The sequence below is a fragment of the Pinus tabuliformis genome, chromosome 4_1 (genome assembly GCF_031772625.1).
Source record: "Pinus tabuliformis cultivar Carrire ecotype Pingquan chromosome 4_1, CPIR1, whole genome shotgun sequence".
NCBI lineage: Eukaryota > Viridiplantae > Streptophyta > Pinopsida > Pinales > Pinaceae > Pinus > Pinus tabuliformis.
In genome coordinates, this window is record NC_142303.1 from 461,547,598 (window position 1) to 461,619,686 (window position 72,089).

General features: G+C 35.3%; 2 protein-coding genes across 2 annotated transcripts; both read left to right on the forward strand.

Moving 5' to 3' along the window:
- Positions 1-24,283: 24,283 nt before the first annotated feature.
- LOC149176405 (histone H2B.4-like) lies at positions 24,284-24,631 on the forward strand. Its single transcript, XM_089421458.1, has one exon. The coding sequence runs from the start codon at positions 24,284-24,286 to the stop codon at positions 24,629-24,631; it is 348 nt and encodes a 115-aa protein (XP_089277584.1).
- A 24,276-nt stretch (positions 24,632-48,907) lies between these two features.
- Positions 48,908-50,893, forward strand: LOC149176406 (uncharacterized). Its single transcript, XM_089419907.1, has 3 exons — positions 48,908-49,055; positions 49,172-49,476; positions 50,354-50,893. The coding sequence occupies exons 2-3, from the start codon at positions 49,231-49,233 to the stop codon at positions 50,414-50,416; spliced, it is 309 nt and encodes a 102-aa protein (XP_089276033.1). The 5' UTR covers positions 48,908-49,055; positions 49,172-49,230; the 3' UTR covers positions 50,417-50,893.
- The last annotated feature ends 21,196 nt before the right edge of the window (positions 50,894-72,089 follow it).

The window sequence follows — 72,089 nt, forward strand, 5'->3', positions numbered from 1 at the left end:
AGTAGTTTTGAAGGTATATGTAGGTTTGATTAAAGGAAGTAGTGTATACACGTAGGTTGGGTTCATTAGAGTAGCATATACATTCTGATGCATTATTTTTGAGGTTACAGCTGGTTCTAAATGATGATGTAGGTTTATGGGTTCAGCACAGTTTTATGGTGTCAGTGATCGGATTGTTCAAATTAACTAAATGTTGGTTGATGTAGTTTAAGTTTAAAAGTTTCTGATGGGTCTAGTATGAAAATTTGATAAAATGAAGCCTTCATGTGTATTCTTATGTACCATGAGTATCCAATCTGAAAATTTATGAAATGTGGTCCCTAGAGGATGAAAAAAGGTCGTAGCCTTCTTTAGGGCAGCGCCTACATACTAGTAATCACATTGGCTAGTACAAGAGATAGGGGTTGCATCTCCCTCCCAGTAGAAGTTGGAAAATGAGTGAAGGTTGTAGCCTTCTGCAGGTGGTTGCCTGCATACTGGTATGAGTCTACACCAGTAGAAGATTTTAAATAGATTTTCTTATTATTAAAAGAAGACGAAGACAACAGCAGCATGTGGTTTTCACCCACATTGGGTTTCCACCTTAAATCTTGGTGTTCATGTGTGTTTCTTATGTGTGATGGTTTATTCTATTTTATTGCACTATTCTAATAATTTACTGATGCACTGGTTAAAGATCAACACATGATAAATTGTCTAAATCACAAGTTCTCTGGGTATACACTGGTTTCTCTAATCACAGTTGTGTGTACATGCTAGTTCACTTCACAGAAGTAGCGTATATAAATCTAAATGGAAAATAAAAATTATTGATCTAATAATACTGATTCACCCCCCCTCTCAGTATTATTCCCAACAACGTAGGGCTAATATAATGAAAATGAACAAACAACGCCAGGAGTTGTGTATGGGATTAATAATATATATATATATATATATAATCAAATTCAGGAAGTTGTACTTAATAATTTGGTATTATCGTGCAACATCCATAGTGAATTAGTTCATAATTTACTGATGCACTGGTTAAATATCAACACATGATAAATTGTCTAAATCACAAGTTCTCTGGGTATACACTGGTTTCTCTAATCACAGTTGTGTGTACATGCTAGTTCACTTCACAGAAGTAGCGTATATAAATCTAAATGGAAAATAAAAATTATTGATCTAATAATACTGATTCACCCCCCTCTCAGTATTATTCCCAACAACGTAGGGCTAATATAATGAAAATGAACAAACAACGCCAGGAGTTGTGTATGGGATTAATAATATATATATATATATATATATATATATATATATATATATATATATATATATATATATATATATATATATATAATCAAATTCAGGAAGTTGTACTTAATAATTTGGTATTATCGTGCAACATCCATAGTGAATTAGTTCATAATTTACTGATGCACTGGTTAAAGATCAACACATGATAAATTGTCTAAATCACAAGTTCTCTGGGTATACACTGGTTTCTCTAATCACAGTTGTGTGTACATACTAGTTCACTTCACAGAAGTAGCGTATATAAATCTAAATGGAAAATAAAAATTATTGATCTAATAATACTGATTCACCCCCCTCTCAGTATTATTCCCAACAACGTAGGGCTAATATAATGAAAATGAACAAACAACGCCAGGAGTTGTGTATGGGATTAATAATATATATATATATATATATATTTAATCAAATTCAGGAAGTTGTACTTAATAATTTGGTATTATCGTGCAACATCCATAGTGAATTAGTTCATAATTTACTGATGCACTGGTTAAAGATCAACACATGATAAATTGTTTAAATCACAAGTTCTCTGGGTATACACTGGTTTCTCTAATCACAGTTGTGTGTACATGCTAGTTCACTTCACAGAAGTAGCGTATATAAATCTAAATGGAAAATAAAAATTATTGATCTAATAATACTGATTCACCCCCCCTCTCAGTATTATTCCCAACAACGTAGGGCTAATATAATGAAAATGAACAAACAACGCCAGGAGTTGTGTATGGGATTAATAATATATATATATATATATATATATATATATATATATATATATATAATCAAATTCAGGAAGTTGTACTTAATAATTTGGTATTATCGTGCAACATCCATAGTGAATTAGTTCATAACCCATCAAAAACCCAAACTTCAAACACCATAAATAGATATATATTTATAGTCATGACCCTGTAACTAATAAGGATGAGTCTTGTAAAGCCAAGGTTTTAATGGCTTCTATTATTTTCAAAATAAAAGCTCGGATGATGAATTTAAGGGTTTGTTCTAGGGTGACAAAATCCCTTATAAAATCTTGGTAAATCCCTCGACTCAAATCAAATTAAAGATAGTAGGAACCTTGAACATAAAAAATTAATCTCGAATGTGTTGAGACAACTATGTTGCAAATCCAACAATGAAGAGTGTATGATGGGTAGAAACCCTAACCTGTATATCAGTCAATCAACAAAGGTAAATATTAGAACCCCATAAAAGGAAAAAAAAAGGGGAGCTCTAAGAAAAGAAGAATAAGGAGAAAATATTTTGTATACTTGTAATTGTAGCACATTATGGAAATAAGGGAGGTGGCCTAAAAAGATATAGAAAACCATTAATTAAATTACCTAATCAATGAGATAGATCAAGTAAATAAAATATAACACTCATAATTCAATATAAAATCTATCTGTGCGGTAGCATAGATGTATCTCAGATCTCTCAATAGGGATGGCTTAGTGGCCATGTCAATTGGTCTTTCGAAGCTACAACAGAATGGCCATGACTCATCAACTCCTGCTAAGGATAAAACCTCGAAGTAACTATGGCTTTATGTGAGAAAATGTCTTAACTATAGAATCAAACCTTTGAAAGGAAGAATTCCTAGTTAACGTATGAAGTTATTACCAACATTATTGCTATAAATCCACTGACCAATAATAGTAACAGTAGAAAAACCCATATGGGGTTAGGTGTGAAAGTTGCAGATCTTTCCAGGGTTTCAAGAGGCACAAATGAGAGTGGAAAGTAGCAGAGGAGCAGGGTAGTTACGGTAACAGTACTTCTGGAACTTGCACCATCAAATCAAAACCCTAAACTTTCCACTGTTGATCAATGCCAACTCATGGCATGAAAATACATAACCATGGACCAATATAAACAATTCAAGATTATCTTCTAATCCCACCTGAAACCCTTGCTTTCCTAAGGAGAGGGGGGTTACATTTAATAAAAGTCATATGACATATAATAAGTTCTCACCATGGAGAAGAGCCTAAATTGATAATGTACCATATAGTCTAACCATTATGCAATACAATGTTCATGTCAAGACCCAACGTGGTTTAAAATTTCCAACCAAGAATTAAATTACCATTACACACATATGTGGATGATATATACATAATAAATTATGGTTTTAAAAAAAGAATTAGTCTATAAACAGTGTTCTATATAAAAAAGATAAATGAGCCATGAGTCCATTCAAAATAATCAATAATTGTGGGTAAATTTCTCTCAGTAAAAAAAATTGAGTAAGGTGGAAGATATGTTACAAGTGGTATGCGAGCCACGACTACCACATTATGGCCTATTTAGGGAAAACCAAGATAGTACCAAACTACGTTTTCTATTCCACATAGAGAGAGAGAGAGAGATGAAAAGGGGAAGTGGTATGATGACCACACCACCTATAGGACCTGGTTTAATACCCTTTCAAGGACCTAATCCAGAAATGTGGGTCCAGTTAGGGGAAGAACCTTAGCCCAAAATTGTAATGTTTTTGGAAATAGTGCAATAGTTGAGAACAGAAATTTAGAATTTAAAGGATAATAATTAGTGATTGATGTAGGACCAGGAAATAATAATTAAAATAACTAATAGAAAAAATCAAAGAAACTCAGCCCCAACTCTTGATAATGGAAAAAAAGTAGAATAACACAGGAAGAGTGAGGAAAACATACTTGAGAAAATAATTACACAAGAGATAAAGGATGGTAAGGAGATGGATGAGCAGGAACCTAGAAATGCTTCTTAGGGAAAAATTCAAAAAGGGATGAAAAGAAAGAAAAAATAATTGCATGGGGAGTTTAGAAAAATCAAGCCCCAACCTTTGATGGTGAACCCGAGGAAGTTGCAGAAGCATAGTTAGTAAATATTAAATATCAATAAGTACTTCCAGGTTTAAGAACATGATAAGAAATTGAAGGCTAGTCTCGCTACTTACCACCTTCAAGGAAGAGAAACCCTATGGTGGGAGGAAGTTAAGGCAGTCGAAGGAGTTAAAGAAGAGGGGATTAAATGGGAGAATTTCCGACATTATTTCCATAATAAGTATTTAACTGAGCATTTTTATGATGAAAAGACCAAAGAATTTAGTGATCTTAGATTGGGTCACCTATCAATGGATGAGTACGTGAAAAAATTTACATCCTTATTGAGGATGCTTCTTACATACGAGAAGAAAAGGCTAAGGTGAAGCATTTTATAAGTAGTATTTCAGTATCTATGAAGGAATGATTATAGTTCGATAACCATAAGACCATGGATGAAGTTATTCATAAAGCACAAATATGTTATCAATAGATGAAAAAAAATGGGAAAATAACAAAACATGGTTAGGCAAGAAAGGGAAGAAATATCCTCGGAATACCAAGAATACAAAAACTACAAATACTAAGAATTCACATGGAAATGAGTAAAGTAAATTTTCAGGAAAAAGTCAGTAAAAAGCTTAGCTTCAGAATGAATCTAGACCAACGAAACTATGAAGCAAACATGAATCTGGCCAACCACAGAAATCACTATTACAATGTTGGGGTTTTGGACAACCAAATTATATTAAAAGTTTCCCTTATTGTAGAATAACGTAATAAGAAACAAAGATTCAAGAGGCATCTACCATAGGGGAAGTGGCGATATGTCTACCCAAGATCAATGCTGCAGTGGAGGACCATAAGGTCGAGTACCAACCTACAATGATTAAATTTGAAGGTAAGATTTACAATCATTATGTGTCCATTTTAATAGTTCCTGGAAAAATCTTGAACTATATAAGTCGTAAATTAGTGGAGTCGTGTCATCATTGATAGTTCACTTAGGAATTGAGGAAAAAAAGAGAGTCGCAACAAAAGTGGAGAATTTTCCTGTTGAATTGGCAGGTGAGGCAATAAAAATAAATTTAAATATTTTACTCTTAAGTTCTTATGATCACATTTTAATTAGTATGGATTGGCTGGAAAAACATTGGTCCCTTGTAAATTGTAAAGATAAAACCATTATTTTTATTAATGGATGAGATGTTAGGAAAGAAATCCAAGGGATAACAAGACCCTTGAAATTGATATTTATCACAACCTCATAGATGCGGAAACACATTAGGAAGGGTTTTCATATTTATTCAATCCAACTGAGGGACACTAACTCTATGGACAAGACAACAAGCTTAGAAAATATGTCATTTGTCCAAATTTTTGTTGATGTATTTCCAGAAGAGATCCTTGGGTTGCCCCCTAAATGAGATATTGAGTTTACTTTTTTTCCCCTGGAAAAAAGTCGTAATTTTCATTAATGAGGAAAATTACATTTTGCAGATGCCTATGGCATATACTGTACTTTGGGCTAGAAGCCTATCATGTTTGAGAATTCAAAAATTGAGGTGTACTCCACGCAAGGAGACATTACTTTGTTCCGTGATTTTCAATATAAAATATGTACTTACTCTACGCAGAGAGTATAAAAAAATAATTGTCATGTATAAGACTGCTTGATGATGTGTTTATATAATATTATATAAAAACAAAATAAAACAAAAACTATGTATCAAGCTCCTTTAGAGCTTAGCTATTTTGATATGGCTATAAAAGGTCGATGATCATATTCAGTTTACTTATCTCTAAATTTTTGTGGATATTCCACTGGAAAGTTCGTCACAACAAATCTATTAATATTATATTAAAAATATAAAATTCTACATTATTACATTTTTATTTAATTTCTAGATTTGTAGATTTTATTGTAAATAGGCATGCATGCAAGTGAAAATTATGCAAAAAATAGAGAACAGAAAAATAAAATCTCACACACTCACATGAGACACATGATATGTTCTAGGAAACCATTTCGGGAGAAAACCCAGCTGGAAGGTGAGGTTAATCTGCTCTCTTTCTCTGCCTAGAAACATGGTTGGAGCTACAAAGAAGTATGGCTTGTGGCACTTGGGTTGTTATAGTGCACAAATTCTCTCTTTGTGCTCTACCTCATATCCCTCTTAGCTACCTTTGCTCAACTATGGAACAAAATCACTTGAAAGAATGGAATGCCTCTTCCTCCCAGTGACCTGGTTATAACACTGCCCAATAACCTATTAGTGGTTAAGTTTGACTACCTCAAATCTTAACCAGAGTTACAATATGGACTCTTATAGAGTCTTTGACATCATAATCACATGGCTATACCTTTTTCCATGAATAATGGGGGCTGATGTGACATCCTCTTGAACCATGGTATAGAAAATAGGAAGGTCAACTTCTGAGTGGCATAAGTTTTGCATATGGATTCTAATTGGCATGCTTCTTACGTTGTTGGAAATATATCTATGTGTAGTATAACATGAAAAAGGTGTAATGCTAAGGGTGCTACTATGTTTTCCATATTAATTTACGTTCTTAGTACCATCAAATATGTATCAGGGAAGAAAACATATGTGAAACTGCATTTAGAACTCGTTCCGAGCAATATGAGTTTGTAGTCCTAACTTCTGGGATTACTAACACCTTGACCATGTTTATGTGCCTTATAAATAATATATTCCACCCATATTTGTACAAATTAGTATTGATCTCTATTGAGGATATCCTAATTTACTCAAATAGTATGGAAGAACATAAAATAAATTTTCAAATAGTATTGCAGACCCTGTAGGGACACCAACTATACAACGAGTATAGTAATGTGAATTTTATAAATACGAAATGAAATACTATGGGGCATGTCGTCACTCAAGAGGGAATAGTTATAGATCCAGAAAAGATTAAAACAATTTTTGAATGGCCCATTCCTAAAAATGTTGCAGACCTCAGATCTTTTATGGGGCTAGCAGGTTATCACCGCCACTTTATAGAGGGGTTTTCAAAAGTAGCTTACCCCATAACAAATTTATAGAATAAGGGGAGAAGTTTTAACTACACAACAAAATTCCAAAATAGATTTTATCAGCTAAAACATCTTTTGACTACAACCCTAATTTTGAGGATTGCATACCTAAAGAAGGTGTTTGTTATATGTACATATGCATGTCAGGAAGGGGTAGGAGGTGTGTTGATTGAAGAGAGTTGGGTGGTGGCCTATGAATCATGGAAATTGAAATAACGTGAACAAAGTTACTTAGGATATGATTTCAAGTTAACATCAGTGGTTCATCCATTAAAAGTAGAGCCACATTATATGTTAGAGAAGAAGTTTATTTTGATTATTGATAATAGTAATTTTCCTATTTCTGCAAGTAGGCTTCTATGAATAGATTTTTTTTGAAAATTGTCTTCACGATTCATCACATGAATGAATTAATTGTCAACGCGTTTCAAGCCAACTAATGTGGTTCATCATCACGATGAAAAGATGGAGAAAATATGATCCAACAAGGAATTATAAAGAACAAAAAGTCAAAAGAAAATGATCGTTGAAAAAATTAGTCAAATGACTATTAAGAAATAATAATAAATTAATATATATACCTAATATAATTATTTATAAAAATGAATAATAGGTATTAAGGATAAAATAAGGAAAAGGAATAAAATTATATAATAATAATTTAGAATAAATTTTTAAGGGGAAAAATGGAATGATAATTAGGATTAAGGAAAATAGGATAAAAATAAGGAAAGTTAAGAAAATAATATAATTAAATATTATATTAATACAATAGAATAAATACTAAGGGTAGGAGGACAATCAAATAAACATTAAAAATAAATATATGGTTAAGATAAAGACAAGGAAAAGACCAACTAAAAATTGTGCTTAGAGTAAATATTAAGGGAATAAAATGGGATAAAAATGAGGAATGAAAAAAAATTATATTAATAATATAAAAAGATAAAATCTAAATAAAACCATAAATATATAGGACAAAATAGGGGAACATAAATATTGAAAAAATAAATATGTATAAACATAACTCTTAATATATATAAAATAATAATCGTAAAAATAATAATTTTACAGTAAACAAACTCAAAAAATACAAGGAAACATAAAAAAAATAAAAATGAAACGTGAGGCAGGAGGGAAGGGACCAAGAACAATATGGAACTTAAGAAGAAGATAATTTCGAGGAAACAATAGGAATCCAATTTCTATTGATTTTATATCGTCATCCCTGTTCAAATTATTGGAAACTCACTTTTCAATGTCAGTTTCCTCTTTGAACTTGTTGTGATGAAAATGAGATATTCTAGCAAGGAAAGAAGCATCCTCAATGCAAATATGATGCTTTTTTGATCGGTTGTTGAATGTTAGATTTTCTATGTTAATTTCAATTATAGATTTATAAACATGTGCTTGTTCATTGCTTCCTCTGCATAAGTTTCCTTAGGTTGTTTGGTGATTGAAATAGGTAAATTTCATCAAGTTTAATGTGACAGACATGAACAAAATCGCTTCAAAAACAAGTACTGAACAACAGACATTCAAAGTACAACAAACCATCAAAGGGACACTTTAACACAATGTTTTGATGAAGGATTTCACCCCTCCTAAGCTACATCTCCTTGGTCTAGCTTCCATGGCTTGGGCCTCTATATTAGCTCAATATGGTAAAAATGTTGTTTACAAAGCTCTACTACTCCAGATACCTACACCAATGTGTTTAGAATGTCGAAATTAGCTAGGAACACCTTTTCCTAGCTCAATTTGGTCGAAAATTGCTCCAGTTATGCCTATGACAGTTTCTCCCTTGAAAATCTCCTCTAAATCTCAAATGACTCCAGTTAGGGCTGCTAAATTTGGGGTTAGCGCCAAAATTGTCAGAGTCCACTAAAATTCGTCCATTTTAAACTCTAGATTAATTAAATATAATTCAAGTTTAACTTGATTGATTAGCGTTAATCACGTGGATTAGGCTAACAGTTTCTGAAACCATTGGCGGTTTCATCAAAGGGTCACATCTGATGGTTAAACATCGCAGTTTCGTAGTGCTGGCCACCAGATTAGCTAACCTCCACCATATTCGTCGGATCCAATCACATGGTGCTAATTGTCAGGGTCATGGGCTATGTTGGAGCTACCGCCTAACCATTTACAATAATTGTAGTTGCGTTCACATATTGCAGTGACTATCATGGTTATGGGTTTGTGGAGACGCCTCCAAAATAATTTACGGTAACATTTTTTTGTCATCACATGGGGAGGGTTGGCATGCGATTTGGCCCTCCCATAACCACCAACTCTTAACACAATAATTTTTATATATATTTTGTGCACTATAATGGTTAAGTCATAAAGTAGCGGAGTTGGTATGAAGGCTTGGTGTGTAGGTAGGAGTTCGCGAGGTGGAATCTGAGGACCTCCACAATATATTTTGTTGAAATGTCCTCTACCTAGGTCATTGGGAGGTACCATGTGGCAATCTTTGGGCTTGCCATGGGGCATTCCTTCATTGGTCCAAAACCAACCAATCAAACTGTGCTACATATCTTAAACCCAATAACATTGTGACACTTGTCAAGACATGATTGAATGTTGAAAAAGTTGACCATGCCTAGTCACTTTCCATGTCAGCAGTATGGACTGCTGACTGTGCAGTGACTAGGCATTTTTTTGCAAATTATGCTTATTTAGAAAAGAAAACAAAACTCAATAACTTCCTCATACGAACTCAGTTTTTAGTGAAATGAGTTGCACTAGGATTGTTTTTTCGAGACGAACACAGTAATTTAAGTTTCGAGCCATTCTGCGAACTTTGATTTTTGAGCTAAATACTGAGTGCCTGATCAATCCTCCCCACTAGAAGCCTTTTGAACCCCAAAAGATACTATCAATTGTTTAACAGTTGAGGGTATAGCTCCATCACCTTCTCGATCTACAACCATTTGGATTTAGAAGGCTTTTGTCCCTTGAGTCCCGCTCTAAGGTATTCGACATCGCCTCTTTTCGAAGTTGTGGTTCTTCTGTCAAGTATGAGATCCTACTAAATTTCATCAAGATATTTTGGTGAGAAATCATCTATTGATGATAGCTGAACATGCTCTCCTTGATCATCAATCAAAGAATGCTCAAACAATCTCAAATTCTCAACATTGAAAATAGAGTATATTTGCATATAAGGAGGAAAATCAAGCTTAAATGCATTATTACCATTTTTTTCCTTAATTTTAAAAGGACCATAATGGATTGGCTTAAGCTTTTTACTTTCCCCTTGAAGTCTGTTTTTTCTAATATATAACCAAACTTCGTCGCTAACTCGAAATTTGTGATTAACTCGGTGTTTATCATGCCTTGCCTTGTAGCTTCTTTGACTTTTCTCAAGTTGTTCCTGCACTGTATGATGTATCAACTGGATTTTCTCTATCAACTTCCTTGCCTTAACAATGTCACTGTAACCATCTATGGTGACATATTTCTCAAAGATGAAGTCCAATGGTGATCTTGGCAAGTACCCATAACATGCCTCAAATGGCGATGCGTTTTTGGAAGAATGCTTTGCCCTGTTGTATGCATGATGTATGTAATGCAACTGTTCATCCCACAACTTGGGATGTTTGTTGCAATATCCTCTAAGAAGATGAATGATTTTTCTGTTGACCACCTCGGTTTGTCCATTTGTTTGTGGATGAAAGGTTGTACTCTTCTTCAACTTTCTTTCTATCATGTCCCACAAATTCGACCAAAAATTCCCAACAAATTAAGAATCTCGATCACTTAGAATAGAAGTAGTAAGACCAAAATGAACTCAAATGTTTTGGAAGAAAAGATGATTTGTTTGTTCAGTTGTAATTTTATTTTTACATGGTGTTAATATGCACATTTTGTTGAAACTATCTACAACTACATGCAAGTAATCATGACCTTTCCTTGACAATGGAAGACCTCCTACAAAATCCATTGAAATACTCTCCCATAGACATGAAGGTACCGAAAGTGGAGTGTACAATCCAAGTTTCCTATTGCTAGGCTTACTTGTTGCACACAAAGAACACCCTCTTGTGAAATGAGAAACATTTTCAAACATGCGTGGCCAATAACAATACCTTTGGAGATTCGCTATTGTCTTGCCTACACCAAAGTGTCCAACAATCAATGAAGTGTGCACCTCCCTTATAATATTGCTTCTTACTCCTTGTGGAATACACAACTTGCCCAAATGATACAACAAACTGTTATGTCCATGATAATCCAACTCTTCAATTTGGTTTCCTTGACTCAATCTTGCATACACATCTTGAAAGTCATTATCATTTGCATATTTTTCAATGTAACTTTCACGCAAAATAGAATTATGCTTGAGTATAATAGATGAATTTACAATAGGCCTTGAAAGCATATCAGCTACCTTGTTGTAGATTCCATTTTTATACTTGATAACCAAATGAAATTGTTGTAGAAAACCCATCCATCTAAAATGTCGTGAGTGCTACAACTTTGACTGTGATTGTAAGTACTACAATGGTTGATGGTCAATATGGATAATGGTCTCCTTTCCCATCAAGTAATGCTTCCATTTTTTAACACTTTGTACCAATGCATAAAGTTCTTTGTCATAAGTGGGATAGTTAGTTACAGCTCCATCAACAATTTCAGAATGAAATGAAATGAGCTTACCGTGCTGCATAAGAACATATCCCATGGCATAATCACTAGCATCCACTTGAATCTGGAATGGTTGTCTAAGATTCAAAAGAGCCAATACCAGTGTTGAACTTATATTTTTCATCAAAGAATCAAATGCTTTCTATTGTACATCTCCCCAATGGAAGACTTTCTTCACACTTATCAATGCATGTAATGGAGTTGCAATGGATGAAAAATTATCAATAAACTTACTCCAATATTGTGCTTCCCCTAAAAAGCTTCTTACCTCTATAACTATCTTGGGCTTGGGCCAATTTAGAATGACCTCAACTTTAGAGGGTTCTATCTTCAGCTCACCTCCTCCAACAATGTGTCCCAAATACACTAAATAAGTCTTGCCAAATTCACACTTTGTCATCTTTAAAAACAATTGTTCTTTTCTCAAAGACATCAAGTAGTTTATTTACATGCATGACATGTTCATCTCTATATTTGCTAAATATGAGTATATCACCTAAGTACACAATGAAAAATTCATCTATAAATGGTCTCAATACATCATTCATTACTCTCATGAAAGTAGCTAGAGGAATTGTAAGACTGAAAGGCATAACAAGCCACTCAAACAATCCTTGTTTAGTTTTAAATGTGGTTTTCCAAACGTCCTCTTTAGCTATTCTAACTTGATGACAACCACTTCGTAAATCTAACTTAGTGAAATACTTTTCATACGTCAATTGATAAAGAAATCATGAATTCTTGGGAGTGGGTAATGATTATTTACTGTGATTTTGTTTAGTGCCCGAAAATCCACACACATGTGCCAAGTCCCATCCTTCTTTGGCACAAAAACAATGGGAAAACCACATGGCGAAGTAGATGGGCGTATGATACCTTTTTTCAGAAATTCTTGAATTTTCTTCTTGATTTCCATGCTCTCCATAATCGACATGTGGTACATACCAATATTTGGAAGTGGAACATCCTGCTGCAGCTGTATCTCATGTTGAATTCCCCTCTTGGGAGTTAACCCCTTTGGTTCCTGAAACATCTCTCCATGCTTTCTTACCACATAAAACAAATCATATTTCAATCTATCATTACAACTTTTAAAAGATTCATAATCAATATCATTCTTCTTCTTGATCATGAGAAGCACAAATTTTTTACTTGCATTACTAGTCTTTTCATCTGTCCTGCATTAACCAAAGCAATGTTCATCTTTTTGGGCTCTCACAATGTACTCCACCCCATTCTTGAGCAATAAGTATTTGTTTTCATGGCAATAAAATATTTCTTTCCTATCACACAAATAGGGAAAACCCAAAAAGATTCCTGAGATGTCAAGTGGAACTACGTCCAACTCAACTTCATCAATGAAATTTTCAGTAATGGTGAACTTGAACAAACACTTTCTTGTAACCTGTAAGTTTGCATTGTTAACTATCCATCCAAATGGATATGGCTTATGATGAGGTACAGTTTCAAGGTTTAGTTTTTTAACCAAGTCTTTTGAAATTAAGTTTGATTGTGAACCACTATAGAATAATGCATCTATCTTTGTATGATTTGAAATCACCCTTACATGAAACAACTCTATTCGTGTTTCTTCATTTGGAGTGTTGTTTTGACTGTTTGAGGAACTAGTGCTTGCAACAACTTCTTTCCCTTTTGTGACCATGGCTGAAATCTTGGTCTCGTCACCAGAATCTGAACCAAGGTCATGTTCTATGGTAGTGGTCATCTTTTGTTTTCCATTATTGTTTTGTTTCTTGTGCCTTAGTTCGGGACGTAATTTCCAACAATGGGCTTCATCATGCCCAACTTTGGAACAATGTTGGAATGTAGTTTTCTCCCCTTCTTTCTTCACACTTTCATTCTTTTTTCCCTTCCATTTTCCTCCCTTCTCTTTCTCCTTACTGTTGAAAGGATTCTTCTTACTACCCTCTTCCTAAATGTTCTTTCCCCTTGCTTCAAGGTGTGTGGCTTGCACACATACCTCATCAAAATTGCTTGGATTGAACATAAGGATAGTATGTTTCTAATAGGAATGTAAACCCCCAATATATTTCAACAGTGTATCTTGGGAATTCAAATTTACTCCTAACAACAAAGCCCTCTTTCTAAACTCCTGTGTATAATCTTGGATTGTTTGGCCTTTAAGCTCCCTAAAATTATGCCAACTCATAATGGATTTTTTCATATAGGCTAAAGGACAAAACTGTATTTTAATTGTATAAACAAATTTGACCCAAGAAATGGATATCTTACCATGAATTCGCATTTCCCCTTGAGTCTTTGCTTCCCACCAGACTAATGTTGCTCCTTCTAGCCTCAATGAAGCCAACTAGATCCTTATGTCATCTTCTTGAAGGTTCTGAATTCTGTAGTATACCTCCAATTGTTGAATCCAATTGTCTAACTTTTCTACATTCACTTCACCATTGCACATGGGAAGCTCAAACTTAATATCCAGTTTGAGTAAAAGAGTTTTTCATTTTGGGGTTTTTGAATGAGTATGGACAATTTCAGTGGTGGTAGAGGAAGATGATGATGTGTCAGATGATGAAGATGATGAGGAATATGATGAGGATGGTGGAGATGGAAGTGGCTTTCCGCCATTACCCTTTGAATCCTTCTTCTCATCCTTTTTATCCTCTGAGCCTCCTTCTCCATGTGGAGACTTAGAACTCTCTCCAACCATTGTAGTGTTCTTCTCTTCATGGAGGACTTTAACCATCTCAGTTAAAGTGTAGAAATCTTTCTTGAATTCTTCCTCTTCTAAAGAAGGACCTTTAGGCTCTCTTTCTCCAGACATAATGGTTGTGGATTCAGGCTCAGAAATTGGTACTACTTGTACCTCTTCAATCTCAGTTGAAGGCAAAACTTGAGGAGTTTCAAGTGCAGTTGGAATTGGAACTTTGGGTGGTGGAGATTGTGGCCTTGTGGCTCTCCTTATTCTAGGCATAACCTTAGGAGTTGCAACCAACAATTTCCCTTCTCTCTGCAAATTTAACCTTGTAAGCATCACAATTTTGCAACCATTAAAACCCTACTTGCACAAAACTCAAACAGTCAAGAAAATCAACCCAGTGCTCTGATAAAAACTTGATATTTTATTGAATGTTAGTTTTACTGTGTTAATTTTAATTACATATTTATAAACATGTTCTTGTTCATTGCTTCCTTTGCATAAGTTTCCTTAGGTTGTTTGGTGATTGAAACAGGTAAATTTCTTCAAGTTTAATGTGAGAGACATGAACAAAATAGCTTCAAAAACAAGTACTAAACAATAGCCATTCAAATTAAAGAAAACCATCAAAGACACGCTTTAACACAATGTTTTGATGAAGGAGTTCACCCATCCTCGACTACATCCCCTTGGTCCAACTTCCATGGCTTGGGCCTCTATATTAGCTCAATATGGAAAAAAAAATGCTATTTAGAAAGCTCTACTTCTCTTGATACCTACACAAATGTGTTCAAAATGTTGAAATTAGCTAGTAACACCTTTTCCTGAGCTCATTTGGTCAAAAATTGCTCCAGTTATTCCTCTGATTGTTTTTCCCTTGAAAATCTCCTCTAAATCTGGAATGAATCCAGTTAGGGCCACTAAATTTCGGATTGGCACCATAATTATCAGAATCTACTATAATTCCACCATTTTAAACTCTAGATTAATTAAATATAAGTCAAGTTTAACTGCAGTGATTAGTGCTAATCACGTGGATTAGGCTAACAATTTCCGAAACTGTTGGCAGTTTCGTCGAAGGGTCACATGTGGTGGTTAAACATCACGATTTTGTAGTGATGGCCACCAAGTTAGCTGATCTCCATGATAACCATTGGATCCATTCACATTTCACTAATTATCAGGGGCATGTTCTATGCTATAGCCGCTGTCTAACCGTTTATGGTAACTGTAGTTGCGTTCACATACTGCAGTTACTATCACAGTTATGGGTTTTTAGAGCGGCCTCCAAACTGTTTACGGTAATCATGTTTTGCTATCACACGGGGAGGGTTGGCCTGTAGGCTGGCCCTCCCCTAACCACCAACTCTTAACATGGTAAGCTTTATATATATTTTGTGCACTATAATGGTTAATTCATAACGCAGCGGAGTTGATATGAAGGTTTGGTCTGCAGGTTGGAGGTGAAGGGGTCGAACCCCAACACCTCCATAATATATTTTGTTGAACTGCACTCTTCCTAGGCTGTTGGGAGGTGCCACGCAGTAGCCTTGGGGCTGGCCACGTGGCATTCTCTTATTGGTCCGAAGTCAACCAATCAAACTGGGAAAGTCAGCAATATGAAACCCAAATAACATTGTGAAACTTGGCAAGACATGATTGAATGTTGACTAAGTTGACCCTTCCTAGTCACTTTCCATGTCAACAGTATGGACTGCTGACTGTGCAATGACTGGGCATTTTTTTGCAAATTTCGTCTATTTAGCAAAGCAAATAGAACTCAATAACTTCCTCATATGAACTTGGCTTTTACTGAAATGAATTGAGTTAGGATCGTTTTTCTGAGATGGATGTGGTTGTTTAGGTTTCGAGCCATTGTGAGAACTTTGATTTTTGAGCTAAATACTGAGCGCGTCATCATTTTTTTAACATAATGTTCAACAAGAGCTGTCTAATGTCCCCAACAAGTTCTTAAATTCTACGCTTAATAGATCGACCTGTCTCACCTACATAAGGTTTCTTTAAACAACTCACCCTTAACGTTTGACAAGCATGATGGATTGCTTTCTTAATTGAATTTAAGTTCAATATAAAAAATTTAAAAGGTAAATAAAAATGGGTGATACCTTAAGTAGGAGGCTATATTGTATTTATGAAATTTTATTTAGCCAAATAAAATTTGATTCACAAATCATATTAAAGATGTAGCCCGAAGAGACCAAGAATATCAATCTTTATGGCAGAAAATAAAGTTAGAAGAAAATAGTGAAAACAATTAGGATATGACTAATAAAGATAATTTTTTGATTTATAAGAACAATATTTATGTTCCCAACCAACAATCTATTAAGAAATTAATTTTTTATGAGTATCACCAAAGCCCCTATGCTGCCCACCTTGGTTCTTAGAAATTAATTTTTCTTTGAGGAAGGATTATTTTTGACCTGGTATGTAGAGAGAAGTGGCAAAATACTTGCAAAAATTTCTAGAGTGCTAACAGGTAAAGGTTAAACATCAACATCCAATAGGTTTACTTCACACATTACCCATTCCTGAATGGAGATGGGAGATTATTACTCTAAATTTTAACACAGGTCTACCCAAGTCAAAAAGGTAGAATGACTCCATAATGGTGGTGGTAGATAAATTAAGTAAATCAACATGTTTTGTTACTATACAGTCAACCTACAAAGTTTTTGAAATTGCTGACACATTCATGAGAGAAATTTTTTGTTTACATGGTTTACCTAAGATCGTAATCTCTGATAGAGATGTGAAGTTGACTCAAGTTTTTGGAAGGATCTCTTTATTATATTACGCATTGAAGTACATTTTAGTATTTCCTACCATCCACAGACAGATGGGAAAACTGAACGATTGAACCAAGTGTTTGAGGATATGCTAATAATGTACAACACACAATAGCCAACCAAGTGGGAGATTATGTCCATCCAGTGGAATTTGTGTATAATAATATCTATCATGCTTCACTAAGAAGTAGCCCATTTGAAGTATTATATGGGAAAAAGTGGAGGACACCTCTTCATTGGTATAATATTGAAGATAAATTAATATTGGGTAGAGATATGCTAAAAGAATTGGGGAATAATGTGAGGAAGGTATGACTAAATTTAAAGGCTTCTTAGGATTGACAAAAAACTTATGCAAATAAAAGATGAATCTATAGGGAATTTCGAGTGGGAGATCATATGTATGTAAGGGTCAAACCAAAAAAGAGTACTTTGAGGTGGGGAACCTATACAAAACTGGCTCCTCAATTTTTTGGCCCTTTTGAACTTGTCTGAATTGCGCCTCTAGGATATCAATTGGCCCTGCCCAGTCATATATGTATACATAACATATTCCATTATTATTTATTAAAGAATCACATATATGATCCTAATCATATTATTTATTGGTAGGATATACAAGTAAACAATACAGTGAAATTATTTTATATATGCTTCCTAATTAATGATTAATAGAAACTAATAAATACACCACCTTTGAACTCTCCAATTTACCACTTAGACCTCAATTACTATTTTTCTCAAAGCCTTTCATAAACATCTATTGGGTAGACGTGCATGATGCAAATTGTATGGGGAAATAGTAGTACTCGCTCTTTACTTTCAAGGTAAGGAGGGGATAGACCACAAAAACACTGAAGCACACGCACTGGTGATTTCCAAATATAGACTCTCCCAAATACAAGAGTTAACAACCAACCCACTTCAACCTTTACCATGGAACCTACTCACTCATCCACCAAACATTCACATGTAGTTCACTCTATGTGGGCATTCAATAGATGATTCAATATCCATATCCCATACATGGGCACGGATTAGGGAAAAACATTGAATTCCACCTGATTTATGCCATGTACTAAAAGAGACTCAATAGGCTAGCTCGAGGGGAGGATCATGTAATATCCCTCAATAAACTTGTAAATATTCTACTTACTTTTCCTAAGATACTTGGTAGAATGTGGGCCCATGTTAGGGGCCTAACATGAACATGTGATGAGGATAAATGTTTTCTTTTTTATTAATAGATATTTCATACATTCAAGCCATGAAAATTATGGTGGGAAAACATGGTAAATGAGAGTTTCACTTACCAAACAATTGGAAGACAATTATTCCTCCCCCTAGAGATAAGTTTTCTCATTTAGGGAAAATGAAGCCATGAGGGTGAGAGAAGAAAGAACCTAATGCAACCTTGTGAACATGGAGCCTTGTTGCAGGGGGCTTAAGACAAGAAATAAAATTTGTAATCTCGATACCCTCATACATGACGTTGTTCAGGGAGACGAGCCACTGCCATAAAAAAGGAATTCTTGAGTTGGTTTCCTAGTGGAATTACAAACTAAACCATGTGTGGTCAGTGACAACCCTAGGCTAGACCAGGGAAAATTTTAGGGGCTAATATTTGCAAGTGTGCTAATTTTCCATTCTTTTTCCAAAAAAAAGATTTGCTAATTTCCATTTTTTTAAATGATTCACACAAATTTTATAATATAAAATTATTTCACCTTAAAAATTGCTAAAATTTTATTTAGATATTGTATAAAATTATTATCAATTTGAGTTTTTACAAAAATATTGTCAAACATTTTATAGATTCCATATGACGGACTACAAGATTCACCAAGGTTTTTAAACTTTAAGAGAAATTTCCATCTTTCAAATTTTCCATGGGCTAGACCTAATGTGGTTAGAGAAGTCCTAGGTGGACTTAGTGTCATCATTGTCAAGGAAAACTTCTCTGGAAGTGAAATGGCTAAGGAAGAGTCTTGGTATAGGTTAATGTTTATCATTGGTCAGGTGGAACATTCTATTTCCCCTCGTGATTTTCATGGCAGCCTAAACTGGTTGAACATATAAATGTTATATATATGTTTTCTTTTATATGTATTGTTTCATTTGAGATGTGATGTTATTATTTAATTTCTATGTTGACACTCATTTTTGGTGGTAAATGTTATTGTAAATAAATATAAAACTATAATGTTGGAATACCTATTCTTAATGTTGAACCAAATTAATATCCAAGCCAGGTTGGGGGAGTTCTAAGAGCTCAGTGATAGTTCTGAGTTCGGGATAGGGGTCTTGAGAGGGTAGGCAAGTCTTGAGAACAGACCCACTCAAGTTACTCCAAACTAAACAAAATACTAAAGGGGTTAACTTTATCACTAAAAGACTATTTTATTTATATATATGTGTATATCATGCAAATGCTATCCTATTTATATGTATGTGTATGTCACATAAGACTATTCCATATAAAATTATATACAAAGAAACATAAGCTTGGAAATATGTATAGAAATGTAATAAAGAATCACGAACTGTATTGTCTTTTGTAAAAGGAAAGAAAAAAACTTATGTACTAACAATACTACATAACTAAAAATTACAAAGCATGAACAAAGAGAAATATATATATATATATAGAGAGAGAGAGAGAGAGAGAGAGAGAGAGAGAGAGATTAACCTAGCTAAATTTAAATAACTAGGTGTAACCATACATCAGTGCTATTAGATCAAAAACCATCTACACATAAGGCTAATACAACGAAAATGAACAAACAATGCCATAAGTCCCTGTTGATCGGAAAAAATGTCCTTCATCAACATTAGGAGAGACCACCTAGTCGAGAACTTAAAGCAACTCCTTTTCCATTGAATATGGTGGTTTCGACTGGTTATGGGTCTAGTTACCCTATCATCTAAGAATAACCTAAAACTAATCTAATACTTATCTAACCTAAACTAACATTTAGTCTATCCACATAATACTATGTTACATTTCCTTTATATCGATCTTTAAAGATGTAAATTAAAATATATATATATCAAGATAAAGGTTTGATCGATTTAAAAGGCTAATCAAACCACCATTAAATGATTTATTTTCCTCTTTAAAAGAGGTATTGATGAAAACTAAGATGTAAATGTAGAACTAATCTAAAACATGAAAACCTATCTCAAACTAGAATGGGATATCCCTCTCCCAATCTGAGAGAAAATTAAATAAAATAGGGGGAATGACTGGTTTATGAATGAATCCAGAATTAATATTCGATTATGAATTTCAAAATAGTTTGTAAACTCATAAAATGTTAAATCAACTATGTAAATGAATCTAATTTAATAAATAGTTATTAAGGTAAGTCCACCTAAAAGCCTGAATTCATATTAAACATAATTCATTATAAAATTTGTATTAATAAAAAGAAATAGTTCATTTCAATTAATACACATAAAAGAAAAATACACCTCTAAATGAATAATAAATAGTTATCATTCACCACAAGTATAATTCAATGAATTAAGTATGAATTTGATCTCATTTTTCATCATGGATATAGCATCCTACAACATATCACAATATGAATCAACAATAGTGTTAGATACCAAAGAAACATTCTACTTAAAATGTAGATCAAAACTAATTATAAAAAATTGACAAGAATATACAAATTTAACATTCTAGTAATAGTGCACAAGAATGGAAATTTATTAAACATTGTCAAAGCTTATTACAAAATATGTGGTCCTCAAGTAGCTTAAACCCATAATCACATTACCTACAATAGTGCTAAGCAGTGAGAACAAAGCCAAAAACCCTTTGATTTCTCTATAATTAGCCTTTCTGTACATAACAATAGTGTTATTGAACAAATCGAACAACTACAGAGAATCCCACTCAAGTGAATCGCGACCTCCCTGTACCTCTTTGAAGAAAAGGGCATTTATACAAGATTTACCGAGTTAAAAACCCCCCTTATATCTGTCAACAATCGATCTAGAGGTTTTCTTCAGCTGAACGAAAATAGTTTGTTTTAGTTGAATGCAGGTTGAATTGCCCAATTTGGTTTGCACAGATAATAATGATCCCTCTTTTTCCGAATGGATAGGAAGAATTTACGGGCAATTTAATTGTTATTCAACTAATTCAACACCATATTTACCAATTAATAAATCTCTTTTTTGACCAAGAGGAATTACATTGGTGATTGATATGTTCTCACAGTCGGCCTTTAATCGGAAGTCAAACATAAAATAGAATTATATTAAATAGTTGGATTTTTTTATTAAAATAGAGAAACCTAGATTAAACTATAAAAATGTGTTAAACTATACTTATGCCAAGAGACATTTTTAAATTAATTAAGTTCTTTTTACTTATACGTGACAAGAGTTGAGTGGTATTGAAGGTAAGCTCATTGAACTTTTAAAATGAGACAAAATGAAATAGTTGCAATACTGGGCGGCTCCGATATGGAGCGGATCTGATATCACATTAAAATCCCTTTAATATTTTTACCAGGGCCATAATATCGGAGGTTTTGTATTTGCGATTTGATATGGGGCGTTGAAAAGAGTGATAACTAATAGGAAGTTTCGATATGGATAGGAGAGGTTTACCAAAGAGTCGAGGATTGGGAAGATCAAAGATCGGAGATATGAGGATATCGTAGTATTAGCGATCATGACCATCAAAATATCAGAGATCAGAGGGATATGATTATCATAAGTCGGAGAGACAAGGTGTATCGACATTAATGGTTTGGCATATCGAAATATTGGAATATCGAAATATCGGAAAGGAATCATATCGGAGTGTCGGTGAATGATGTTATCAGATTTTTTTAAATATGTCTCAATAGGAAATCCCCGATGTGCATTACCTCTGATATGCAGGAGCAGAGGCAATGATGTGGAATGTGGATCATTTATTCAAATATTTTATTATCATAGGTTTTATGGCGTAGCCACTTTATACGTTTATTGAAAAGTTCCACATTACTATGATGGATCAGACTTTGGGTATCGAAAATTTCCAAAAGGATTCTTCTGATATCAAAGTATCAATGCCAAAAATCTTTGATATATATTTAAACAATATGCTACATTGGTTAATGATTAAGGGTTAAAGCCTATGCACACATCTTGGTCTCAAGGACTATTTTATTCATTAATCTAATTAATTAAGATGTTAAAAAAAAAGACTTATTTACAAATTTTATTAACAAACAAACTTAATGAAATTTATGCAAGATATAAAATTAAAACAAGTTTAAATAAAAAGAAAAATAGATTTCAAATGAAGCAATCACACTCAAAGTCTACATGCAATGCGAAAAAGCGTCCCAATGTCTATTATGATATAATAAAATGGCGGTGTTGTGTTTTCACTACAATAGTCCCATAAGGGATTAATAAGATATATATATATATATATATATATATATATATATATATATATATATATATATATATATATATATATATAAGGAAGTTGTACTTAAGGATTTGGTATTATCGTGCAACATGCATAATGTGATAGTTCATAAACCATAAAGAATTCAAACTCCAAAGGCCAAAAATAAGAATATATTTACAGTCACAACCCTGTAATTAATCAGGGTGACTCCTATAAAGTCGAGGATATAATGTCTTCTATTATATGAAAAAGAAAGTATGGGATGATGCATTTAAGGGTTTTGTCATAGGGCAACATCATCCCTTCTAACATCTTGGTAAATCCCTCAAGAAAAATGAAATTAAAGATAGTAAGAACATGGACCATAATATTTAAGCTCTAATGTGTTGAGAAGAGCATGCCAGAAATCCAACAATGAATAAGGTCTTATGGGTAGAAACATTAACATGTAGACCACTCAATCAATAAGGTAAATATTGAAACCGTGTAAATGGTGAAAACTTGGAGCTCTAAGAAAACAAGAAGAAGCGGAAACTATTATGTATACATGTACTTGTATAGCACAGTTTGGTTGGAAGGGAGGGGGCCTAAAAAGATAGAGAAAATCATAAGGAAATGACCCAATAAATGATACAAATAAAGTAAATAAAATATAACCCTCATAATTCGATATACCTTTGACCTATGTAGTAGTAGAGCTATGCCTTAGATCTCTGAAGAGGGACAACATCATGACTATGTTAATTAGTCTCCATGAGCTACAACAGAATGACCATAACTCGTCAACTCCTCCTAAGGGGAAAAACCTGGTCGGACGTGAGAAACATTCTTAACCAAGGAAGCAAACATGTAAAAGAAAGGCTTCCTAATTAATGTATGAAGTAATTACATGCATTATTATTGTATATCCACCAACCGAAAAGAGTAGCAGAGGAAAAACCTCTATAGGGTTAGGTGAAAACGTTTTAAAGCTCGTTAGGGTGTCAAGAGGCACAAATGAGAGTGGCAAGTGGTAGAGGATTGAGATCGTTAGCATAACAATATTCCCAGAACATGCTTCATCAGATCAAAACCATAAACTTGCCACCATTGTGATGTGATCTCATGGCACAAAAATATATAACCATGGAACTCCATAACCATAAAAAACATTAACCACGACTAATGTAAACAATTCAAGTTTATCTTCTAATGTCACCTGAAACCCTTAGTTTTGTAAGGAGAGGGGGCTTATATTTAATAAAAAAAATATGACATATAATAAGTTTCGACCATGATATATAGCCTAAATCGCTAATGCAACAGATAATTATGCCGATAGGAATATTATTGTGAGGTTGTTGTTGGTGACACTATTGAGATTCATCATCCTTAACAAGTGATGAATCTCAATAATTCCCCCATACGAGGACTCACTTTCCAACAAACTAACCACTTTATAATCGTATAGGGTTAGAATTTCAAGTATTGAATTTTTGTTTATGCTCTCAACTTAGGTTTTCAAAGAACTCAAATCTTTGTTCTCGTTAGATTCTAACTCTAACAATGGCTCCCAAGGTAGAGAACAAACCAGCTAAGAAGAAACCCATTGCAGAGAAATCTATAGCTGCAAAGAAGAAACCAGCTCCAAACGCTGAGAAAAAACTGCCAATGGAAAACAAAGACAAGAAGGGAAAGAAGAGGTATAAGAAGAACATTGAGATCTACAAGATCTATATCTTTAAGGTCTTGAAACAGGTTCATCCTGATATCAGAATTTCCAACAAGGCCATGGGAATGATGAACTCCTTCATTAATGATATTTTTGAGAAATTGGCGAGTGAGGCATCAAAGCTCACCCACTACAACAAGAAACCTACTATTACCTCTCCGGAGATTCAGACCATTATTTAAGGCTTCCTTATCCACGGGAGCTCACAAAGCACGTTGTTTCAGAGGGTACAAGGGTTGTTACGATGTTTACCAATGCCTAAATTTGGTATTTTTCTTTGAATTGAATTGATTGGTGTATTTGGACACCACCTCTTCTTTGGAACTTTGAACATGTTCCTTGGCTTAATAATTTTTTTCCTGTAAAAATTGTTTTTTTAAGGTTGGAGGAAACAACCATGCAATGGCTAACTGGTGTTTGGATTTTTTTATAGGATTTGAAGGTTGGGGAATTGTGTGTTTCTCGAGATTTTGTCTAAATCCCATCTGTGTTGAAAATTTCATGAAACCCTAACCTTTTATTTAGTAAGGTTTTTAGATGGTTGAAAATTTCGTGGAATTCCTAATCTTTTAGGTGGCAAGGGCCACAAACCGCAGTAATGTCGTAGCGCTCATTTTAAAATACTTTTGATAACCTTGTACCTTGTCCTCCATGGCATCTGTTTTTGTGTGTTTTTAAAACAAATTCATTAAACGATGTCTTTTTTTATCTAATGTAGCACATCTTTGTTTTTTCTTCTTAACATTGAATTGAAACTTTTTGGATCTTCCTTTTTGTAATTATTTGGATGAGTTGTGTATTCAAGTGTTGACCATAGGAGTGGTTGATGGATCTTATTATCATTCTTGTGGTCAGTAAATTTATGGAATGGGTTTGAGAATTTGGCCCTATCCTTTCTTTGAGTAATATATTTTTTGTAGGATGGTTTGATTGATTGAGTGAATCTTTCTACTAAGCCTAATCCTTCTAAGTTTTCCTGATCCTTGTTGGAGAGGTGGAAATTAGTTCAGACTTTCTTTGGGATTTCCATCTAAATGAATGATTCAAGTGAAAGTTAATACCTTTGTTTGTGATATCTAACTCCTCTAAGTAGAAGCAAAATATGGATTAGTTGGAATTGTATAAATGTTCCCTCTGTAGTGCAAAGTTAGTTGTTTCTAGGATGCTTTCCAAGATTAATTTTATATTGATTCTTATTTTATTTTTGGAAGGTAGAAGCATAGTAACGTTTTACAAAAACTAAAAGATTTCTCACAATTCTCATCTCATTTATGCATTAAACCTTGTTTTATTTGTTTAATCATTGGCTGTAACTGGGAACAGTTCAGTTTAATGCAATGATTATCTAATGCTTATTCCTGCTACTTGCTCTAAATGGGAATTGCTTATTTTAATGGGTTACTTGAATATATTGGGGTTTTCAATTTAACCTTGGTTGGGAAGGTTGTTATAATGGTTTAAATAACCTTACCCACATTTTTTGAATGTGGCTTATTATACTCAAATATTCAATGGGTATGGTCAGCTATTTGATATGTAGCATTTTCAAGATGGTAAAGCTCCAAGAGTTCTAGTGTTTAATATGGTTAGTGATATTTCTCTTTTGTAAGGAGATACACATAAAACAAACCTAAATGCTTTTATGCCAATTTGAATCTACATTGTCTGGAGTAGTAAGGCCAAATACATATTAATTTCTTTTATGTTGACTTGAACCTACATTTTCTAGATTAGTAAGCCAAAATATAAGATACATTGGCATTTATTTTTATGCACTCATTGTTGGACTTCAAATTTTCATTCTCTATACCCATATTTTCAATAGGTTTAGCCAGGGCACCTTTGCAACTATGGAGGGTACATATTTAGAATCTAACATTTTATATTTATTTTAACACTGGAACTTTCTATTCTTAAACAAAACTTTGCAAGGTAAATGTCACTCTCAACCTGTGGAAGCCCCTGTGTTTCTATGTTTGTGAGCTTTGACTATAGCTTGATATTATCTTTCTCGTGGGAAATCATGTGGGTTGCTAAGGCAGTGTCATGAGTGTTCTTTCCTTTTGAATTCCAAGCCTAGCACCATCCTCGGTTTTAAATTCTAAGGTTTTAGAAAACTACAAGTTGGATATTTAATATTTAATTTAGGCCTAGTCATGCTTACATTCACATTTTTTGTTTGGAAAAATTTCTTTTTTTTGTTATCAATTTCTGGCTACATTTAAAAATTTTCTTCCTCCTGTTAAAAATAGAGATACGCACACAAAGGAACAATTTTATTATTGTATTTTCTAAATCACACAGATACAACACACATTTATGGTGCTTGTGAGATCCAACCAAAAATTATTCTGTCTCACTGGTCTTCATCAGAAACTCTACCCACTCTACAATTATCTAGACTCCGTTGTTTCCTTCTCCACATCTTTGAGATTACCTTATGACTCATTTAAAGTACACCTCATTCTGACCATTCATGATGAACTTTGAAAGATCAACAATATTGATGACTTGGCTCATCGGGGCTTCCGCTATAAGAGTTGTCAAGTGACGAACCATCCTATGGACCAATCACCATCTCTCAGATATTTTTCTTTCGGATATCCATCATTTGTTAGGCAAATGGTTCGAATATTGAATGTGGCCAAAAAATGATCTAACAACTTGACCTAATTCGCACACATGGATCTCATTTTGTAACCTGTAGTTGTTGTCCAGGGGTTTTCGAGCGCAAAAAAACCAAACCATAACAATATGTAAACACAATTAAAACATTGATATGTTTAGGGGTTTCCAAGGGCTAACAACCATTGATTTAAATTATGTTATACTCTACAACGATTGGTTCTGCACCAAATATAACTTACAAAAAATAAAAATAAGAACATATCGATACAAACTTCTCCTCGTGTCAATTCGTTAGTTGGTGCAAACTTTACAATTCAACGACAACAATTTCTCCTTTAAGAGAAAGCACAATTATGGCTATAAACTTGAATGGGACACCAGATTTATGCACAGAACTTGGTGGCTTCTTTTCACGCAGTGGTACACAGACGATGGCAAACATGCAACATATACGCTCAAAACAAATGTTTCTCCTCATAAATTGGTAGTTGGTTTTTCCTGACAGATCCACAGGCCCTCCGGCTGGCAATATTCGATTTTAGTGGGTGATCTATGATATAATGTTCCTCTCCGGCATCCTAGACTGGAGTCAGATTGAAAAGAATCTCAGAGACAAAGACAATGATCATACAAACACAAAAACAAACTAACAACACTCACATAACAATACACTTAAATTGAGCTATTTACATAAAACAAAACCTTAGATATTTTTCATCTCTCTGCGCCCTGCTTAGAGGGAGTCAAGCCCATAGAGGATACCATGTTGAAAATAGAGGTACATAGAAAGGAACAATTTTATTATTATCTTTTATAAATCACATATTTATGGTGCTTGTGAGATCCAACCAATTCTAAATATAAATACGAAGGTTGAGATATTCTCTCAACATCCACCTACAAATATGCAACAAATTCTAAATTATACATGGAAGAATTATCTTCCAACACCTTCCACCATTCTTTTTCTCGAATTAACATCCACCTACAAATATGCAACAAATTCTAAATTATACATGGAAGAATTATCTTCCAACACCTTCCACCATTCTTTTTCTCGAATTAAAGATACGCGTAGTCTAACGAGGTGGAGGAGTTGCCCAGAAAGTTATGGAAATTCCGGTCATATTTAAAGAAAATCGCAAGGATTTTTGTAAATCCAAGCTATAGTTGTGAAACTTAAAAATTTTAGGTGTCCTAGATATTTTTGATGGTGTTGAATCCATTTCCACCATCAAAAACATGATTCAAACACTGCCTCTACAAGATTTTTCAAATTTTTTTTGCCCAGATTCCAGCCACTTTTAACCATCCAAACAATTCTTGCGACTCCTTAAAGATATATGTTGTTTGGAAATCAATAAAACTTTTGTTTTAATTTCGATTGAAAATAAATATTATTTTAGACTTGAATTTGTTGTTTTAATATTTGTAGCCTATAAAACGTGCCGATGTAACTTCTCAATATTCTTAATTCTTATTAATATATTTTTTCCGAATATTTGATGTCAGATCTTCACACTCAAGTTTATGAATTTTCAACGTTTCAATAATGTACATTGTATACCATATTAGTTTATTTAATTTCTAATTTTGTTAATTTTGCTTTGATTTTCTTGATGTTACCTGTGTATGGAGTTATCTTATTTATTTGGGTGTGGGATTTTACTTTTAGGGATTTTACATCATTTAAAAAGAAAATGATAAGATATGTCTCACTCCACACATTGTAGTAAGGTTTGTTGAGGTTGATATTACTTTGGAGTCATTGATAATAAACGATGGCATATTAATTTATTTTATTTTTAATTTTATTTTCATTACTTTTATTTCTAAAATTTCTTTTCTTTATATCTTTTGTGTAGATCCACCACATCCAACACTATTAATTTTATTTTTAATTTTTATTTCTACTACTTTTTATAAAAAAAAAATATGTCTTTTGTATAGACCCACCGCATCTAACACTCTGAGTTCCAATATAAGGCAACTAACTCATGGGAATATTACATTAATTTATACTAATTTTCAAGTTATTCCAAGTGCGTTTGATTTTCTTGCTATCCTACGATCCCATATTAATTCATAATATTTACTGGAAGGGGAAAATTAGTAATTAATAAATAAATAAAACATAAATAACAACATCTAAACTATAACCCAGTCAAAAAGTGAAAAACACATTACATTAATCTACACTTCTATTAACATATTTTTACAAGCTTTTAATACAAACACTAATCTAATCATTATACACTACAATGTTCATATCAATACAATGTTCATGCCATTATACACTACAATGTTCATGTCAAAACTCGGGAGGATTTACAATTTCGAACCAAGAATTAAATTACCATTACACATGTATGTCGACCACATATACAGAATATATGATGGCCAAAGACGAAAAACTATAATAATATATAAAAACTACACTAGAAGGTGAATAATTTTCTATTAGATTTTTATTAAAGTTAAAAGAAAAAATATATAATATGAATGCAAAAGCATGGATTAATTAAAAAGAAATATTAATTAAAAAATAAGTTAGAATTTTTTCACGGTGAGGAAATATTATAATATATAAAATGCAAATAAAATATGTTAAAAATATTTATTTATACAAGTGAAAATAAAATATAGATTATTTTTTATTTATATAGTGATTTTTAAAATTTGATTTGTGGCTTGAAGGGTATCTAAGTCGTGAGCATCTCATCTGGTCTTGGCTACAACAACCCTTAACTAACTGAATTTTTTTAGTATGTCTCCTCCCCTAGCACACTGCAAAACCATACCAAGTAAAGTTTGATCCTGGGTTGCCTTGCTAAGTAGGCACACCAACCCTTAACTAACTGAATTTTTTCCAGCATGTCTCCTCCCCTAACAAAGGACACAGCCATACCCAATAAGATTTGATTCTGGGTTGCCTTGCTAAAGAGGCTCATTCTCAAATTTTGTACTAATAAGATTTGACTATTTATATAATAAATTAAATATAAAATAAATTTTGATTTATAATTATTAGAATAATTAACTACTTAAACATAATTATATTATTTTTAATAATTTTATATTTAAATAAAAATATTTATTAATTAAATTTAAACTTATTCTAAAATAAAAAATATTCAAATAAGATAATACGAAGTATAATTTAAATTTTAAAAGTTTCAATTTATGGTAAGTTTCTTTATATTCATTTTCGAAATCGATAGGTGAACTCTTCTTTGGAAGAGTTATTTTTTATCTTAATTTATTATCGAAATTTGAAATTTTACATTTACTACTTGATTACCCATAGCAGACTTTCATAGTACATTCTAAACGCTCATGAAAGATTTTAATTTCGGTTATGATTCTGGCACCGCGTATTGTTGAATGAAAGGCTCCCACCCTTCGTGTTGGAGAAGGCCTCACTGCTCAACGCATTTTCAGTTGCCATTTTTGATGGTTGAAGATCTTTGCACCGAGAGCTTGCCACTAAGCTTATTAGTGTTCTCGGTGAGGTGGATGGTCCCTTTCGCTTTCAGTCATCTCACTTGATGGTGTTTCTATGATTTTGGTAATTGTTTCAGAGCAAAGAAATCACGAGGGGTAAAGAAGCTATATTGGCGGAAGCACAAAGGAACCATGTTTGGTTTTGGAAACCACTTCTCTTGGTTGCTGGAGGGTACCTAAAACGGTCATGGAAACATCAATGTCGAAGCGCATTAAGGAACAAGTTATGCTCTCTTGTGATAAAGAGTAGAATTATACAAAATTTCAAAGTATGGGCAGGAAAAATCGAAAAATTTGAATTGGGGTTTTTTAAATACTATCTTGATTTAGAGTAAATAAGGTCGAATTCCTGTGCTGCAAGAAAATTCTAGCTTTTTAAAGTTAAATCTTATCAAACTCCTTCATTAGTTTCACCCATTAAATGGTTTTTTGTAGCATGTATCTAGTTTAAATGGTATAATTAGGGCTTTCACCATATTCCGCTTTCGGATAGTGGTTTTTGGAAAGGCCATAGTCTATTATTCTGAGACCACTGATTTAGATGCCCAAATGATAGTATGCAAGTTTCCACTTGCCCTATCTTGTCCCTCTTTTCCACAGTTTGTTCCCTCTGGCCTATTAAATTGCCTCCTAGAGCAATGGTGGTATGAGTGGAGTAAATTTTTCTCCCTATCTCGTCCTTGTAATAGTATGGACATTAGGATAGGATACAGATGGTGGTTTTTCCAGGGATGCTACTGTATATGTTGTTGTGAGGGACCAGAGTCATAACCAAATTCGTAAGTGGTTTTGGGTTTCACTAGTTTTTCTGGGAAGGAGTGCCTACTAGATTCTACTTAACACATTTTCCCCAGGGGGCGGGGGTGGTGGTTCAAACCATTTATTATTATAATTTTTCTGAATCTATATGTTGGCACTGGTAGGTGGTGATGGGTGTCCATATCCCATCTCATAGCATGCTACACTTGATGTCTGCCCATGTACCTCATACGTGTAATTACACTGTTTTAGGACAGTTTTGTTACCGAGGTGATTTCCAAAACAGGCGATAGATCCGGCGACGTTGACATTCCCTTGGGTGGTGAGGGCCAGGTAAGGTGAGGCATGGGATCTGAGGCGTCTGCAGGGGACTGGCAAAGTTTTAAATTCTGTCATGACCTTTCTTGCAGTCGGCATGGTAAATAATTCCTAGGGAATGTACCTGGCCTGACATATTGTATACATGGCATCGTAGACATTCCAGCGGGTGGTGATTCCCAGCTGAGTTGGGAGGTGGGATCTGAGGTGACTGTAATCGCTTTCTTTGGTTTGCGAGAAGGCTTTATTCCTTAGTACATCATCGTAGTATTATAAACAATTTTGATGGACTCCTTTGAGTCAGACACGTCACTACAAGAAGTTTTTATTTAGGCCACATTAGCGGTTGAGTCACAATGCAACACAAATATGAATACGACATGGAAGGTGGCACATTCCCCTCGGCTGAAAACCCTGGGTGATGGACGTGACATGTGGTTTGATGTCGGATTATTGCCTTAGAATAATTTGGAGAGTAAAAAAGGTGGCAAAAGGATAGGTGATAGAAAAGAACGTCCTATAAGGATTACAACTCTAGCACCTATCCCCCCTTTTGGTCACGATGTGCTCCTTGATTGAATTACGAGTCTCCAAAAGTGGGCATTAGTAGGAAGGTGGTATTTTTCTGAGATTCAAGAAGCTGAGATGCGACAGTGGTTGGCAAAGAAATAGAAGATCCTACTGGGGTATGTCCCCACAGTGGTGAGACTCATGGGAGGGTGGTATAGTTTTCATTTCCTGAATGAAGAGGACCTCAGTAAAATTGCTGCAATGCCATGGGTCAAGGACCAGAGTTTTTTGGCAATGTATGCATGGTACATAGGTTTTAATCCTTTGAAGCAGACTGTTGAGTCTTGAAAATGTCATTCATTTGCATTATACTTTCACTATTATGTCCATTATATCACCTCCATTTCACCTCCATTTCACTACTATGTCACCACATTCATCCCACTTTCATTATCATTGGGCCACCTTTATGTTTTTCCAATATTTGTTATTTCTAAGCCTTTTAAGTGAATTTGTGGTTAAACATTAGAAAATAATGTGCATATGCTTATACCTAACAAATGGGTTGAGATTGTTGACATGTGTAGGTTGAAAGGAGGCTTCTAGAAGACCCTTATGTGGCACTCTAAGGCCAAATTCGAATTTGGTTGGAAAGAATCATGGGATCATGAGGATATGTGTCACATCTCCTAATTGTATTGTAACTCTAAAAAGACATGTGTCTTATCAGTTCCTATTTTGATTAGGACTTTAGAGGTAGAGGGAGAGATTCATGGACTATCATTAATGAGATGGCTCTCATCTTTTTGTATAAATAGGAGATCTCTCTCCTTCATTTGCTAGTCTTTCCTTTAGTCTTTTCTTAGTCCTTTTAGCTTGTTAGTCCCATGGCTTTTGAAAGCTTTTGTACTTTGCACTTTTGAAGAAATTGAATAAAGCTTTGATGAGCTCAACATGGAAGGAGATGTGAAGTAGATGTCATGGAGCATATTAGGATGTAAGTAGATTAGATTTCATTTTGTAAATATTGCTTTGTAGAATGTAAGGTAGATTAGATTTTCATTCATGCAATTTTAATTTATGCAAGTGTGTTTAATTTTGCTTTGATTTCATAGGTAGTAGGGGGCCCCTGCCTTGTACAGTTTGAATTACTGCATTTTATTTTCTCCCGGGATTGTGTGTCTTTGTTGTATTTGCTTTATATCTGATGGTATTTTTAGTTGACAGATTCAAAGTTGCTGCCTTTACTTTGATTTTCTAGCTTACTTCTAGTTTAGTTTCTCAAAGTTGTATGTTAACATATTGATGGTCTCTTTATCATAAATTGTTTATCTTTTAGATATCAGAATACTAATAAATTACAGCTGGCTTTGAGTACTTTTTAGACTAATCTTTAACTACTTTCTAATCGTGCTTTACATAGTACCATATGTTAGAAGCAGAGAGTTAGAAAGAGCTGAATATTATAAGTAGTCTTTAAAGTGGATTTTTCTCATTTTTTATCACTTTTTAAACTCATCTCTAGCTACTTCCTAATCGTGTTTTACATAGTACCATATGTTGGAAGCAGAGAGTTAGGAAGAGATAAACATTATCATTGGTTTTTAAAGTGATTTTCTTACCTTTTTATTTGCAGCAGCATGAATGGTGTCTAGTGCCATTAGAAAGTGGTTTTTATGCTTTACTTTCAGTTTCATTTCAAGTTATTTCTTTCAAGCTCTTTCTTTGCAAGTTTAAAGTTTGATTACTTTTTAGACTTATTTCTAACTACTTCTTAATCGTGTTTCACATAGTACTATATGTTGGAAGCAGAGAGTTAGAAAGAGTTGAACATTATAACTGGTCTTTAAAGTGGTTTTTCTTACTTGTCACCTTAGAGCTTGATTACTTTTTGGACTTATTTCTGACTACTTCTTAATCGTGCTTAACATAGTACTATATGTTGGAAGCAGAGGGTTAGGAAGAGTTGAACATTATAACTTTATAAAACAACGAAGTAAGAAAGGGGTTAACTAAGCACATATAGTGCACCACACTTCATCAGTTTACGATACCCGGATTGATAATTTATGTAGAGCAATTTAAGACGTTAAATTGACTAGACATTTTGGCGCCGTTGCCGGGGAAGTGTAATTAGGAGACCTTATTTCTTACATCTAAAAAAAAAATTAATAATCCTTGAGTATGCTCTCCTCTTGCACTTTGTGTGATCTGGAGGATCAGAAAAAGGATTGTTAAGTAAAAAAAAGGACAAAATAATAATTCTTGAGTATGCTCTCCTCCTGCACTCTGTGTGATCTGGAGGATCAGAAAAAGAATTGTTAAAAAAAAAAAAATAGGAGACAAAATAAACTTCAAACATTTCAATTGATTCAAAAAAAAAAAAAAAATGAAAAAATGAAACTCAACTGCTTTGATAGGTTCAAATTGTCCAAAATTGTCTGGTTATGCTTTGTAGTGGTCTTCAAAACACTGTGTCCTGTTCAAATAAGGTTTTGCAACTTAGCTGCAGAAACTGCCCTGATCCCGCAGCTAGCTGACAATTCCGCAGTTGTTTCAAGGTTTAGCAGGTTACAGGCATCTAATAAAAAAACCGACCACATGGGCATCTCCAGAATTGTCCCGACATGGATCCTATCCTAGTCACCCAGCTCAGATCGATGAAAAACCAGCCTAGGACCTCAGTCAAAGTCTTGTTTTTAACATGTTTTTCTTGAAGTATTTGCTGCCTGAAATTGAAAATCATTAATCCTTTTTATAAAATTTTACAATTTCAGAAAAAAAAAAAAAAAAAAAAAAAAAAAAAAAAAAAAAGAGAGAAAAACAATCTATGGCTATCTCCATTCTTAGTTTTCACTGTGGCTTCAATAAAAAAAATTATGCCTCCCTGTTCAAGCTTTGACCTATTGATTCCTATAGGAGGCATTCATCATTTAGTGGCAGATTTTTGAGTTGATTTCACCTTTGGATAGCTACATTATCGATTAGAAACAGAGGGTCGAATTCTTGAAGGTAGCCTCTGGTGATTCATTAAATTATTGAGGGCAGAGTAGTCATTTTTCTCCAAGGGCGAGAGCATGTAAGCCGATTACATTTGCTGACAAAAGGACAAATTTGTTAGCTGAATTTTATCTTATTTCAGGGGTCAAATCCTCTTACTGTTGGAGCCAATTTCCTCTGCCATTATATCCACCAGATTACAGGTCTACTTCATGGGATGAGTTCAACATTCACCATAATTATTTGGAGATTGATCTGAGCTAGAATGAATCAATAAGCTCAATTGCTGCCACTTAGATTTCCGCCACCTACAAAACCTGTGATATAAACAACCTGAGCTCAACAAAATTCTTAAGTCGTTGTTTTAAAAATGCAAGGAATCATTATTAATCACTACAGCAATTGTTTGGAAACGTTTCAGATAACCTGTGACAATCAGTCGCCCCAATCCTTCAACTCTGTCCCTCTGTCTAAAGATCACAAGCTTAATAGGGTTGATGAACGGGAGCGTATTGAGCAAGCCGGGCTGTGTAACACACCTGCAAAACAGTAGATCAAACAAGAAAGGCCGAATGCAACAATTCAGAACAGTAAAACTCAGAAAAAAAAACGTAAACACAGAAAAAACGTCAAACTTCAAACGTTCGATTTGCCCACATGGAGACGAATTTCAAAAAACTAAAACATGGGTTTTTTTGCCAGGTGGGTTAATTAGATAACCCAGAAACCGTTTGAGGAAATTCGTGGCGGTCTGGGAGAAATTTTCGGTTCTTTGGAGCCCATTTTTGACTGCCGCGCGTGAAAAAATTGAGTTATTAACTGATAGTTTGATTAATTGATTAACTCCGCGTGCCTGAGGGAAGGAGTTCTAATGGGGATCAATTACATGCTGGCATATACAACCAATTACACGACTTTACACCTGTTTAGAGACGTGTTTCAATTGAACACGACTCTCTGTCATTAAATCCCATGAAGTCGCTGCCGGTTAAATGTTGGGAAGAAATGGAACTAAAGTGGAGCAATTTATAAATTCAATCTTTCTGATCAGCGATTGAAACTCCTAGATATGAAATTGGTTTTCATGTGGACGTATCTTGACTCACAACACCTTCAAACATTCAGTATCATAAGGCATTGCGTAAAGACAGAGATTTCCGTATTCTTTCATACGGTACGAAGGTTGAAGTTTTGTGGGATGAAGTGAATGAAGAAATCGTTTGGGAAATAGCTAGAATGCAGTGTTGGCAGAAGTTCTGTAATTGGACAATGACAATCTTGAAGAATTTAAAAACAGAATCCTATTGAAACGATCCAAGGTGATAAGGTACACAGCTGGGTTTGAATAGACACCCGTATTTCCAGACACATCAGTGGGATAAGACACCTTGGATTAGATAAAACACTTTGTTATTGGTAACTCAGTGGAATAGCTATGATTGGTTATAATTATGATAGATATGTGAGGGATATATTTAACTGGATAGCTGGCAAATTTGTGATTGGCAACCATTCTATTGTCTTATGCATCAAAGATATATAAAAGTAGGAATGGATTGTAACAATTTTGGAACTGATTAAATTGTATGGCGGTTGGCAGTGTCTTCCCAGGAGTCCCGTGGGATGAGGGGCACATTTTTTTTTTCTCTTCCACGCACACAGCCACTCCATTTCACAGTACTTTCTACACTCTGCACTTTCCGCAGCCAATCCCAAATTCCGCAGCTGTTTTGTTAAACTCTAGGTTGCAGGTGTCATTAAGCAAAACAAGTCACATGGGTAGCTAGGGAAATGTCAGTACATGGATGGTGTCCTATTCATTCGGTCAAATTTGATGAAAAAGACCCCGGTCAAAGGGAAGTCAAATTGTGTGTTATCACAAAGTCGCCACATTGAGTCGCTGCATGTCAAGAAAAAAATAATAATTTTGAATCAATGAAATGAACAAGTTATTTTCTCACTTTTTTGAAGGTATTGATTAATTTTGGACTGATAATGAAAGATGAATGGCTAACTTTGTATCCAAGATTTTTAGCTACAGAACTGTGCACATTCCGCAGCTAAAGTCCAATTCCGCAGCTATTCTCTGATTCCGCAGCCAGAAAAACCTCATTGTTCAAATCAGCCTATCTTTCTCATACAAAATCAGATTTTGATGATTTAAGTACCATTGGAAAGATCTCAACAAGATCTATACAATGAGAAATATATCATTAGAGTTTGAAATGGCAAATAATGAAATAAATTGCTGAAAAGAAGCAACATCAACTTGAGGCACTAATTCCAAAGCAGGTATAAATTCTTTTGATTTTTCCTTTGAGAACTTGTTTCATTAATACAAATTCTTAGTTTTGTGTGTAAATATCATAACTAAAGAGATTGGCCACCTCTCTCCTTTGATAATCTTACATTCTATTGCAGAAGAAGTATTAGTTTTTTTGCAGGTTCCAGGAGGAAGGACAAATGACTACAAGGGAATGGTGTCTCTCTAAGAGACCAATTTGTTTCATAAGAGGATGATCAGCAACAAAGAGGAAATATGTTAATGCAAAATCAGATCCAAACACTTGAAAAACTTTCAGATAATATTGTCTCCATCACATCCATACTTCATAATAAACCATTCACCTCATTCCACTCCATATTTTTCATTTTCATTCACATACACTTTCCATCTCTTTTTGTCCATTCATAACCCACCAATAAAAGCAAGAGGCTCATTCACATGCTTATTGCCCATTGTCATTTCTGTTCTCTATTGCCATTTTCCATTTTCATTTTCCATTCCTTGTCATTTTCATTCCGCAAATAAGCCCTGCTTCAATGCAAATTATTGAGTCCATAGTCCTTTGAGTCTAATTTCTTTGTAAAAACACCTTGAGGCTTGCATGCCTTAATGGCAAGTCCTCATGCTGACAAACAATGGGAATACATTAATGTCCCTTGTTCGTTAGATCTTCTAGGTGACTCGACATCAGCAAATTCATTCGTACCTAGCAAGATGTGTTTGGGCATCTTGACTCTCATTGTCATCAATGGTGAGAGTGCTCGTGTTGACTAGTGGCATCCATTAATGGCCACTAAGCCAACAATTTCCTACTATGTTCGACATCAGAACATCTTTTCACATAGTAGGAATTGTGCCAATGAGTTTTGAAGACATGAAGACTATTATTTTCAGCATTTTGGAGCAGATTCAGCAAGTTTTAGTAGAAGCAATAAAAAGTCATCTTATCTCTCTATCCATGACTCCTCTTGATCAGCCACTTGAAGAAGAAAATGATCAGAAGTTTTCAGCCACTACACATACAACTCATCCATTCCAAAGGGTAAGTGAAGGTACGACATTTTCTAACTTTTAACCATAGAATTCCATAAAAAGCTAGAATGATAATTGTTGGAAAAACATTTCTCTTCCTCATTTCATAAAATTGTCAATACCATCAGTTGGGGGGGGAATACATTCATATTCATATCTTGCCATGTCCATATCATATTCAAGAGCTCACATACTTCCAACATATATTAAATATTACATTGTTATTATGAGCATACAATGGCTTTTGAAAAAGTGCTTAAAGGATAAATTGGATACAAACAAAATCATGGTTGTCACACAAGAACCAACCATCATGCAATCCAATAAAGATATACTTTGCAACAATAATCAAAATATCATTATGCAAAGTTCAAAGATCAAAATAGAAGGCAACAAAAGAAAAAATTGGTTGTAACACAAGAACCAACCATGTTGCAATTCAAGTGAAACACTTTGCATAAATATGAAGTTATCAAATGATATCATGCAAAGTTAAGCCAAAGCTCAAGGATCAAAAGAGTTAATGTAATATATATTGCATGAGGACATGCAATAGCTTCAGTTGGGGGGTATGTTGAGTCTTGAAAATGTCATTCATTTGCATTATACTTTCACTATTATGTCCATTATATCACCTCCATTTCACTTCCATTTCACTACTATGTCACCACATTCATCCCACTTTCATTATCATTGGGCCACCTTTATGTTTTTCCAATATTTGTTATTTCTAAGCCTTTTAAGTGAATTTGTGGTTAAACATTAGAAAATAATGTGCATATGCTTATACCTAACAAATGGGTTGAGATTGTTGACATGTGTAGGTTGAAAGGAGGCTTCTAGAAGACCCTTATGTGGCACTCTAAGGCCAAATTCGAATTTGGTTGGAAAGAATCATGGGATCATGAGGATATGTGTCACATCTCCTAATTGTATTGTAACTCTAAAAAGACATGTGTTTTATCAGTTCCTATTTTGATTAGGACTCTAGAGGTAGAGGGAGAGATTCATGGACTATCATTAATGAGATGGCTCTCATCTTTTTGTATAAATAGGAGATCTCTCTCCTTCATTTGCTAGTCTTTCCTTTAGTCTTTTCTTAGTCCTTTTAGCTTGTTAGTCCCATGGCTTTTGAAAGCTTTTGTACTTTGCACTTTTGAAGAAATTGAATAAAGCTTTGATGATCTCAACATGGAAGGAGATGTGAAGTAGATGTCATGGAGCATATTAGGATGTAAGTAGATTAAATTTCATTTTGTAAATATTGCTTTGTAGAATGTAAGGTAGATTAGATTTTCATTCATGCAATTTTAATTTATGCAAGTGTGTTTAATTTTGCTTTGATTTCATAGGTAGTAGGGGGCCCCTGCCTTGTACAGTTTGAATTACTGCATTTTATTTTCTCCCGGGATTGTGTGTCTTTGTTGTATTTGCTTTATATCTGATGGTATTTTCAGTTGACAGATTCAAAGTTGCTGCCTTTACTTTGATTTTCTAGCTTACTTCTAGTTTAGTTTCTCAAAGTTGTATGTTAACATATTGATGGTCTCTTTATCATAAATTGTTTATCTTTTAGAGATCAGAATACTAATAAATTACAGCTGGCTTTGAGTACTTTTTAGACTAATCTTTAACTACTTTCTAATCGTGCTTTACATAGTACCATATGTTAGAAGCAGAGAGTTAGAAAGAGCTGAATATTATAACTAGTCTTTAAAGTGGATTTTTCTCATTTTTGATCACTTTTTAAACTCATCTCTAGCTACTTCCTAATCGTGTTTTACATAGTACCATATGTTGGAAGCAGAGAGTTAGGAAGAGATAAACATTATCATTGGTTTTTAAAGTGATTTTCTTACCTTTTTATTTGCAGCAGCATGAATGGTGTCTAGTGCCATTAGAAAGTGGTTTTTATGCTTTGCTTTCAGTTTCATTTCAAGTTATTTCTTTCAAGCTCTTTCTTTGCAAGTTTAAAGTTTGATTACTTTTTAGACTTATTTCTAACTACTTCTTAATCGTGTTTTACATAGTACTATATGTTGGAAGCAGAGAGTTAGAAAGAGTTGAACATTATAACTGGTTTTTAAAGTGGTTTTTCTTACTTGTCACCTTAGAGCTTGATTACTTTTTGGACTTATTTCTGACTATTTCTTAATCGTGCTTAACATAGTACTATATGTTGGAAGCAGAGGGTTAGGAAGAGTTGAACATTATAACTTTATAAAACAACGAAGTAAGAAAGGGGTTAACTAAGCACATATAGTGCACCACACTTCATCAGTTTACGATACCCGGATTGATAATTTATGTAGAGAAATTTAAGACGTTAAATTGACTAGACACAGACACCAAAACATAAACTCATATGGGTCAAATTTCCCGGACTACCACTGGAATTTTGGACGAAAGAATTTTTACTGATATCGGTAACGCTATTGGAAAATTCATATACGTAGATCCAAGGTGTTTGGGAGCTAGGGATAAAAGGATTGCTTGGGTCCTTATAGAAAAACACTTTGGTGAGGCCTTTCCGAATCACATAGAATTAAGGTGGGAAAACATTAATCTCACATAGCATTTGGATTTCTGGGGAACTCCATTCCAATGTTTAAACTCTCACCAAACTGGACATTTAATTTCTAATTATCCTAAAGAAAGATGAGAGTTGCGGCCTTTGAGGGAGCGCAAAGGGTTTCACCAAAGGTCACAAAAGGAGAACAAGTCGGAGTGTCTATATCCTCATTATGCTTATGTGAACAAGCACAATGGGAATACTTCACGTTCCGGTAATTCTAGTCACACAAACTTGATTTTTTCTGAACCTTCTCCTCATTATATAAAAAAGGTTTCTGCTCCTATTCCTATTCAAGTTCACTTCTCATCCCCGACGTCTAAACAGTCAGGTTCCCATATTATTTTCCATTCTTCATATCAAGAACATCCCTAGGATTTTTCCTCTCTAGTCTTACCTCTGCAGTCGATAATGTTGTAGAAAACTATGGTTGATATCCCATCTACCTCATACGATACATACACACAAGCCCAAAGGCTTCATTCTCCAGCCACTTAACCAAATTCACCAAAAGATAAAGAAAAATTCCCTACTCAATTTTCTCTGGTATCCTCACCAATTAACTCTATTAACAATGACCTTGATTTCCTATTACAAAGGAAAACTCTCAACCTCAAGTCGCTTACTATCCATAAGCCGAAGGGATCCATTTCTCTTGTAATAAGTCCATCCTCTGCAGGAAATATTACTGTGAGACATAAAAACAATAGAGGCAATAAACACTTCAGAGGCTGCCCGTACCAAACTCATACTACCTTAACAAATTCGCCATCTCTTATTGACATTCCTATTTCCTCCCCCATTTCTCCCAGGGCACTTAGAGCATGTATGCCCTCCAATAAGCCTAAATGAATTCTATCCTTTCATTGAACATCAGGGTTTGGGGGCCCATCCAAAATTCCTCGCTCTAAGAGACCTATTTCATTCATCTAAGTCCAGTATAATTCTCATTCAAGAATCAATGCACTCTGCAACCCAAACTATTGATTATTTCAGGAGGATGTTTCCCTCGTGGTATATTGTGGCAACTGATGCAACAGGCAGATCAGGTGGTCTTGCTATTTTCTGGGATCCAAGATGGGCAAAATTGAAGGCTTTTTCATGCTCAGTGGGCATATTTCTGGTTGGTTACATCAGAGGTATTCCAGGAAGATCGCAGATTCTTAATGTATATGCTCCTTACAAGGAGAGGGAAGTTTTTTGGGATACTATGGAGGAATCAGGGATCCTTAATTCACCCTCTCTAATTTTGGCAGGGGACCTTAATTATACCTTAGGCATAGAAGAGTTGTGGGGACAAGTTATGGTGGTAGATAAGATGGCTCAAACACTAAGAGAAATTATTTTATCGCACAGTTTAATAGATGTCTGCCCACAAAAAAATGTCCCCACTTGGGATAATGGAAGAAGTGGAAATAGATACATAGCTAAGCGACTTGATAGATTTCTTTTCCAAGAAAATATGATAGATAAGATGGGGGATGTTAGATCTTTAATTATTGAAAACTTTGTATCAGACCATCGCCTAATTATTCTTCACTCACGCAATATTGATACAAGAGTGGGTTTGCCTTTCATGTTCAATAGAGTTTGGCTACAAGACTTAAATTTTGATTCCCTTATCCGATTATTCTGGAAGGAAAGAAGAAATACAGAGGAAGGCCTGTCATGCACTGAAAGCTTTATGAATAGGCTTTGAGTTCTTAAAGCAGAGGTTAAAATATGGGAAAGGAAGAAGAAGGAGGAACTAAGAAGGGAGTTGTCAACTATTGAGGAGGAATTAAAATCCTTGAATAAACAAATGGCCACCCACTCCCTTCCTAACAAAGTAAGGGAGAGAATCCGTGCTCTAGAATTGGAAAAAAAGAATATTCTTCAAGTTAGAGAGATGACTTGGAGATTGAAAAGCAAAGCATTATGGATTAAGGAAGGAGATAAAAATACCAATTTATTTCATTGTTTTGCCAATTGTAGAAGAAAACAAAATACAATCTGGAAGATGAATGATGGTGAAGGAAACAGTTATAATAAGCAATCGGAAATTACATTTTTGGCGGTAACATATTTCAAAAAAGCATACAGTAGAGTGGAAGTGGTGGATGCGGAATCTCAGATATGGGCAGCAGATGAATATCCTAAAATGTTTAATGAAGAGGACAATATGGAGTTGTTTAAGGAGGTTGAGGAGGATGAACTGAATCAGGCTATTAAATCAATGAAAAGAGATAAAAGTTCGGGTCTAGATGGATGGACTGTTGAATTTTTTGCTCATTTCATAGACATATTCCAGGAGAACCTGCTATAGATTATTGAGGAATCAAGGATGAAACACTACATACACCCTCATCTAAATTCAACATATATCTCCCTTATTCCAATGAAGTCATAGGCGGAAACCTTTGCTGATTATCGGCCAATATCACTGTGCAATCTAACATACAAGATTATTTCTAAGATAATAGCAAACAACTGAAAGTATCCTTATCTAAATTCATCTCACCTGAGCAATATGGGTTTCTAAATAATAGAATTATCCATGATGCAGTGGCTTTGCACAAGAATGCATGCACAACATTAAGTCAAAAAAGATGAATGCAACAGTAATGAAGGTAGATCTAAAAAAAGCCTATGATTGCTTAGATTGGGGATACCTTAGAATGGTATTGTACAAAGTAGGAATAAACTCAAATATGGCAGAATGGATCATGGGTTGTGTATCTACAGTTCGTTATGCAGTTATAATCAATGGATACCCATCCAAGTTCTTTGCAGCAGGTAGGGGACTTAGACAAGGATGTGCTTTATCCCCCCTTCTTTTTATCCTGGCGATGGACAGACTGAGTTTAAAAATAAAAAAAGCTATGACAAATGGTGTAATTGAAGCTCTAAAAATCACTAGTAGTGTCACTGTTTCCCATAGCTTTTTTGTTGACGATATCTCGCTGATGGGTATGAGAAACAGACTCAAATGGTATTCTTTATCTTTAATCATAAAAAAAATTGGGAAGGCCACAGGTCTTGTACAAAATGAACAAAAATCCATCATTCTATATGGATCATGTAACCAAGATGATATCAGACATATCAAGAATTGTTTAGTGGTAAATGTAGAAATTCTAGACAATGGTATGAAATATTTGGGGTATCGACTAAAACCAGGATGCTATAAAATGCTGATTGGATGTGGCTAGTGGAAAGATTTTATTCCAAGATTAAGGGATGGGAATATAGATGCTTATCAATGGGAGGCCGCATCATCCTCACACAGTTAGTTCTTACACAACTGGGGATTTATTGGGCACACTTATTCTGCATTCCACAAATGATAATTAATCAAATGAATGAAGTAATGACAAGCTATATTTGATTTGGTGCTAGAAAGAGATGTAAATATCATTTGGTTAAGATGGAGAAGGCCACTACACCAAAAATTTTGGGTGGATGGAGTGTACTAAATCTTTTTCTTTTGGATGGGCACTTATTCTAAAATCTTTTTGGAGGGGCATCAACAGTAAAGGTGGAAAGGTGATTAGATCCAAATACATAAAGAATAAAGATTTCTCCTATTCAAGGATAATTTTAGGGGCGAATGTTCGCCCTTTGGCGAAATTAAGGGGTTTTAAATTTTTAGTGGGCGAATATTTTGTATCATAGTACATTTTTACAAATCACCTCAAATAGCCCACCTTATTTTAAGGGAGAGGGTAAAAAAGGTAAATTTAGCCCTTGAAATTAGAAGTTACAACCTTCTATTCGCCCATTTTCAAGAATAGGTTTTATTTAAGTGAATCCATTCGCCTATTTTCAAGAATAGGTTTTATTTAAGTGAATCCTATGGGCCAAATACCATAAAAAAGGTAAATTTAGCCCTTGAAATTAGAAGTTACAACCTTCTATTCGCCCATTTTCAAGAATAGGTTTTATTTAAGTGAATCCATTCGCCTATTTTCAAGAATAGGTTTTATTTAAGTGAATCCTATGGGCCAAATACCATATTTATAAAAGAGGTATGGTAAATTAATAAAAATATAAATAAATGAGAGGTATGGTAAATAAATAAAACATTTTTTATATTTACTCCATAAGTCACTTGGTGTAAACAAATAAAAATATAAGTAAAGTGGAGGTATGGTAAATAAATAAAACGTCTTTTTATACTTACTCAAAAGGTATGGTAAATAAATAAAAATATAAATAAACTAGACGTATGGTAAATAAATAAAACCTCGTTTTATATTTAGTCCATAACCCTCATTCTATTTATGAAGGCTCAAGAAAGAAGTTTTATTTAAGTGAATCCTATGGGCCAAATACCATATTTGTAACAGAGGTATGGTAAATTAATAAAAATATAAATAAACAAGAGGTATGGTAAACAAATAAAACATTTTTTTATATTTACTCCATAAGTCACCTTATATTTACGAACACTCAAAAAATGGGTTATATTTAGGTGAAACCTATGGGTAAAATACTATGGGACAAATACCATGGACTAGATTGTTTTTAATACCATGCAAAAAACCATTATTAACCCTAATATTAGAATTAATAAAAATAAAAACGACACATGGTATTGACCCATGGTATTCACCAAAATGGCACATGGTATTGACCCATGGTATTCACTTGGAATGTAGCCTATTTAAATGGGGGAATTAATTAAACCAGCAGAGATCTATCTCTGGATCTACTAACCCCCGAGAGGTATCAAATATCGTGATATGCAAACTAGCATAGAGTGAAAAAATATTTGATCCTCTTGGGGCTTGGTCAAGAGTAAAAATGGATGTGGTAATTTAATGTAGGCTAAAAATTTTAGCTTGGTTAAAATAAAAAATAAAATAAAAATCAACTATTAATTTTATTAATTTTTATAAATTAAAAATAGTAATTTTTAAGCTCCAGGTTTATGATAACCCATGGTATTGACCCATGGTAATACCATGGTATTCATTTGAGCATAGACTATTTAAAGGGGAAATTCTATCGTCTTAGATCCATACAAAGTTTTATTATTTAGTGAAAGACTTGCCAAGATCTTACAAGATTTTATAATTGAGTAAAATATTCGCCATGCCTGGTGAGAGATTCACCAAAAAATTATATATACATATTATATTATTGATAAAATCGCCTTCCATTTTTCCTATATACCATGGAGATTCGCCCATTTATTATATTTATAAATTTAGGGGGGGTTCTTAAAATTTTCCCTGCTCCTATTGGTTCAAACAAGGAGCAATTGAGAATAAATGTGGTTCCCAGATATGGAATAGTTTTATCAGGGTCAAGTGCATCCTCTTTCAAAATATATTTTGGTATTTTGGATCTGGTATTAGAATTATGGTGGGAAAACACTGCATTATTGGAGCAGGAGAGGTGCCACCTAGGATAGTGGAACTAGTACACCATCTGAAGAGAAGAGGCATTTATATTGTCAGCCAACTGATTAGTGACTGGAATGGTAGATTTCCTATTTGGTTTGACTCTACTCAACTGAACCTTACTGGTCAGTACAAATTAGATTGGATACAGTTTGTTAAAACTTTAAAAGAGGCGGGGATATGTTATGACAACAAAGGAGATTGCATAGCATGGGCTGATAAAAAGAAGAAAAGAGGAGAGATCAAGGTGGCGAACTGCTATCTCAAAATATGCTTGAAGGAACTACAGAATGTGGAATCTTTCTGATTTCACAGTTATTGGCAAGTTAATATTCCAGTAAAAATTGTAATTTTCCTTTGGCTAACATGGCAGAATAAGAATCTCACATGGGAAAATTTACAAAAGACGAACCATCATGGTCTTGGGATATGTTATATAATCTAGAGGATAATGAATATTTATTTTTACATTGTCATAGATCTATTAGCATTTGGAAACACTTCACTACCAAGTTGCAGATTCCATTCATACATTTCAATACAATTGAGGAGTGTTTAAAATGGGGGAGCACTCAAAGCAAAAGTAGGTGACCGCTCACTTTGGTTGTTTTCTAGGAAATCTGGAAAGATATAAATCAACTGATTTTTGGTTCTAATATAAGGGGAGAAAATGTAATCTGTGAACTCATAGAAAAGTGAGTTATATCAAATTAGAATGATGACATTAAGGAAAAAAGGAAGGTAGAAAAGGGCAAGTTTCAGATCACCATCTATCCGGCTGGGTTTTTTGATGGGGCAGCTCAAGGAGGAAGATGTGGGTGCGGAATCTAGATTAAGATATCAGAAGAACAGGAGTTCCAGATTTACTAGAATGTGGGAGAGGGAACAAGTATGAAAGCAGAAGCTATAGCTTTATGGGGTCTACTATGGTTAATTAAATACTTGGATATCCCTCAAATACAAATTTATGGGGATTCCAAATGTATGATAGATTATATTAAGGGAAAGAATAACATCCTGCAAAATTCTCTACAAGGCTTGCTGAGGTGTATAAAAAGTATATGAAATACCCTTGAGCATTCCTCCATTCAGCGTATTAGCAAGGTTCACAACAAGATAGCCCATGAATTGTCAAAGAAAGGATTACTAGCCACAGAGGATGGTATGTATATCCCAATAAGAATAGGACCAGTCGAGACAGAAGTAGAAATCCTCAAGCTGCCGGGATAGACTGAAGATCTCCAAGAAAATGCAGAACGCCAATGCAGATAAGTTCCATAAAAATCTTTTGTATTTTTGTTAAAATTTTGTACATTTTTGTATTTCCTTTTGTGTAGAAAAGAAAGAGGAATGGATACTTAATGTAGGTATATACAGAACATGAAAATGATTCCAGATACATCTTAGTTTAACAGCTCACATAGGGAATAACTGTGATATATTGTGGTTGAGGCTGACAATATATAGATGCATAGGCACTGCTTTATATTTAGCAGACAATTTCAAATATCTGAATGATGAATTTTTACACCTTTATGTAGTCAAAATGTGGAAATCACTAGATCTATGAGGAAGATCTGTCTTACATATATATGTACTGTTTTAAGCCTAATATAAAACAGATGGTGAAAAAAAGAAATTGATTTTAATTTCAAAATTAATCACATTAAACATACTTATCCCCTTATCTCCTTTGTGATTTCAATTATTAATCCTTCTGCTCTTCTGAAAGGTAGAGATTTCAGAAGTTTATATCCAAGCCATCCAATCCATTGCTGAAAACTTTTTTAGCGTCTGTAACTCACAGGTTGATATTCGGAAGAACACTTGAATGAAAAGATTCTCATCCATTGTACCATTCTGGCGGTAGAGGAAACGAAAAGTCTTAACATTATCTCAAAAGACTTGACTGAAAAGATTCTCAGACATTGTTCCATTCTGGCCGTAGAGGAAACCTTCCAAAAATCTTAACATTATCTTAAAAGAATTATGTGTACATCTACAATTTGTATGTAATAGTGCCATCTCTGCCCCTTCGAGTTCAATTTAGCCATCTACATGTGCGCACGGCATCGCGCCATTATTAAGATCAATGAGGTGCGAAATCTCCTTTTCATTTGTCTGTACATGTCGGGTGTGATAATGGGGTAAGAAATCCTGTCAATTCTTATCAAATAATTCCAACGAATCTCGATTGTTCTCTGTCTCGTCGCAATCTACAGTTACATTTATCTGCTGGGAAGATAAGAACTTCTGGGAAGATAGGAATGCATCAGGATCAAACGATAAGGCCATTTGGTTGCTTAACAAATAATGCAGTTAATAATACTGATATGTTAATATTTCACGTCTTAATATTTCTGCAATGGAAAATTTTAGGAACTGATAATATTCTTATGCCAATATTCCTTCACATGCCAATATTCCTATTATATTCGGAACAGTTTGAAACAAATCAATAAGCAATGTACTCGTATATTAAATTTTTGAAGTTGGCGAGGCTTTTTATAGTGCATAAGCTGCGACCAAGAAGCATAGGGAAATCTAAGAGAAGTGTCAGATATTGTCTTCAGACGTATTTGCTGTTTGCCGACCTTCCGCCAATTGAGGTAACGGGGCTTTTTCCTATTCAAAAAAAGTAGAAAGGCTGAGTAACTGTATTTGAATTTCAGATAATCTGTCCATGAATTTCAGTTAAAGGGTATATGTTTTTTCTATCTCACAGAATCAAACGATTATTCCACCTGCTCCGTCTTCTGAGATAATTTGAGAGCCATCAATAAAATGGCTGCGGGACGAGGACAAGTGGAATCAATTGATACAACTGATTGGCAACCGGCGAGTTTGCCAGCAGTGAGAATACAGCAACCAGGTGGTTCGGATGAACTTTTGATCGGAGTCATGACTGCCACGCCTTCTACAGGTCCTTCCTCAAGTCTGTTTGAGGTACTGGAAAATGCGAGTGTTAGCGTTCTCTGTTCTCGTAGATCCTTCACCAACGAGAAAGTTCTTCATAGCATCCTAGTCTCGGTAATATTTATAACTGCAGATTCCTTCCTCAACCATTCACTTATTGTGCTAGTCAATCTCATGGTTTCTTCACAGAGTAAATCAGTTTAGCATCAGTGCTCATCTGAAAGTGTTCTTTGTGGTGTAAATAAATGTAAATGCATGTTGTTTTCTCTTTTTTCCTTCGTAATTTCGTATCAGTCAGTCAATAAATGCATCGCCTTTTTTATTCTTTCACATTAGTCTTAGTTTTTCTAGATAATTTAGGATCAAAGTCAATTTAGAATCAGATTTCTTTGGGACTGGTTTTTGTGTTTTCTAAATAAGTTATTCTCGTGATTTAAATAATGCATTGATCTTATTATTAATTCTTTCATTTGCTCATGGCATTAGGTTTTCTGGTTTCGGGTAGAATTGTATAGTTTTCCATTTTCCAGGTTAGGTAGGAAATGGCTAATGGGCAAATCTGATCAATGTTTTGCCTGTATAATTTTCGAAGGGCTTGCTCCGACTCAGCTGTATTGATTCAAACGTTAGTTCTATGGATAGGATGCACTGGTAATGTAAGAAGAGTAAATAATATTTATTTTGGCATATTCTATAATATAATTTTAAGATTTTTTGTTTTTTAAAATATATTTTTAAATGTATAAATGGATTTAGTATATTTGAAAGCTTAAAAAATTTTGGAACATTCAAATTATGTAAATTAAACAATTTAAATTCATTTTTTTTTAAATTTATGTGAAATTTTGATTAAAATTAAAATTAAACAGGAAAATGGTGAAAAAAATCATTTAATCCATAAATTAAATTAGACAAGGCTAATTTAAACTTTCCCGTGGTTTTTTCACTGAATGACCTAGGTGGTTTTTGATATGATTTACTGTTTTTACAGGTGCCATCTGGCCTGGATATAGACGACCTGAAAGGCAAGCTCCACAGTTGGGCTGCCAACTAAAAACAGGTGCCATCTGAGCTGGATATAGATGACCTGAAAGGCAAGCTCCACAGTTGGGCTGCCAATTGGGCGGAATAGAAATAGAAGACGTTTTGGATTTTGAATAGACGTCCACGATCATCAGTATAAGTTTGTTAATAGGGTGATCGTTTTTATCAGTTTAACATAGCGCCATATTTATCAGTTTATTGTTTTCTCTTCTCTTCTGCAACCGAATATTGCGGAGCGTTGACGTCGCCAGAACGAATTTTCATGTCTCGCTTATAAATCTTGCTTTAAGCTAGGTTCTAGTTGTAAAAAAGGTTTGAGTGAATAATAGAAGTTGATGATCCAGAAAGTTTCATATGTGGTACCGGTGCTTCTCACGTGCCGGAATAAACTCTGGTATAATGAAGTCAGCCTTCGAATATATATAGCTATATATTTGATACACTATAATGCAAAGGAATGCTTTAAGATACAATGTCATGTAAATATGCTCCAATATTATACGTTTACGTTTTTCTACTGAGTGTATGTGGACATTGCTTTTCAGGCGACTCGGAATTTTAGAAATTGATTTGAATTTTGATTATTATTAGTTTAATTTTGAGTAATGTAATTTATATTATTTAAACTTTAAAAATAAATATCAATAAAAATATAATTTTCTATTGTATTATAAATTAGAAATTTTATTAAATTATCTAAAATTAAAATTTTGAAAATAAGTAAATACTAGCAATTGTCTCAAAAGGTACAAAGAGGGGTAGATAAGATTATTAAATTGGAATTGTTGAATTTTCTAGAAAAGTTAATTGGTTTGTGGAAAACCTTGTTCTCTTGGACTGGATCATTGTGTAATTTCCTTTCTTTAAATGTTTTGTTTATACCTATATTACAAGGAACACATTGAATGTCTTATTTCATTTTAGAGTAAGTTAATTACCCGAAATCAAGAGGTTAAGTTAATTACCCAAAATCAAGAAACCTTCATAGGTGGCTAAGCATATACGAAGAATACATCTCCGAGTAAAATTTCAAAAGCATGAATACACGCCTTTTCATATGCACAATAAACCCAGCTTTTGAAATTTCAATGTTTGGATGCATCCCATTCATATGCTACAATAAACCCATATTTTCTTTAAATTTCAATACATAAACACATCCATTCATAAGCCATAACAAAGCCACAAAAAACAAAACCCAACCATGGTATGCCAGAGCATTATCCCCATTCAAAAGCAAAGAAATAACGAATATAAACGCCAATATTCCACAGTCTTGACTAACCAAACCAATCATTCCCATCTGAAAAATAAAGAAAATAAACAAAACCTACGCACCCGTCCTGTAAGCCAACGCCATTAACATGAACGGAGAATAACACGCGTTGTCACAGATTGTATATTTGACGTTGGACTGTGTCAAAACATTATAAAACCACACGTATGCCATATTTTTTTAATGATGCGACGGAAGGAAATGAAATCCACACTCTGATCTACGCCCTGTGTAAAAATAACTCACACACATGCTGTAATTAAACAATCTGCAATGAAATTAACAAATGAACAGAATTGAAACGCTGAAATGTAAATCTACAGATGCTGGTAATGTAAATCTACAGAATTGAAATGCTGGTAATGTAAATCTACAGCGCTGTGGTTTAATCTAGCTAAATCTCCCAGTTGTGGCGGGCCCTGCCACTTCTGGGAGCAGGAAAACTTATAGAAACTGGAGAATTAAAATCTACGCAAGCTTAATCAACCTGTCTCATTTGATTCAATCTGCCCACGTCAAGGAAATCAATTGGTTCTTTCATTGAAGGAAAATAGTCTGCTTTACATTCAACGGTAATTACATGTCCCAAAATAAAAACCTGTCTATTATTCCTTTCCCAGGATCAGAGCACACGGCTTTATAATACAGCCAATACAAAATTGGAAATGATCCGCTCCACGGATCTCTCCACAAGATAAACTAACCAAGCTAAATAAAATGACAAGCAGCTGAACCTCGATCTGGAGATCGGCTTCCTCTTCGAATTAGTAAATACGGATGAGATCGGATCTGTTGTGCTGCACTGTTAAAAACTCACGCACTTTGAAATGGAAGACTTCACCCACTTGTAAATGAATTGGAAACGCGTTCCAATCAAAGCATTTAATCACGCCATTAAAATCTAGTTCAAAACGTATGATTCCTAGTACTTTTCCGGATCCAACTTCACATATACAAAACCTACGCACCCGTCCTGTAAGCCAACGCCATTAACATGAACGGAGAATAACACGCGCTGTCACAGATTGTATATTTGACGTTGGACTGTGTCAAAACGTTATAAAACCACAAGTATGCCATACTTTTTTACTGCTGCAACGGAAGGAAATGAAATCCACACTCTGATCTACGCCCTGTGTAAAAATAACTCACACACATGCTGTAATTAAACAATCTGCAATGAAATTAACAAATGAACAGAATTGAAACGCTGAAATGTAAATCTACAGATGTTGGCAATGTAAATCTACAGAATTGAAACGTTGGTAATGTAAATCTACAGCGCTGTGGTTTAATCTAGCTAAATCACCCAGTTGTGGGGGGTCCTGCCACTTCTGAGAGCAAGAAAACTTATAGAAACTGGAGAATTAAAATCTACGCAAGCTTAATCAACCTGTCTCATTTGATTCAATCTGCCCGCGACAAGGAAAATCAACTGGTTCTTTCATTGAAGGAAAATAGTCTGCTTTACATTCAATGGTAATTACATGTCCCAAAATAAAAATTTGTATATTATTCCTTTTCCAGGATCAGAGTTTATAATACCGCCAATACAAAATTGAAAATGATACACAACAAAAATAAAACACTGTAAAATCCAAAATACGCCATGCAACAAAGAAAATAAATTTGAACAAGAAACAAGGCAAGCCAATGCAATGCAAGTATTGAAGAAAATGATGAGATGAAAGTGAGAATGCGCTCTGTGAGATGCTTAATATTAATCAGTGCTTGCCAAAAGCTAGGGAAGAAGAAGAAGAACAACAACTAGCAGGGAAAAAGCAATAAAAATATCTTCCAGAGTGACATAAAAGAATGGGAAAAAGCAATAGGGCAACTCAACCGATATTTGGAAAAAGCAGTCGCACTTCAAATCAATGGTTGAAAGTGTCTCATCTAATCCAACAGAGGAGGTAAAAGTGTTGATGATTGTTGATGCATAGAAAGGCCTATCGGCCTAAATATATTCATGTCACTTATTTTTCACTATAAGTTAAGTATTTACTTTAAAAATGGATAGGATAGGACTTATTTTTCATCATTATTTATGTTTTCCTATGAGTAAAATTCTAAATGTGTAGACTTAATATTGGTTATTATCCAATAAAATTTACCCAAAGGAGTGGAAGGTGTTAAGCTGCCACACTTGTTGCCTCTAGAAATTGTAACTTCATTCCATGTTAGTGGAATATATAGATATCAAAATCTTTGAATATTATCGAAATCTATAATTGATATTGTAACACTCCTACCACCTCCTTATATTTTCTTGGGCTACTAGAGGTGTTACCAATTGTTTTAACCCAACTTCCAAGGTATGTAACCCCAAATCAAAACTTACACTCATTTGCATTGCTGCTAGCAACATGTGAACATTATCTAAAACAGAAATGGTAATGGGAGGTGAGCAGTAAAGTTGGAGTGGTTTTCATCATAAGGGGTTTCCCATTTCAAACCCTTCTCTCCGCCCCCGCACACCCCTTGCTAATTCATGGCAGACCAGGGGTGGGGGGATAATGAGGGTCCCATGGTAGTGGTCCCCATTTCAAAGCCCCCTCTATTAAACCATGGAAAACCATGGGGGGCTTGAAGTAAACCTTGGCCATTGACCTAGTTGCATGTATGAATGTGTCGTCCAAAGTAAGGTGCTTGATAAAGAGGGCCTGGAGGGTCAATCAAATAAGTAGTGGGAAGTAATACCGGATGACCGCCTCGACACATGAAAAAATTTAGGTCTATCACCACCACCGCTCTACCATTGTTACCTAAGTGTGAAATTCAAAAGGGATGTGTGCATATAGGAGCAACAAGCGGAGTTCCACTACTCTAGTTTCTTCCCCTATGTCCCAATATCGTTTGTTGCACATTAGAATGAAGCTACCATGTGGCATCGATGTGGATCCTACATGGCACAAGTGGCACGAAAACACCAATGTAATGTGGCATGAACATCATTTCATGCGACGTCCACATAATCTCACTACTACCACATGGACTCCACGTGGCATTTGCCAATTTGGTGTGATACAAGTCCACATCATTAATGAGACTCCCTAGGTGGCATTCATGTGGTACTTTTCAAGTCAACCCTAGTGTGTTGGTCACACTAGGCCTACACCTTCGTATTCTACAGTAGTTTTATGTTATATCCAGTTCACGATGGGTCTAATTTTACAATGTTCAATCAAGTCTTGTCACCTTGTGCCCCGAATTTCATGGATCCATGATTGTTTGAGGGTGATTTGGTCTAATGCCCACTTATACCTTCAAAGGGTTGTATAACCATTTTCCATCCCTAGATCCTAGATCACTGAATAACACAATAACTCCAAGTCATCTTGCTACCTGCCACATCCATCCTTTCACTTATGCATCTACATTCCTCCACATTCAGATCCCCATATCCCAGATGTGAACATTTTTCATGCAATTTATCTAGTTTATGTCCCATCGAATCGTATTCAACTCAATTGCAAGGAAACACTACCTTGACCATCCATATTCCTCGATGTGGCTCGCACTTGAAGGAGGTATCCAACCCTGTTGCAAGAAGTGCTTGGAAAGGGAAATTATAGTCTCTAATATGTCCTACTTGCAAAAGGATAAATCTATTATTTTTGTTGTAGCATTAAGGTAAGGAAACAAAGGAATCTCGAGGAAATTCACAAGAGTTTTCCTAAGACCTAGTCATCTGCCCAAAATACCAATTTTCTTTAAGATCAAGATCGAAGCCTAAGAAAAGATTATTAGAGTCATCGTACCATGTTAAAACATTAGAATCTCAATATGTTACAACTCATTACAGTTTTGAGTTACAACAATATCTAGGTGTGCATAAATGACAAATTTACCACTTTGTTCATAAACTAGGTATCCTCAAAATTAACCAGACATTCATTGACATCATTAAATATAAAATAGCATGCAAATATTGAGTTTGGAAGCAGATTTAACAATTTGAAACATTCCATATAACCATACACATATAAGGAAGTTTCCATACATGAACATACAATTATTTTAGGTATTCGTTCATGAGGCATAAATAACCACACATCAACCAACAACATAAAAATCATTGTCATAACTCAAAATAAAATATGCTTAAACCACTATATGTATATCATTGAGTTAGATTAGCTAGACATTGGATGGAATTCCACATTCCACCTAACCATAGGCTAACAACATTACAATATTTCTTGTAGTTGACTACCCCTGCGTTGGATCTAGAGTTTGAAGAGATGCCTACATAGAGGAAATTCTCACTAATGGATTGGTAAAACACTCAAGAAATGGAGTCCATTGTCTAAGATGTTCATTAATTACTCTCTTGTAGTAAGCACACCAGTGACCCGTTTACTCTCTAAGTTTCAATACACAGAGCTTCACCCAAATTCTGGGGCAGTATGTTTCTCAAAGCCAAGGAATTGAATCAATTGTGTAGGCCTTTTAACATCCAATTGGAAATCACTCAATGGTTCATTAGCTAGTAGGAAAAAACTAAGTGGTTCATCACCCAAACATAAGAACTTGGTGTTTTAATTAAATCTCTTCTCTTCAGACTAGAATATATAGGTTTAGATAATAATTCAATGACCTAAAACACAATTAAATAAATCTCATTGAATAATCGAACCTTGAATTCACTTCTATTGTGTGTATAGGTACAATTCCTCCTATATCCATTGTTAGATTTGAGAGAGAACAACCTTAGCTCTTTCGTGGATTACCTTGAAGGGTTGTCTCTTCAATTTGTGAGAGGGGGAAATGGGGATAAGCATCACCCACTCCAATCACTACTCTCATAAATGAATTATCAACAACTCTGGCAACTCCAATTCAACCCCGATCACATCATAATAAGATTATTAGTTTGCAAGCAGTTTAAGCATTTAAGTCGGCTAGTATGGATCATAGGTTTTCGAACCAAGTGCGAAAGAAAGCGACTACAAGCATTAAATTTGGCTAGGCATTGTTTTTGAAATATACAAGAAAGAAAGCTTCCCTCAAACCAAGGATTCATAGCATCGTCCCTTCCTCAATTATTTTTAATTAATTTTAAATAATAATTAATTGTTTAATCATAGGTTTAGTAGTCGTGGTTTCCCATGTTGTTGCGGTTACGTTTTAAATTTAGAAAAATGTTTGTATTTAGATTTGTATTTAGATTGATACTTGTGCTAGAAAAGGAATGGGTAGGTAGACTTTCAAAGACACGTCCTCCATTTTCATTTACTCAATATTCTTTTACGAGCTCAAGTTTATTGTAAAAAAAATTAATTATGTTGATTTTGGAATATGGAATTCATAATTTTAAATTAATTATGAAGAATTATTATTTGGATGATACATATTTAACTTCCAAAATAATATTTTAGAATATTATATATCTTAAAATTATCTGTGAGGTTTTTCTTTTTTAATTAAATTGATTAAATAAAGAAAATGTATCCATTGTAAATGGGGTGATTCATCATGTTAATAATATTGTTACATTTTTTTTTTAAATGTATACCTATATGTTTAACTTATATGTTAATTATTTTTTACATTATCAATAATAATAATTTTAAATAAAGTTGTAATTAAGTTAATTCTTGTTGTCATTTTTTATTTTATCGATTTGAAATGTACGATGAAGTAAATATTTTGATGTTTATTATGGATTGATACATTTAAAAACCATTTAATTTATATGGCTATCCTACAAATTAAAAGAATTAATATGAGTCCATGGAGATTCATCCTTACTTTATCATGGATATTCTTAATCTATAGATAGACTTTCCATGGGCTAGTACCATGTGATGGGCCTCCAAATCAGACATAAATTAAGGCTCATCTAACCTTTCTTATGAACCTAAAATCTATATTAAATCTCTCCTTCTACACTTAATAATGTTTTTTTAGATTTAATATGTTTTTAGGAAGGTTTAAAGATAATTGCATATTTAAGTACCTAATATTATTTAGTTTTGGAGAATATTGAGTAAATTATAAATGAGATAATAAAGGGGCTTGCTCCCTACTATAGGATTGAGCAATATTGGATAATAAATGAACTGGATATAATTAAATTATTGACAAACTTTGGAGCTCCACTCATTGAGAAAATCTAGGAATGTGTTCCCTATCATTTAATGAATATTCCTAATGTTAGGAATCAATGTTGAAAATGCAACAAGAAAATCCTAATTTAACTTTGTGCTTGAATTAAATTATGAATAAAATTGTAATTCTACATCGCAAGAGAAATTGTACAAGTGACCTAAGTTAAATTGACTTAGTTGGCCTAGTTAATTCGAGTTGAGGGTCTAACTTGAGTCATGTAGAGTTAAAGTCAATTAAACTAGTTCCAACTCATGGACGAACTAGTTCCGATTGATGGAGGAACTAGTAGGAGTTTATATAGTGGGGTGTTGTTTCATGTGTTCAACCATATAATTGATGAGTCACTCATAAATAATGTATGAATGTCAGATCTGAGAGTTACCCAGTGGGGATTGGAGTTCAACAACAATGTACTATCAATTGTATAATCATCTGAATTGTACATGTGGTGCATGCAGTCAAAGGAAGGTCTATGAACATTACGCAATTCCAATTGAGGAATTTCCTTAACTAATAAAGACTAATTCCCAATGAAATAGCACAAGGAAGTAAGGACTTGGGAAAGCCAAAATTTGGTTAAGTATTGGCCTCGACTTGTCTAGGAAGTAGTGAGACAGATAGAGATAGTACAGAAGTTGTTCGAGATTAAAAAAATCATTGTAATTTTCTTGTATTTTCTGACTAATGCAATATACAGATAGCAAGGGTTTTTAGCTGTGGGTTTCCTCGGGAAATCATTGTGTAATGTGTTGATTGAATTCTTTCTATTATATGCTTGATGATTTCACAATTTTTTAATTGATTCCGTTGAAGAGTAGGGTAGATTCAAGTCTATTGTTTTAGTAAATTACAATTAGTAGTTTAAATCTACAAGGAATTTCTACATGGTATCATAGAAGATGTCACTGTAGAAGAGGAGAATGCGAGTTTGTCTTTTGCAGGTGGAATCGAATTTATAGAATCATTCTTCAGAGTCAACAAGATGCTCTTACATGGATTGAGACTCGAATATTCCATTGAGGGTAGGTCGAACTATATTGTTTGGAAGGACATGATGGAGGCATTGTTGGAAGACAACAAACTTAAGGAATTCATAGAAAAAGATATTCCTAAGCCTCTAGAAACTAATGCTCAAGATTTGGAAGAGTGGAGAAAATGTTTTTTAAAGGTGAGAAGGACTATCCTAGAAGGAGTTCGAGATCATATTGTCTCAAACCTCCATGGTAAGGAGACTCCATATGCAATGTGGAAGGGCTTGACAAACCTGTTTCAAAACAAAAATAACTACAAGAAGTTGACATTGAAGGACAAACTTAGGAAAATTAAGATGGAGGGCGACACAATACCAAAGTACTTGACCAAGTTCACCCAATGTCGGGATGAGCTTGGAAGTGTTGGTGTTACAGTTGCAGAAGATGATATGCTCAACCTAGCACTTATAGGTCTTCCCAAGAGCTAGCACAGCTACCAAGGTTTGGTAAATGAGAGGGAGAAGCTACTAGAATGGGAACATTTGTGGTCTGACTTGGTGCAAGAAGATATTTTGTGGAACAGCATAGATGGTTCCTCATCCAAGGACGATGATGACGAGAACTGTGCCTCAGATGGAAAGACAAAGAAAGGGAAAGGGAATTCATCCCATTCCAAGTTAAACTCTAATCAGGGAAAAAAGAAGGAATTATCGAATATTTAATGTTTTCATTATCACGAGTGTAAGGTGAAGCTCTTTCTTCACAATTTGAGTTTGATTTCACCCTTATCGCTTACATGGTGACATCAGTGATGGGTAATGTGTGGTATATGGATAGTGGAGCCTCATTCCATATGACTGAGAACAAATAATTCTTCAATGACTTGCAGGAGAATGACCTCTAGATGCACACTGAAATGGGAGATGATGGAAGATATAACGCCACCAACATCAATTCTATTAATTTTTAGAGGGGTTCTGATTCTCCTCTCACATTAAAATATGTCATGTATGTTTCAGATCTCAAGAGGAATTTGGTTTTAGTTGTTATGTTGGAGGACCATGGCTACGATGTGATATTTAGCAAAGGAAAGGCTTTCCTTTGTCACATAGCCTCAGGACAAGTGAAGCGTATCAATTTTTAGGTCAAGAACGTTTAAAAAATGGACATAGAATATTGTGTTGCTTTGAGCACAAAAGAAGAGAAGGTGCAGATCTGAGACATTGGTGAGTTGTGGGATAGAATATTGGGTCACTTGCACCACAAAGCTTTGAAGATCATGCAGAAAATTTCTATAGTACTTCCCAAGGGTGCATTAGAGCATAGAGATACATGCAAACGATGTACATTGGGGAAGTACACCAAATCCACCTTTAATGATAAGGATAGTCGAGCGCAAGTGATCCTTGAAAGAGTTCACTCAGATGTGTTTGGATCGTTTTTGACAGCCTCCATGGCCAAGCACAGGTATTATTTAATATTTGTAGATTATTTCATATTATTTCTCATGTAAATGTTGTATTTTCTTCATGTAGAAGAAATATGAGATGTTCTCTAAGTTTTATGAATTTAAAGCACTTGTTGAGAAATATGATATCAAGAAAGTGAAATCTCTCAGGAGCGATAATGATGCATAATATGTGTCAAATGAATTCAATAACTTATGTGAATCAGAAGGAATTCGATGGGAGTTAATAGCGCCCCATAACCCACAACAACATAGGGTGGTTAAAAGGAAGAACAAAATTGTTGTGGGAGTTGCACGAGCAATGTTACATGATGAGGGCCTACCGTTGCACTTGTGGGCTTAAGCATGCAACATAGTTATTTATGTGTAGAACATGAGTCCTCATCAAGTTCTTGGGATGAGTACACCAGAAGTAGCTTTTCAGGTAAAAAACTAGATGTGGCACACTTCAAGATCTTTGGTTCATCTGTTTACTATCATGTTACCAAGGATGCAAGGAAAATGCTAGAACCAACAACTGAGTTGATGTTATGAAACCAACTCACAAAAAGATAGAAAAGATAGATGAATGCCTTAGAATTCAGCCTCTTCGAGGGGGGAACCTCCTTTACATTACATAAATGAACAAGTATTTGATGATTCAAATGAAAAAACCTCCTTTCTACATATATGAGTCTAAGGGGTCACAATATAACCAAGCCGACCTAGTGATCCGAATTGGATCCTTAAACATTTCTCATGACTATTTCAAAATTATGTTAGATCAAATCTTATGAATAATAAGTATCAGAAATGACCTCTGGAAAATGGCAATTGTGGCCTGCATGGAACAACGAGGATCCTCAGTCAAAGCGCACTGACCGTTGGCCCATGGAGACCACGCATGGATGTAAATTGGTAATCAGAAGCCCAGATCCAGAAACATTGGCTATTTCTGATATGCGATTAGTGCAATTGCGTATTGCATGACAAAAACCTCAGAGAAGGAAAGCCCCAAGCACTCGATCATGAGGTAAAACAGGAAATCATACGGAAAACTTCAGAAGGAGGGTCCCGCGCCCAAAACCGGCAGGATATCGCGTGCACTTCAAGCGGCAAGAGGGTTTGGCTGAGTTCAGTGCGATGCCATGCACTAGGTGATGCGTGTCCAGAGGATGACAGAGAAAACCGCTTACATCGCGTGAGTAACGGTCGAGCAAATTACCTGCGCAATATAGACAGAGACCATAGGATCTAGAGGCTCCAGATCAATGGCAGAGATCTAACCCGATGGATGACTGGATTTGACAGGAAAATAGACTGAGGCACATAAAGATTTGAGGTCCATCATAACTGATGAGCTAGCAGAAGGATCAATTTCGTGGGAAAATCTTAGAGTAACATAAATAATGACCGTTCAAAAGAAAATTGACACTCAATCCATAAGGTGACAAGTGGCCACCTCTCTGTGCAGTGTTACACAGTGATGATGATGCAGAGCAGGGAAATTCCAGCGGATAAAGGCAGGCGATCCAGAGAGCCAGGAAGAGGAAATGAACAGTTAGGGAGTAGATTGGCTTTAAGACACAAATAGAGAAAGAAAAAAAAAACAAAAGTAGAGAAAGAAGCGAATTGTAGAGAACAAAGAAGTAGAGATGACCTGCAGAGCAAAGGCATCATCAAGTAGACAGAGACAGAGAGAGTCCGAGAGTTTGTGAACTCCAAAGAGGGCTTGAGAGGTTTAAGCAACTCCTTTGTGTATACCTGTCCGGTATTGAGTACCAAATTGGGCTCATAGCATTGAGACCAGTTGAGGTCGAGATCCAGTAAGGGGGATTTTGTACTCTAGAGGCTTGGGGAATCGAAGTACCACCCTACTGATCATCATCTGTTAAGTGAGACTCAAATTGAGATCCTTATTGTAAAATCTTTGCTTTAAGACACAATAGACAAGGCCACCACTGAAGGCTGGACCAAGAGATGTAGCCTAGGAGGATTGGGTGAATTCCTTATTAAATTTGTTGTGTTTTTATATTTGCTTACTATGTTTCTCTTACTATTTCAAGTGTCTGTGTATTTCGCAATATTATCGATCCGTTGCTTAAAATAACATGGATGCACCCCAGCACATGGGTCTGAAATACCTTCATTAATTAACTGAGATCATTCACGAGTGATTTTCAAATCAAGTGGTATCAGAGCTCCTAGGTTGTTTAAGGTTAGACAAGCTTGTGTTGGATTTTGTTGTTGAATGCTAACTATATCAAAGCTTAAATTAGGAGAAGGAGAGCTGGTCAAAACTAACTCGGAGATTGGAAGAGTCTATCCTCAGAAGAAAATGTCAGAAGAAAGTCCCTTGGGGCCAGACCCTCAATTTATAGATAGTTTCCTGGCCATGAGGTCCATGGTAGAGGAAATGTATAAGGACTTTAGGAAACATAAAGATGAGGATTCATCAGGCTCCAAACAAGATAAAGGAGAAGAAGAATCTCTCCTCCATGACCACTCAAAAGGCAAAGGGAAAGAAGAAAGCTTTCTCACACCTCCTAATAGCCCTGAACATAAAAAGAAGGCATCTTTGATTAAATTAGATGTTAAATTTGATTTACCAATATATGATGGAGAGATGAATGCATAGAAGCTGGATAATTGGATCAGACAAATTGGTGTGTATTGCAGAGTGCAGAGTATTGAATCAAACAAGAGTAAGATTCAGCTAGCCAGCCTACGCCTTAGAGGCACTGCCTTGGTATGGTGGGAAGGCAGGACACAAGCTGACATGAAGAAACATGGTAAGATTCTTTCTGTCTAGAGTGAATTTGTTTCTGCAATAAAAAACCAGTTATATCCACTAGCTTACATGCAGCAAGCCATGATGAGCTGGCAAACTCTTTGCCAATTAAAAGGGCAAATTGTACAGGTTTACACTCAAGAATTTAGGAAGAGAGCTTTGATCCTAGGAATTTCATTAGATTCACCTGAGACTCTGCTGAAGTACATAGGGGGTCTACACAGCTACATGAGACACACAATCCTCATGTTTAATCCCACTAGTTTAGATGAGGTATCTGTTCAAGCTACTCATCTAGAAGCTAGATGAAAGAATGGGAACCTAGAAGTTGGGGGATCATCCAAACCCATTGCAAGCAAGAATAAGGAGAAAATAAAACAGAAATGGAAAGAAAGGAAGGCCAATACTGCATAAAAGACAAAGTCTTCATGCACTCACTATAAAAAGGATGGGCATGATGATGAGCACTGTTGGATTCTACATCTAGAGTTGAGACCTAAGAAGTTCGAGGGCAAGAAGAAGAAGACTGTTGTAGCTATTCAGAAAGATTTGGGGTCAGACTCAGGAGATGAAACAACCATTGCAACCACAGGTATAAGAGGTAAAAATTCTAAAGCATCTACTAGTAATTCTACACAATCTATTAATGATGAAGAAAATGAGAGAAAAAGACATGAGCTTTTCCACATTTGAGTTGTTTCCAAACATCAGAAGATTGATACTTTGTTTGATAGTGGCTCACAAGTACATTTAATTTCTGAAGCAATTGTAAAGAAGTTGGGATTACTGACTACACCTCACAAGAAACCATACCCATTAGGTTGGTTAAGTGATAAAGCACAACTATAAGTTACTAGACAATGTGAACTTAAGTTTTCTTTTAGGTCACCATTTGTAGATGAGGTTGAGTTAGATATAATTCCTCTAGATATATGTGGAATTGTTTTAGGAAGTACTTACTTGTATGATAGAAAAGCTATTTTCTATAGAGACGAGAACAAGTATCTGCTTGTTAAAAATGGAATCGAATACTTTGTAAGAGCTCATAAGCTCAAGAATAATTATACTCTCATAAACTCAGGGCAGATGAAACGAATGGTAAATTCATGCAAACAATTTTTACTAATGGTTGTAAAGGAAAATAAACCTGATAAAACCAATGTATTTGAGGGCTGTGATGCTAAATAGCAAGATGATTTAGAAAAAATTGTTTCAGAGTATGATATCTTGTTCTGAGAACCTAAAGGTCTGCCACCCAAAAAGGAAATAGTGCATGATATTAACTTGCAGCAAGATGCTCCATTGCCTAACATTGGGATGTACAGGTTGTCTGCTTTAGAGAATGTAGAAATCAAGAAGCAGGTGCAAGAGTTGCTCGAGAAGGGGTTCATCAGACCTAGCACATCACCATGTGGGTCACCAATCGTTTTGGTAAGAAAGAAAGATGGCTCGTGGAGAATGTGCATTGATTACCGAGCACAGAATAAGATAACGATAAAAAATTGTTATCCCCTTCCTCACATAGATGATCTACTAGTTCAGTTAAAGGAAGCTGCTTATTTTTCAAAGTTAGACTTGCATAGTGGATATCATCAGGTCAGAGTTGCAGAACAAGAACATGGAAGATTGCTTTCAAAACAAAGCAAGGATTGTATGAGTGGCTGGTTATGCCTTTTGGCTTAACTAATGCTCATGCTACTTTCATGAGAATAATGAATGATGTACTCAGACCTTTTCTTGATGATTTTTTATTGTATATCTAGATGACATTCTTATATTTAGCAAAATGTGGGAAGAACATTTAAAGAATGTTAAGCAGACACTAGATGTTTTGAAAAGAGAAAAGATTTATGTTAAACTCTCAAAATGTGAATTTGGCAAAACATCTTTGAATTATTTGGGACATATAGTAGGGGGTGGTGAATTGAAGTTAGATCCCTCTAAAGTTGCAGTCATTATATACTGGCCTAAACCCAAATCTGCTACAGAAGTGAGAAGCTTCTTAGGAGAAACATAATATTGGAGAAAGTTTATTTCTAAATTTTCCTTAATTGCAGCTCCCTTACATGCTTTGACAGGATTGAACAAGGTGTTTCAGTGGGGAGGCAAACAGCAGAAAGCCTTCGACACCTTGAAGGAAAAGATTAGTACAGCACCAGTACTAGCACTGCCAGATCTTCAAAGACCATTTGAGAGCCAAACAGATGCCAGTGACTATGCCATGGGAGCAGTGTTGATACAGCACGGTAAACCCATATGTTATCATTCTGAGACATTTAATTTTGAAGTATTTAACTATCCAACATATGATAAAGAATTGTATGCATTAGTACAGAGTGTGAAAAAGTGGAAACATTACTTGATGGGAAAAGAGACTGTCATACATATTGATCATCAACCACTTCAATATCTACACTCCCAAACTAAGTTGCAACAATCAAGACATTATAGGTGGATGGGTTTTCTACAACAGTTTCATTTAGTCATCGGATATAAAAAGGGCATACACAATAAAGTTGTAGATATATTGTCTAGAACTATTATAAATGCATCCACTATACCTAAGCATAATTCAGTACTGCATGAGAGATACATTGAACAATATGCTCAAGATATAGATTTCAAAGATGTATATGCAACTTTAAGTCAAGGCAAACGATTAGAAGAATTGGATTATCACATTAAGGACCAACTCTTGTATCATTGTGGGAAGATATGCATTCCTCAAACTGAAAGAGTAAAGATAATTCAGGAAGCACACACTTCTCTAATATCAGGTCACTTTGGGGTAAGTAAAACGGTTGCACAACTGCAAAGATTTTGTTATCAGCAAAAAATGAATGAGACAGTTTCTAGATATGTAAGAGGGTGTACCATTTGCGCTAAAAGCAAGCCCAGCAATAGAAAACTAGGCTTGTACACTCCACTGCCAGTTCCTTCTCATCCTTGGGAAAGTATTTCCATGGACTTTGTTGGAGGACTGCCTAAATCCATGAAAGTTCATGACTATTTATATGTTTTTGTGGATAGATTCAGCAAGGTGTGTATTTTGATACCTTGTAATAAACAAATTATAGCTGAACAAATTGCAAAGTTGTTCTTTCAGCACGTATGGGTTCATTTTGGTTTACCCACTTCCATCGTATCTGATCGAGACACCCAATTTGTTGGGAAGTTTTGGTCGAGTCTGTGGGAACTAATGGACACCAGACTGAAGAAAAGCACAAACTTTCATCCATAGATAGATGGCTAGACAAAAGTTTGTCAACAGGACAGTGATCCAGTTGCTCAGAGGCTATTGCAACAAACATCCCAAACTTTGGGATGAACATTTTTGTTATGTGCAACATGCTTACAACTAAGCAAAACATTCTTCTACACAGAGATCTCCTTTTGAGACCTGTTTTGATTTCACAGCAAGGTCTCCCTTGGATTTTGTCTTTGGTAAAGACATAGCAGTTGATGGACACAATGATGTGGACAAGGCAACCAAGTTATTAAACAAATCCAAGAGATTCACTAGGCAGTATAGGAACAACTAGAAAAGAGCCAAGCAAAATACAAGGCAAGGCATGACAACCATCAGATGGAGCATAGTTTCCATGTTGGTGATCAAGTCTGGCTGTATATCAGCAAAGAAAAAATGCAAGGTGAAGGTAAAAAGCTAAAGCCAATAAGGTATGGACCATTCAAGATACTTGGGAAAATTGGTGAGAATGATTTTCACCTTGATTTACCAGCTTACATGCACATCTACTCAATCGTTAAAGCAGACAGCTTGAGACTATTTGAACTTTCATTAATTGAAGATCCCAAAGAGAAAAGTCAATTGTGTTGAGGGAAATGTTCCCCTAGGGCTTTTGGGTTGAAACCCTAGCAAACTAAAAATTGTCTATACAGAGAAACACACATTCATGCAGCCATTATGCTATTATAAGCAAATTCTATGATAAGGGAACGTACCTTAGGTCCTACGTTTGAGAAGGCCCTTTAGGGTGCAAACCCTTCTTGGAGTTCCCTTTTTGCTCCTTTGATCTGCAAAACCACAAATTCCAAAGAACACAACAGTATATGGACGAAACCTTATAAAGAAACCATCTTCATGTTATAAAGAAAGGTAGTTAGTTATGAAATATAAACAACCATTCACATATGTATTCTAACATGAATATCATGAACATAAAGAAGATCTATATCGGGAAACGAGACATGTGTTTCTTTTATTATAGACAAATAAAGTACAGAAAAGGAATAATTTCACCTGAGTCACCTTTCACAGGCTCCAAGCAAAGCTTCCTTCCGGATCCTTCCAGCCTCAAGCCTTTAACAAAATCCTTCCATGACTTACTCCATGATGTCATAAGTAGTGGATGAACATCAACACACAAGGAAACAAAGGTTTCCTGTACAAATGGGGGAAGTGTAGAAGGCACAAGGATCTTCAGACCTGGTCAGGGGAAAAATCTCAGCATAATAACCTTTCTCTCTCTTCTCTCCTCCTTTAGGCCTTCCCATTGAGGTCTTTTTATACCTCTCCCAAAGTAGCTTTTTAGTTGGGAGTTGGTTGGGAACAGTTGGGCCACGGGCACTAACAGGTGATCAACAGGTAAAACCCGCGATCTCCGCCTGAAATTAAGGAGTTTTATATTTTTTTAAGCGTTTTAATACATATACGCGGGTTGGGTATACACAGACTCGTGTATACATGCGTTTAACTCAGGGAAATGTCGCGTATAAGGGATAAAACACTGTTTTTTAAATTTTAGGACCAGGTCTGGAAGGAGGGGTTGCCCTAGGCCAAGAGTGTAGCATCACAAACCATAAGAGTGAGATTTGGAGCTATAACATATACCCCCTAATATATGAGGTCAGAAGGGGTACATCATGGCCGAAATGTATTATGCAAGTACATGGAAAGTAAATCTGTCAAAAACCGAGGAGAACTTCACTAGAATTCTGCCTGCCAAGCAACAAAAGGAGATCATAAAGAAACACTGTTTGAGGCGGGCATACCCATGCTCAGAAAAAGTAAAGCATGTCTGCATATCAAGTACAAGCGGATCCACTAAGTATACAAGTATAAATGACTAGAAAATACATAATGGATCATATGATCATGATGAACAAGTACATGTCTGAATATCACATATAAGACTGTCAATGATGCTGAAAGATGTAACGGGTCACTAATATCAAAGACTGATCCCAAAAGGTACCAACTGAACATGATGGAACAGGATGGTACTACACTGCAAACTCAGGTGCTAGCATATAGAATGTCGCCAGGTTTGACTGCAACATATAAGGTGGAGTGGTATCAACTAGCAGCAACAAGAGCAACTGTCAAGTGAACCAATGAATGCTGACACAACTTGAGGTCTTCACTGACCGCCATGGTACATTTCCACACCATGGGAATAAATGATCTGAAGTCGACCATGTGAGAAATCGTTTGATTACCGGTCATTGATGTATACCGTTAACAAATGCAAGACTACTCACCAATAATGATAATGAGCGTCAAGGTACCCAGTACAATCTAACAAGTGTGAATAGATGAGCTGGAGTCGAACACCTGTAAGAATCTATCGATCAGGAGACAATGATGGTTTCCCACTGTCGATAGCGAAGGAACTGCCACTAATGACTGCAAACCCCAAGGTACTACCAAATGGACTCTAGATCTTTGCCCCAGAGAAATGAGTCGGAGTCGATAGGGAAAGATCCGCTAGAAGGAAGGCATTAAGGCATCCTTCATCAATCTAGCAGGAGTGTAACCCATAGGCCAATAATGTGGAAGGAATCGGACGAAAGAGATGTAGTAACCCAACCAAAGTACGTTTCGGCGTACACAAGATGTGGCTAGCGCACGACAGAAACCCTCTGAGCCAACCAATAATGGAAGCTGACACAGAGGCGAGGTATCCACCAATAGGGTCAAATGGAAACCAAGGTACTGCACGAATCCCAATTTGTGATAATGTAAGCTAATGTCGAACACAAGGGAAACCACTCAGTCAAAGACCCATGATACTAATCGATGCTGAGCACTAGGTGACCTATCAATAATGAAAATAGGGCCAGGGTGCAGCTCTAGGCCTGTCCTCAGAGCAAGATATCGTTGTCGATAAGGACAAGACCCGCCAGCAAGAAGTCAATGGGGACCTTCTCAAGCCAGCACGTGTAAAGGACCAATATAGCTGATGTGATGATAGACATGACACTAACAACCAGGGATGGCCGATGGAAAAATGAGTCAAGAGACACCATAGAGAGGTTGACGCAGGCTAACTTCCCTTGAACAAAAGCACGACTCAATATGCCTATGTGGCAGCATATGATGACTTCGTATAAGTTCGTCATGCAGGAGGCACGAACAAACCCTCCATATGATTGGAAGAGATAACCAATCGGGGGAGAACTAACTCAATAACAAGGTTAAGGCTTACCTAAGTCAAACTAAATCCTGCCCAAGTGGAGGAGACTTTGTTTTGAGTGCTTTGTTCAAGGGCGACACGACTGACTCTAGCTGCCAACAATAAAGGAAATACTGTCCCGTTCCTGCTCTTTTTTGGAATATTTAATTTTTTTGTCTTTTTCTGCTAAGCTTGAAAAAGAATAAAAGAATGCTATGGTATAGTGGAAAGAACGAGTGTCGATGAAAGAGATGATCTAGTTCCTGGGAATGGAACATTCCTATGCTCAATGCAGGGAGGTGAAAACTGGTCAGTGACACTAAAAGGTGTGTTCCTTCCACGGGTCAAGGTGTGACAAGTTGCAGAAGTCAAAGGTATGCAAGGTTGATTTTGCAGTCGTCATGGTCAAAAGTTGGCTTAAACACGAGTCCAAGTGAAGCCGGCTCTAGGCCAAAAGGTGCAAGTGGTCAACATGAAATGCAGTAGTACAACTCAACACAAAGGAGCCTCTAGGGTATAAGGCCAGAACAAAGCGAAGAAGCTAAGAGGAATGAGTCTTCAACGCATAAGTCATTGCAGGACTACAGAGGACTCCCGAGCCTACTCAAATCAGAGCAGCATGGGCAACAAATGTCAGTGAGGTGCTAACTACAATGCCCATGTAAAGTATGGCTCTACCATCATGTCATGATTTAAAGAATCGGCAAGTGAAGATGGCTTACGAACCATAACACAATGGGGTCAACCCTATGGCAGATGTATCGACAAATTGAGGCTAGTATGCATAATGCAACGGAAAAATGGTGTCCCTAACATATATGCCAGTGAGAAAACGATACCTACCATGACGGGTCAGCAGTCATGGAACCGTCTTGAAACTGTCGAAAAAACGTCCAAAATGTCCTGAAAAACAAACCATTCTCAACTTTCCAAGCTCCCAAGTTAACAGTCACATGAGGTCAAACAAAATAAAATTTTGAAAAATTTTTGCATTTTCAAAACTTATAAAAAGGATTTTGGACTCACCATCTTCACCATTTGAGTTTGAGAGCAAAGGATTTGGAGCAAAAGGAGCAAACTTCCCATAGCCAGATTCAACCGTTCAAATTCTTCAAAAACCTCCAGGTAACTCTTATACTTAGCTTGCAATTGATTGTGACTGGGTTTAAGATTTGTAATTAATGTTTCAACGTTGAATTTTTTGCCCAAAATTTCACCGCGGCGTATACGCGGGTTGGTAATATGAAACCCACATACACGCAGGCCCTATACGCAACTGTGTGCACAGGGACCCGCGTATATGCCGCGAACAATTTTTAAACAAAAACTAACGGTTGCAAATCATTTTTTTCTCAGAATTCCAGTCACTTGGCGAGGAAGAGAGCACGTAGCGGTGGATAATGAAGTCATGAACGATCCTGATGCTTTGGAAGCCCTACGAGGATGCAGTTTGCTTAAATTCTTCAAACTGCCAAAAGAAAACACACGTCTACTTGAGATGCTCATTGATTATTGGGACGTCAAGGAGGAAGCCTTTATGATTGACCAGATGCCGCTCAGGGTAGAAGTGGAGGATATCTATTTTATCATGGGCCTTTCCTGAAGGGGAGAGGTAGTACATTCCTGGGGCAGGACATGGAGTAGTCTCACGATAGAGGACTACGTACAGATATATTGCTCGAGACATCCCAAGAAGGTTGGGAGCCAGATTTCCATCACACATGTGGCGAGTTTATCACTGAGGATAATCCTGTTCACCATAGCTCAAGTGAACGGATCATCCTCTCTGCATCAGGCGTCACGGTTAACCATGAGCGTGGCAGTTGACTATCTCACTACTGTGTTCGACTGGTGTACTCCTCTTCTGGCCAACATGAAGAGCCAGCTCACTTCTATCAAGAGGGGACAGACCAAAAACTTTGGATATGGGACTATCTTGTGTACTTTCTTTTTCGAGAAGTAAGACCGATGCATATGCCTCTTGATACCATCAATTGACCAGTTGGATAATAAAGTACCCAAGTTGCAGAAGCGAGATTTCGAGTGTGCCGACTAGCACCATTGGCGAACCCAAAATAGACCAAATCATCCATCAACACCTGCCACAGTAGACCAAAAAGTGTTGATATCAAAAACTCTCGATGATATATGTACAAATATACATAAAGTACAAAGAAGCCATTGCTTGGCCAAAACTAAGAAAAGTACTTCCTGAGGTAGAGCCTGTCAGGGGGCTCCGCCAACTTGCTCCTAGGGATGTTTATAGGTACAATTATCGAACCAATCAATATACTTCCTTCAGCGAATGACTGTGTTGGAGCCAAAGGAGCCGTACAAACATCGCTAGTCAGACTAGAGGACCTAGGTTCAACTTCGTGTGAAGGAGGACGGAAATATGAAGAACGACGAAAATCTTCCAAAGGTTGATCTACAGTCGTCATTGCTTCAAATATCGCTTCATCCGATGGAAAAACAATATCCGAGCAATCCGATGCATAAGTGGAATCAAGGGTCCGAGAATGAGCCACATCACCATCTATCTCTTTCCCAGAGGAAGGAGTAGAATGGTTATCTGCAGAGCTATCGATAGATTCAAATCTAGGTTCTACTGCAGACATAAGAGATTCTATTCCACCCACCTTGTCATCATCTGATGTGGTCACAGATG

What these genes read in the sequence shown, in the direction of transcription:
- LOC149176405 (XM_089421458.1), top strand. Translation starts at nt 24,284, where the DNA reads ATGGCTCCCAAGGTAGAGAACAAACCAGCTAAGAAGAAACCCATTGCA.
- LOC149176406 (XM_089419907.1), top strand. Translation starts at nt 49,231, where the DNA reads ATGGCTGCGGGACGAGGACAAGTGGAATCAATTGATACAACTGATTGG. An exon ending in TTCATAGCATCCTAGTCTCG is followed by an intron (nt 49,477 to 50,353) that starts GTAATATTTATA and finishes CTGTTTTTACAG; the next exon opens with GTGCCATCTGGCCTGGATAT.